This window comes from Saccostrea echinata, unplaced genomic scaffold (genome assembly GCF_033153115.1).
Source record: "Saccostrea echinata isolate AGI-Se365-2 ecotype Australia unplaced genomic scaffold, CSIRO_AGI_Sech_v1 ptg000038l, whole genome shotgun sequence".
Taxonomy (NCBI): Eukaryota; Metazoa; Mollusca; class Bivalvia; order Ostreida; family Ostreidae; genus Saccostrea; species Saccostrea echinata.
The window spans coordinates 825610-897698 of record NW_026889787.1 but is presented as its reverse complement, the minus strand read 5'-3'; the positions used below and the strand labels follow the sequence as shown (position 1 = coordinate 897698).

The window sequence follows — 72089 nt, the reverse complement described above, 5'->3', positions numbered from 1 at the left end:
CTGAAATCATCCCTGTGCATTTCTTGTAAGAGTATTTTTCTACTTACTGATTGTCAAAGAATGGATATCCTCAATCAGCAACACATTTGGATTACCTACTATGTAGTTATGCTGTGTAAATGTTTTGTCAAGCAATTATTATGACAGTGACGTAGCAAAACACTGATGATTCTGTAGTATGACACGTGTTACTAACATGATTGCATCAAAGATGTTAGATGAATAGAAAAGTCTAGAAATTAAAAATCAAAAGTCAAAGTTCAAGAAATGAGGGTCTGGGAGTATTAGTGTTTTGGATACAATTTCAGGAGTACTGTTGGAGAGAGTACAGTTGAATTATATATCCTCATGCTCACTCCAGATTCAGAGTTCAGGAGATGAGGTCTCTTGATATATGGGTCGAAGAAGAAAGAGAATGTTAGCAAAGTTGACATTCTAAACAGAAACATGTAACCTTTAGGTGGAAATTAAATGTTTATCCTTTTATTACGACGTCAACTTACAAGCTAAGAAGGAAGACCCACTCGTTGCTTTGCAACGAGCTTTGCTCTAGTTTGTTATTATTATTATTGTTTTTTTCTTACCGATTTTGTGCACGCGAGTTCTCGGAAACGGCTCGCTCGATTTTCATGAAACTTACAGGTCTGATAGAAAATTAAAAAATCTAGATGTATATTTTTTTGTTTTGATGACGTCACTTCCGGTTCCGAGCTTTCCGCGATTTAGTGATTTTCGGAGGGTCACTTTGTCCGGCAGTTTCCCCAAAAGGGCTTCCTGGTAGAAGCATGAAATTTTTCAGCGATGATAGAGCATTATGTGTAGATGTGACATACGCATTTCTTTTTCCCCGGAAGTGCCGTACTTCGTCGTTCGCTATGGCCCGAAAAAAGTCCTATCGGGATTTTTAAAATTTCTAACACTTTTTCTACAATATCTTTTTACCTGTAACTATTTTGTTAAAACATATAGAGCAAAAGTTGTGTAGAATGATACGATCTTTCAAAAGATACCAACAATAAGGGGCTGGCCCCTAAAATCAGGGAGCTAGAGGGGCCAAAAGTGTTTTCCTGATAACTCAAAAAGTATTGAGAATTTGTATAGCATCATAGAAGCAAAGTTGTTCAAAACGACAAGTAGCAGCTAAGGAGATCATCAAAAGTCGTCAAAATGACATCACTTCCGGTCACACCGGAAGTAATGGTAAATGGCTCATCCTTACTCATATGACCGTAGATGTCTCCCGAACTCGATCTCATCTCCTTAAAATTTAGACGGAAGACTTATTTGTTGCTTTGCAACAAGCTCGTCTAGTTTATCTATTTATTTTTTCATTCATTTATTAATTTTATCTATCAAATTTATTTTTTACGTATTTGTTTTATTTACATGTAATTTTTAATAAATTAATATATTTATTTAATTTTTTTATTTATTTTATTTTATATTATTTATTTCTTTTATTTTAATTTATTGATTAATTTTATCTAATTCAATTTGTGTAGTTATTCATTAACAGTCTCCGGTAAAACAAATTTGCTTCAAACTATTTCTTAAGCATATTCAAATTACTTTTAATTCTTATAATTTCATGATGGGTATCAAAATCATTGTCTCATTACGCACAATCTGAATCTGAAATTTGTTTTATTGTTCCCTTTTACTTTGGTAAAATAAAAATTTCCTCAAAAACTTGTCACGGATGTGAAAGAAATAACACCTGCAGAGTGGATACGGTCGTGCTGCCACAGAATAAACAGTGTATAGTGGTCAGTCAAAAGAACAATAGGTGTCTGATCTGTGTACCCAGTCACTGGTCAACTATCAACAGCTCGGAACTACTCTCACAGCCATGACAGTCTTTGAGGAACATTTTTAATTTTTTTTACCAAAGTAAAAGAAGCAATAAAACAAATTCCGAATTCAGATTGTGTGTAATAAGACAATTATTTTGATATCCATCATGAAATTAAAAGAATTAAAAGAAATGTAAATATGCTTAAAAGATACTTTGAAGCATATTTTGTTTTACCTTACGACTGTTTATGCAAAACTCACAAATAAATTGAATAAAATAGTATTAATTAATTAAAATAAAATGAATTAAAAACTAAATAAATATATAATATTTATCAATTAATTAATAATTCAATAAGGAAAATATATCTAAAAAGGAATATATGAACAGATTTAATTAATAAATTAGTCAATAAATAAATAAAACAAATAAATAAATACATGTGGATATATAGATAAACATATAAATAAATATAAATATATTTACTTGCCATTCATAACAAGACACAATAAATTTGTAATTCATTCTTTTCAAAGTAACTGGCATTTATTCTCCTTAAAATTTATCTAAAAGCTACATGTAGTAAACTAAAACAATCAAATACAATCATATTAAGAAATAAATTACTCAAAATATTCAAACAAATAACAATTGACTAAATATATATTTTCACAAAACTTAAGAATTGCCAAGAGTAACGTATTTCTCACAAGTAAATAGCAACAAAACATATTTTAACCCTTTTTCCTGGTCAAAATGAATGTCAGGGGACGACAGGGGGTTGGCAGGGTGGTCAGGGACTTAGTCAGGGGACATCAGGGAATTGACAGGGACGTCAGGGAATGTCAGGGGACATCAGGGGTTAGACAGTAGTAACAGGGACAAAGTCAGGGGACGTCAAGGAGTAGACAGGGTAGTCAGGGACAACGACAGGGGATCATAGGAGAAAGTCAGGGGGAGACAGGAAAATGTCAGGGACAGACAGGGGAACGTCAGGGGATTTTTTTGGAATCTAAGGGGAAAATCATTACAGTAGTGATAAGCATGCGCCACTTTTTAATGGCATCGAGCTCTTGAGCTTGAATGCCATGTAGCAGGCGACCAAACTTTACGCGACCGAATGTGCCAGTCAATGCATCCGCAAAAGAAAATAGCAATAACAATGCATCGATTTCTTTGAAAATGTTCACAGTGAATAATAGCTTGACAATAAAATTGCATCAATTATATCTACAAATAATTCTGTCGCATAACAAAGATACCCTGTTTTATTTTCACACAAGAAAAACATAATAGTTTCTTGCGGATGAATTTCTAAAGAAAGGCTGTGTTGAATGACATGAATTACCTTTACGAAGGAGAACCATGTAAACACAAACAACTTAATAGGCGGTAAAATAACCACAATATTAAACTAGTGCTAATTGTAACGGGAACCGTTACAGATGTTCCCCAAACGGCTCCCCAATCCCTTATGATGCCCCATTCCCTACAAGCTTCAATAAATTAGACAATACTTTTGTAATATAGATGGACACTTTATTTTTAGGGGTGTTTCATTGGAAAACAACTCCGATATAGCCATATGGGTATTAGCCAATCAAATTTCAGCACATGTGTTTGCACATGTTTTCTAAATATATATTTGTGTTAAATATTAAAGAATCTCATTGAAAAATAAGAGAGATGTAACCCTTTAAGTATTAGCCAGTCAGAATTCCGCATACGCGCATGCATGGCCTTGCATTCAATTTTGATTGTATCATAATGTAGGAGCTCTATGTGCCTATCCAGGTCGTAAATTTTATCCTGTTTTGTTGAAAACCAAGGGAGTTATAGACATTTAAAGTTTCAACCAAACAGATTGCAGCACACATGCATGCGCGTGTTTTCAAGAAATTTCCTATATAACATGTTGTAGCACCTTATTATGTATACTTATATTCTAAATTTCAAAGTATTTTGTCAAAAAACAAGGAAATTATTGAGATTTTTGTATCAGCCAATCAGGGAAGAGCGCACGTGCATGCGCGTGAGTTCACGCTAATTTGACCATGTTATCTTGTCTAGACTACTAATATATCTTTATATTTTGAGTTTCAAAGCAATTCATCAAGAAATATAAAAGTTACGGCTTCATCAAGTATATCAGTCATTTCACTCATTGCACGCGCGCGCACGTGCATGCATGTGCGCGCAAAATGACCTTCGTTCCGAACACCTACACAACATGCCTATTAACCCTAAAAAGGTTTCATGTCAATCGGATGAGTGGTTGTATGAGAACACTCCCGGACAAAAAAGTACCGGAGAAGAAAGTAGAAAAAAAGAATAATAATAATAATAATAATAATAAGAAACAGAGTAAAAACATTATGTTCCCAAACTTTGTTTGGGGAACATAATTAACACGAATGCTAGAAGACTGAAAAGATTGAATTTCCAAATCTAACCTTACTTTTACAATCTTATAACCAATTTCATCATAAAAACTGAAGTTATTACTGTATTTCATTTCTTCCATATCGCATTTTACCGTATATGCCTACCACGCCCGCTCATATCTCGATCGTAGTCGTAACAGAGCGAGTTACGGTTGTTGTTTAGATGCACTAAAACAATGCTTGGACATTGACAATTAGAATGATATTCATATAAATTCATTAAATCCTTGATAGTTCTTTAATTAACTGAAAAAAGATGAGTTTGATATCCAGCATAACATGTTCGACGGTGTCTAGTCAATTCGAACCCTGCTCTAATCGGACCATGGCATAATGCCCCTGACTGTAATTTTGACATTTTGTTTAAAACTTAACATTTTTATTAGTCACTTATTTGACCTAATGCTATCTTCAAATTAAAAAAAAATGTTTTGAAATTGATTTTCATTTTCGATGCCATTGAAGCCTTTCAGGCTTTTGATTCTTTATTTTGCCTGATACATTCAGTCGGCGACCTCTTAAATTAAATTATATTCATTGTTTATATACATGCTATTATTTTTTTTTTTTTGATTGAGGAATAAATATAAAGGAAAAAAGAATTGAATAAGCGTGTATGATTAGTTTGTTATATTTGGCTTTCATATGTGTGTGATGGATAAAAAAATTCAATCCTCGATGAACAAAAGAATTTAAATAGTCAATCCTAATGAAAAAAGTCCTTACCAGAAATACCTGATTTCCGCACTTTATATTGAACATCAATATCGCCTAAAACACAAACAGAAATAAAATCAGTTATAAAAAAGCATACTTTGTACATTACTCTGTTTAAATTAATTTCCTTTCTTATCTATTTATTGTTTCAAATAAGAGCTATGCGCCGATATTTGCAAAAGCTTTCATCTCTTCTCCACGACATTTCTTTCTCTGTGGATGACACAGAAAAAAAATTAAGAAATCAGATATTTCAAATGGGGGGGGGGGGGGGGGGGCATGATTTGAACAAACTGGAATCTACACCACATGAGGATGCTTCCGTATAAATATGACCAATCATGGCTTTGCTGTTCTTGAGACGCAGATTTTTAAAGATTCCCTAACAAAACAAGAGGTCCAAGGGCCTTAACGGTCACCTGAGTATAATACAACAAATTTAGAGGATCCATATTGCATAGAGTATAAAATAAACTGAAAGGTGAAGCTTTGTTGCCCAAAAGGAAGAAAAATAGGATGATCAGGATCAACGAAATAATTATAGTCTAGTATTAATAAACAGCTCATAAATTAGAGTTCATAAATTAGGTTCTAATCTGTTCCCCATTTTTCAGTACCATGATACAGTCTATTAACAAACTAATCAGTGCTTCTGTACTATTTTTAATCCCTTATTGAAACCTCTTCTTCTTATAATGGCCTCTCTTGGACTTTGAGGAACATTTAATAAGATAAGTTATTTTTGTCTCATTTTGATTTATCTTTTACTTACAAGTCTACCTGATCATTAAAGCTTGAAAGTACTTTTTGTATTCAACAATAAGAATTCTTGCATAATTCTCTTATTCTATAATAGTATTAACATTTCAATTACATATTTACAGTGATTAATTATCAAAAGTATATGACAAAGGGGAATAACTTCTCTCAGTAGAATACAAATTAAAAGAGCCCTGGCCAGGCCAAGAACACTTGACCAAATGGTCCAGATGTTCATAAATCTGGTAAAAATTGCCTTCCTTGTTAAAACTTTTACTCTGTTTGCCCCCGATATGCCCAGGTGCAAAGAAGAGTTTGAAAGAAATAATGCATTTTTATTCTAGATTTAACACAGTCCTACCCTAACATCAGAACCCATGACCCAGAGTCATGAAACTTACAGATTTGGAAGAGGTACTGTACCCTCTTCATCATAACTATGCACTTAGTTGAAGATTTTCAAAGAATAAAGACATTTTCACTATTTTATCAATAGAGCCCCCCCCCCCCCCCCCACGAAAAACACCAGATCCTCTGACCCTGGAATCAGAAGTTTGCACATCATAACTATAATCACTTTGTTTATCTGCTCAACACTAAGGAGCAGACAGGATCATCTAATAGAATTAATGCATTTTCACTATATTATCAATAGCCCCACCCTGACACCAGCACATCTGACCCAGAGGTCATGAAATTCACTACTCTTGAATGCTCATCACAACTATACACTTAATAGTTTTTTTTTTTTTTTTTTGCTTTCCAACCAGAAGCAGAAAAGAATATTTTCAAAGAAATTATTTTTTTTTTTACTAAATAAACAATAGATCCCCCCTTCCCCCTTTGACCCTGGGGCCATGAATTTTACTTTGAAAGAGGCATCCTTGCGTATCATAATAATGAATTTAGTTTTTTTAAGTAATACCCAGGGGCAGAAAAAAGATTTTCAAAGAAATAATTCAACTTCACTATATGATTTATATAGCCCAACCCTAGCACCAGAATCCCTGTCCCTGGGCCCATGATTTTCACAATTTTGGAAGAGACATCCTTGCATATCATAACAATGTACTTAGTTTGTTTAAATAATACCAAGGAGCAGAAAAGAAGATTTTTAAAAAAATTAATGCATTTTCACGATATAATCGATAAAGCCCTTCCCTTACGCTAGAATCTCTGACCCAGTGGCCATGAAATTCAAAATTTTGGAAGAGGCACTCTTGCTTATCATAACTATGTGCTTAGTTTGTTTAAATAATACCCAGGAGCAGAGAAGAAAATTTTTAAAGAATTAATGCATTTACCCTATGCAATCAAAAGAGCCCCACCCGAACACCAGAACCCCTGATCCAGTGGCCACGAAATTCACAATTTTGGAAGAGGCATCCTCGCTCCTCATAACTATGTATTTTGTTTGTTTAAATAATATCCAGGAGCAGAGAAGAAGATTTTCAAAGAAATAACTCACTTTCACTTTATGATCTTTATAGCCCCACCTTAGCACCAGAATCCCTGACCTTGGGGCCATGAAATTCACAAATTTGGTAGAGGCACCCTTGTGTATCATAACTATGTATCTCGTTTCTTTAAATAATGCCCAGGAGTAGAAAAGATTTCAAAGAAATAACGGACTTTCACTTTATGATCTATATAGCCCCGCCCTAGCAACAGAAACCCTGACCCTGGGGTCAGGAATTTCACAATTTTGGTAGAGGGCTCAATGCTTATTACAATCATGCCAACAGTTTGACTGCTTGATGTCTAGGAGTAAAGATGAAGATTTTTAAAGATAGCAAAGATTTTTATGCTTTTAGCCCCACCCCTCGGGCCCCGGGGGGGGGGGGGCAGGGACTATGAAATTCACAATTTTCGTATACCTTCACCTATTGATGCCATTTGCCAAAATTGGTTGAAATTGGTTCATTGGTTCAGGAAAAGAAGCTGAAAATGTTCGAAAGTTTACGACCAACTGACGACGACGGAGGAAAACAGATAGCAATAGGTCACTTGAGTGACTCAGGTGACCTACAAATACTACAGTTAACTATAGTAATAACTTTGACACCACGAAAACTATAGTTAACTATAGTGATGACTTTGACACATTGACTTACTATAGTGATAACTTTGAAAACTTTGATTTACTACAGTGATCACTATAACACTATAGTGATAACAATGAAAACTTTGATTAACTATAGTGTTCACTATGACACTATAGTGATCACTTTGAAAACTTTGATTTACTATAGTGATAACTTTGACACTTTGATTTAGTATAGTAAAGCACAGTAAACTATAGTTAACTATAGAATTTTTTTGTTAGGGTATATTCCTATCGCAGCTATGATAAGGCTGTACGAAGGCTTTATATACATTAGATATATACTATTTTATTTTGAGCTATGTTTTGATTTCAGTTTGTAATCTATGTATACATACATAGTTAAGTTGTAAAGAGAGTTGAATAAGGTATTTAAAAAAAAAAAAAAAAAATTGGGAGGTCACGTGACTGTGTTGATCACGTGAGGGACACTTATAAATTTTCTTAAATGTTGCACAAAAATCGCATCGGTACAAGTGAAAAAACAAAATTATTGTGAACGGCTTGTTACATAAATCAATTAAACGTATTCTTGGGTATATATAAAGTGCTAGGGGCAAGTCTGAATTTAATTTCTTAAGAAAATGTTTCACGAGAAATTCAACTTACCCACATACAAATAATAATAATAATAATAATAATAATAATAATAATACTTTATTTAAAGAGGGTAACTCAATTAGTGCGAGCACTATTCTTCCTTGAGGCCCTCTATAAAATTACAATAATACACAATGATAAATAATACATTTGACAGTAATATAACACAATATACTTTAACAATACATGCAATATTAAATTAATGATACATTCCGCAGATATACAATTTTTTAAATTTAAGATGATCGTTGGTCTATTATAAATTTTCTTGTCTTGATTCTAAAATTTTGAAGTGTTGGGCACATTTTTACATTTAAAGGTAAATTGTTCCACAATACTGCACCCGAATATTGAAAAGAATTTTGAAATATTTTAGTTTTGTGTTTTGGAACACACAAGTCAAAATTAGATTCAGATCTTAGATGGTAGGAATTGGATGATTGGTAATTGAACATTTCAGACAGGTAGTTCGGACTTGCACCGTAAAGCGTTTCATACAACAACACTAACTTATTTACAGCCAATTGTTCATGCACTGACAGCCAATCAAGTTTTTCAAATAAAGGTTTTGATGGCGTGTCATAGGCAGCATCTAGAATACAGCGAGCTGCCCGTTTCTGTAACTTATGAATCCTCTCAAGGCTAGAGGTTGATGCATTACCCCAAATTGTTAAACAGTATTCAATTGATGACATTATATAAGCATTATAGAATAACTTTCTTGTATTGATTGGAAGATATTTCTTAATCCTGCGTAATACAGATATCTTTCTAGATACTAATTTACAAACAGCATCAATATGTGTATTAAAATTGAGTGAATTATCAATATGAATTCCAAGTAGTTTTTCATGTGTGACACTCTCAAGAAAGTGGTCTGAAATTTGTAAATTTAGATTTTGGCTCGTCAGATTTGACCGTCTTTGATGTGTCCCTAACAACATGCATTTTGTTTTACCAGTGTTCAAAATCATCTGATTCTGAGAGCACCATGTTTCTATATTGTTTAAGTCAGAGGATAACATATTTTGAATGGAAGAAACATCACTGTCAGAAACGTGTAGAGTAGCATCATCAGCAAATAAGTCAATGCTTGAATTTTCAATGAACAATGGGAGATCATTTATGTAAAATAAGAAGAGAAGTGGACCTAAAATTGATCCCTGTGGCACTCCTGCTGTGACTAACTGTTTTTCAGATCTTATATTTCCAATTTGGACACTCTGAAATCTACAGTCTAAATATGAGTCAAACCATTGTACTGTTTTGGGGTCAAAATTGTAGCAACGAAGTTTTTTAATCAGAATATCATGATTCACTAGATCAAAAGCCTTGCTGAAATCAAGAAAGGTTATGCCGACAAGTTTACCATTATCCATTGCTTGTAACCATTCATCAATTAGTTTAGTAAGAGCAGTTTGGCATGAGTGTGATTCTCTGAAACCTGATTGTGATTTGCATAGTAAATCAAAATCTGATAAGTATTTGCGTATATGATTAGCGACATGTTTTTCAATTATTTTTGACAATGTGGGGAGGATAGATATTGGCCTATAATTACCTGGATCAAGTCTATCTCCTTTCTTGTATATGGGCGTTACCTTTGCAAATTTTAATTCATTTGGAAATATTCCTGTAGAGATACTGACATTGATTAAATGAGTGACAGATTTGTATATGACTGGTGCAGCATGTTTTAGTAGACGTGGACCTATTGTATCGATACCAGCCGATTTATTTACATCAAGTTTGTTCAATAATGCTAACACGTCATTTTCACGTATAAGTGGAATACTAAATTTATCACCATGTTCAAGCTTGGTTTGTGTAAATTGCAATAATTTCTCATAATCAAAATTTTTCTCAGCGATATTCCAGATAAGTTTGTTCGATATACCTGTAAAATGATTGTTAAAAATCTCAACAATTTCTTGCGTGTCCTCAGTGGTACTATCATTGTCAGATATAGACATTGGTACAAAATTATGTGATTTTGATGCTAGTATGTTCAATGTGTTCCACATTTGTTGTGGATGTTTGCTTTGCTCTATGGTTGACCTATAATAGTTGACTTTTGCACTGTCTATAAGTGCCGTGACCTTGTTTCTCCAGATTCTGAAATTTTCAAAATCACCACTTTGATGGAAACTGTCACGCATATGTTGTGCCTTAGTGATTTCTGGTGTTAACCATTTAGGTCGATTATTATTTTTTACTCGCTTAGTTTTAATTTTTGCATGTTTGTCTAATACTTTGTTAAATAGGGTATAAAAGTTTTTCAAAATTTCATTTGGGTCACATATGCTTTCCAGTGATGTAAAATTAGCACTATGTAAATCATTCAGGAAATCGATCTCATTGAAGTTTTTAAAGCATCTATATGATATCTCAGTGTGCTTTCCTTTTATGTAAAAAGAATTTATTTGTTTTTCTTGTGAAACACACAGGGTAGTGGTCTGAAAAAGCAATGGGGGGGGGGGGGGCACTTGAATTTCACTCATGTTTTCGGGTAAATTAGTGTAAACATGGTCAATAAGTGTACTTGATGTGTTTGTAATTCTAGTAGGTAATTGAACTACTTGTGTAAAATCAAACTCCTCTAGAGCAGAGGTCCAGTACCGTGGGGGATCTTTGAGCAGGTCAATATTAAAATCACCGGTTAATATAATTTCACTTTCATCACAGAGGGAGGCACAATTTATCTCCCTAGCCAATTCATCAACCCAGCTGGAAGTAGCAGATGGGGGCCGATATGCAGAACAATAGAAAATTGGTTTAGAATTGGGAATTATAATTTCAAGCCATATTGTTTCTATTTTATTTTGTTCAAAGTCATTTCGACGCTTATAATTTAGACCTTTAGACACATAGACCAAAAGCCCCCCGCCTGCTCTACATGATCTATCCTTTCTCTCAAAAACATATCCATTTATACTTAATTCATTATCAGCTGTTTTTTCATTTAAAAAAGTTTCACAAACCCCAAACACATTCAATGGTTGTTCACTATTTAAAAGTAATTGGATTTGATCAAATTTCGGCAAAATGTGACAAACATTTAAATTCCCAAATTTTAGTCCCTTATTATTTAGGCCAAATGGTGATTGTGAATTTCTAGATTTTTCGGGGGGATGATTTGTATACTTTTTATGAGGAGCTTTGAATTTTTTGAATGCATCATTGTTTGTATGAATTTCTGAAGTTTCGTTTTTTGATAATGAATTTACAGAAATTTTAGGGATATGTGGCTTGTTTGAATTAAGGCCTATGGCAGTATATAAACATTTACATTTTACGTTATTGCATTCTGGACATAAGTTTTTAAGTACTTCATAATGGTTTTTACAACTAGGATAACTGTTATTTGTGATGACGGCTGTACATTCATCGCCGATTCCCTAATATGCACAAAATTTAAGTTTGTGACCAACTTTGCCACATTCCCAGCAAGTAACTTTTCTCCCATGCCTGCAGTTTCGTGCGGAATGGCCCTGTTCACCACAGAATGGACAGGTGTATTTACGGGATGTATTAAGGCGGTCTTGTACTCTGTCGCATTTCAAAATATTCACATGTCCTTGCATGATCCTGAGTAACGAAGATGTTCCTTTGTCAGAGAGATGGATTCCGTCCTTCCAGTACAATTCCGGGTGAGGTTTCTCTTGCTTAAACACCTGTGTTGTGGATATCACTGTAGCTCCGTATTCCTCACAAACATATCGAATCATATTATTGATTTCGCACAGATTGATATCTTTCCTTGCCAACACTTCACAAATAAACACTTGTAGACTAGAATTTCAGGACTTGAGATCGGTGATAATTTCCACAAGATCATTTTCAATGGCCTCCATGTCACGGTTGTTCCCGACATCATTTCCCCCAGCAAGAATAACCACATTACTGTAGGAAGAGACATTCATCTTAGCTAATTTTGCCCGAATATGAGAGACTTGGGCTCCTCTGTTTGTGCTAACTTGGACACAGGGCAGTAATCCACGGGTTTTGATTCTCTGCAGTATTGAACTCCCAATCAAGAGCACAGATTTCCCATCTTCTGGCTGTCTCCGTACTTTCTTCGTCTTTTGGCTCTTTGGTAAATATGGACTGGATTCTGCATCCGTGGATGTGCTTGAATCTGTCCTGTTGGCAGTTAAGGTGCACTGTGTGTGTCTGGAGACTCCGTTTAAGACAGGAAGACCGTCAGTAGTTGTTCCTTTCTGTTTCAGATATTTATTTGATGTTTGAGTTGAAGTACTTTTACATGTCTCTCTTTTAGGAAGCAACTGCTTTTTTAGATTTTCAACTTCCTGTGTTAAAGTTTCAACCATTTCAGAGAGTTGTTTGATGATCTCTCCACTGCTGCATTGGTCACAATTAAGATCCACAGCTAGTTTGTTATTTTCTCCAGATTTGCAGGTAGATTTTGGAGTGGATGCAAGGGGTCATTTTCCACTAATCATCGCAATTTATACAAAATGGGATAAATTACATACAATCCCCAAGCACAATTCATTTAGGAGACATATTTCTCTAGTAGATACACACCGAGTATCTTCAATTAATCCTTATTATTTACTTGTGCCAGTCTATTATATGCAGGTTTTATAAGTTCTAACCCTGTCTACGGACGTGTAAGGGGGATAATTTCACATTATTTTTTGTAATCTTTTGAATACGTACTTGTCAGACAAATAGGAATAACGATATTACACTGCAAATATTCACCATCATAATAGCAAATTGAAGCTTAAAACAACAATCCAGACACATGAATTAAACATCGATGTAAAAAAAAATTCTACATGTGATGTGAAAGGAATGCAAAAGTTATGACACTTTCCCCATCATGTCTGCTCAAATTTGCAGTGACTTGACGTCATATGCCATTATGACGTCATACATGTATCAAGGTAGTTCAGAGAAGTAACTACGGCAGGTACACTGTGACATTCTTCGGACAGCCTTATCCTATCTGCGATGTAAAACTTTGATCGTTTATTGTGGCCTCATCCTACCCCCGGGGGCATGATTTGAACAAACTTGAATTTACACCACCTGAGGATGTTTTCATATAAATATGACCAATTATAGCTTTGCTGTTCTTGAGAAGAAGATTGTTAAAATCGTTTTCTATATACTCCTAAGTATAACTTTGGTCGTCCGTTGTGGCCCCACTCTACCCCAAAGGGTCATGATTTGAACAAACTTGAATCTACACCACCTGAGTATGCTTCCACATGAATATGATTAATCATGGCTTTGCTGTTCTTGAGAAAAAAAAAAATTTAAAAAATCCCTATAAATTCCTTTGTAAAACTTTGATCGTCCATTGTGGCCCACCCAACTCACGGGGGTCATGATTTGTACAAACTTGAATCTACACTACCTGAGGATGATTCCACATGAGTTTCATCTTTCCAGGCCTAGTGTTTCTTGAGAAGAAGATTTTTTAAAATGCTATTAATTTTTCATTTATTTGTAATTATCTCCCCTTTGAAGAGGGTCTGACCCTTCCTTTGAACAAACTTGAATCCCCTTTACCCAAGTTTACTTTGTGCTTGGTTGAAATTGGTCAAAAAGTCTGGGAAGAATATGAATTTATGAAAAATTTACGACCACGACAGCGACGACAGACAACGGTTCAGGAAAGCTAAAAATAAAAAAAAATCACTGCAAACGATAACGCAGCTATGTTAAGGCTGTCCGAAGGCTTCGTATACATTAAATATATATATTTTATTTTGAGCTAGATTTTATTTTCAATATTTTATCTATGTATGAATTTGTAGTCAACTTGTGATGAGAGTCAAATCAGGTATTATAATAAAGCATTTTTGTGATGTCACATGACTTTGTTGATCACGTGACGGCCACATGAATTCCTAAATTGCTTGCACACAAATCGCATCGGCACAAGTGCAAAACAAAATTCTTGTGAAAAGTTTGTTACATAAGTCAATTCATCGTGATCTTTGGTACATATAAAGTGCTAGGGGCAAGTCTAAATTTTACTTCGTAAGAAAATGTTTTACGAGAAATTCAACTTACCATCATACAAGGGGGCATTTTCCACTAATCATCGCAATTTATACAAAATAAGATAAATTACATACAATTCCCCAGCAAAATTCAGATAGAGGACATACTTCTCTAGTAGATTCACACAGAATATCTTCAAGTTATCCTTATTAATCACTTGTGCCAGTCAAATATATAGACGATTCATAAATTCCAACTCCGTCTACGGACGTGTAAGGGGGAGCGTTTCACATGCATTTTTATGTTATTGTGTGAATATGTTGATATCGGACAAGCGAAAGGAATAAAAATATTAATTGCAAATATTAATTGCAAATGTTCAACATCATAACAGCACATTAGAGCTTAAGAAACAATCCAAATACTTGAATTAAAAAACAAGGCAAGAATTCTACATGTCATTTGAAAGGAATGTAAAAGTTGTGACACTTTCCCCGTCATCTCAGCTCAAGTATGCAGTGACTTGACGTCATATGCTATTATGACGACATATCTAGGTAGTTCAGAGACGTTACTACAGTTGGAACAGTTTGATATTTTACGGACAGTCTTATCCTAGCCGCGAACCCTAAATTTAAAAGAGATACTTGGGATATTGACAACCTACTTGTTTTCAAAAGAACCTTTTGGTATCTTCTTGACTTTCTTCTTTTCCAGAATTTAAAGGCAAAAACCAGGGACAGCAGAAGTAATAGACAGAGTATACTTCCTATTATCATGCCTACAGTGCTTGATTCTTGATTTGTAGCACTGGTTTCTGTGCTCAACATGTTGGTTGTTGTATTCAGTACCTCAACCATTGTACTTTGATGAAAAGAACTGGAAATCGTTCTACAATTAATGCAATTAAGTTTTAAGGTGTATTTGACAGGTCCCAACAAGTATGTTTCATACTTGGGGAAAAGTAATATATCCGTTCAGGTTTTTCTTGTTTAAAGACAATTGAACAATTTTTTGACCATCACTGGTTTGCCACCGGCAAAAGTCCCATGATGATCATAAAAGCCAAAAGGTTTTGGTTTGCGATGATATGATGATAGAAGTGGGGGTATTTTACAAGTCAATAGCATTAAAAAGAATACACAGATAATTGCTGTTTTTTTTTCTCATTGTTAGATTCATGATACATTAAGCGATCGGTTTATGTCATAATGACCAGGAGAAAACTGGGATCTGCGACAAATATACTCTGCTAGTAGAAAAGGACTTAAATCTTTAATAAATCAATATTTTCAATATCTAGAGAAACATAAAAGAACTAATTAAATATTTTGGTTATATAAATGCACACAGTCACAAGAATGTTGGGAACAATTATGACCATGGAATTAAAAAAATTCAAATCAAAGTTTACGTGTTCGGACAAGAGAGTTCTGCATAAAAACATTGCTTTTCTGTGTTGATTAAACTGCAAGCTGAAACTAAAAAAAAAAAAAATTTACAAACCTGGATACAACAAGATTTACATTTACAAATTTGCTCAAAGAATTATAAAATACAAACATTTGTACAAGTCATTTCCTCGGAAATTTGCCTCCGGACAACCAGCTTGAAATTGATCACAACTGATTTGATCCAAATATCCATCCCCGAATGTCACAAGGCAATGTCCTAATTTAAAAAAAATACAGATGAATCAATATAAATGATTAGAGAATTTCTATGATAACAACGAATTGGGTCAGTGAGAGATTCATTCAATTTTCATCTACTTTTCTATCAATATGCAATTTTATCAAAGTATTTCTTTTTGAATTAGCGTTAGGATTTAACTGTAACTCATTTGTCTGGTATACATGTAATGCTTTGAAGTTAACGAATCTTATCACATGAAATTATAGATGTATTTTTCACAACTTTTAGAAAAAAAAATATATAAGTAAAGAAAGGACCTTAAGGACAGATGATACAAACATTTTTTTTCTTTGGAGAAGACTTAATATCATGTCACAGTTTAAGAAAAGTGGATAATTCGTTGATTTTTCCTCCTTAGACTCGGAGAATAAAATACCTTCCAAATTTTTCCCAAAAAGTACACAACTAGAGTAATCATGATAAAATTGTTTAATCTTCATTCATTTACCCTCTTTTTGTCTTCAGAAATGTTTCTAAAGGAGCACAGAGTGAACTGATATTACATTTACTCAATAACCTGTTGTATTTTCTTGCATAAAAGAAATGACACTTGGAAAATATTAGTTGATACTTCAATAAAATTACAAATGTGGACAAATCACACTCGGTAAAGGTTTACAGATGAAAATAAATTTCAGAATATGTTAGCATGGTGCAAAAAGTGTAATATAAACTTTTAAAAAAATATACCAAGCCAAGGGAATTTTATGAGGAAAGGCAAAATGGTAAAAATCAGCCTATGTGGTTTAGGCTGACTTTTTACCATTTTGCTTTATCTCATGAAATTCACCTGGCTTTGTATATTTTATCGGTACCAAAAATCAGTTTGTTTAAAACTTGTTTTAAAATTCTTTTCATCCATAATTACACAATAAATATTAATTTTTAAAAAATCACACTGTATTTTTCTTTCGTGTCTGGAGAGCCACTATCCGCTGCCGAATTCATAGAAAATATGGTAATATAGAGTCATTTTATCTGGAAAAAAGGTATATTATCTCTAAGTCTCCTAATCTTTCTTTATGTAGAGAAATATTTAAGATATTTTATACATACATATATATATATATATATATATATATATATATATATATATATATATATATATATATATATATATATATATATATATATATAGGCATAGTTTACCTTGCCTATCATTGAATTCTATGATGAACAATTTGAATTAATCCGTGGTTAAATGCCATTATTTTTTTCCCCTTTTAAAATAATGCAGAAAGTAAGAATTTATCAAAATATAGTCAATCTTCAATGATTGTTATTCAAAATGGATTTTCAGAAGAACAGTCGATCAGAATAAACATGACATCCGACCAGATTTATACACATTGGGAAGCGGGATAAAATAAACAGTGTACAATGTATCTACTGGTTAGACAATAGACCTTAATTAGATGTCCCCATCAGTCCCTGGTCAGCTAACAGGGAACTATACACAACGTACAGTGATAGATTTTGATGATCAATTATTTACAAAAAGCTTAATATTAACGGCAAGCATATAACAAATTAAACTTTATGATTCTAGGCAAAAAGACAATTATTTTGATACCCATTGTAAGATAAAAAGAATTAAAACTGAAGTTGATGTGTTAAAAAAATATTTTATAAGCGTTAAAGATTGTCAAATATTTAGATACAAAAAACCGTAATTATCCACAGCATACATGTATTTAAAAGAACTATAATCTGTTTTTCCTTCATTTTTGGGGGGATATTCTCTTTTTTAATAACAAAAATGTGTTAAATCTGTTGAATTTCAATCTATTCATGCTAATAAAACTATGCTAATAAAATAACAGAGCAAAGAAATCATAACATAAATCAAAAAGTTGTTTTACACCGAACTCCACGGTAGGACATATGAACATAAGATAAAAGTTTTTTTTTTTAAACATATATAAACATAATTATATTATTGATTTTAAAGATATAAGAAAAAAAATGTTAAAATATACACGTTCCAGTCCATACAAATTTCGTTAAAAATAAAGGTGTTACATTTCCCTTAAATTTCAACAGCCCCGATAGCGGTTAACGCGTTCGCCCCATAAACCAAAGTTCTCGGGATCGAATCCTGATTGGACGGGGTTTTTTTTCATTTTAATTTTAATCTTTTTTTTAAACTTTTCTTTCTTTTACATTATTTTTACCAAATTAATAAATTCGTAAGCTCGACATTTATATTTTGTGAGATTAAATCATTATAAACATAATATTTTGCCTATAAAAGTAGTTTTATCGACTGCGTAATGGTGACTTAATGGTGGCTTAAAGGTGGTTTAATGGTAGCTTTATTTAGTTTGGACATTAGGCATTTATAAGTTTGGCTTAATGGTGGCTTAATGGTGAATTAAAGATTGTCTAGAAGCTACCATTAAGCACCTATAAGCCACCATTAAGCTTCCTTGCACCCATTAAGGACTTTGAAATGGCTTAATGGTAACTTAATGGTGGTGTATTTATTACTTAAAGATAGCTTGTTGGTGCTTAATGGTGACAACCATTAAGCCATCATTAAGAACCTATAAGCCACCATTAAGCCAAGTTTAAAGGAAGTGTTTCGTCTTGTGTGGGCGCTTGGCAAAAGAACAGTCACTACCTATGTTTTCGTCTTAGATTTTAGGTGGCGCGGCGAACGAGAATCGAACCCGGGTCTCCGATCACGAAGCGAGCGAACTACCACTAGGCTACCGTGACTGGTTTTACTTCAGTAGAGAAAATACATGCAAATAAAGCTTATTTAACTTGACCTTTTAAAATTTTTAAGATGCTTGCATTGATTACAAATTGAGTAATACAATGTAGATTTTATTTTTTTTTTTTTAATTTAGATCTAAAGGCAGATTACTTCAACTGCAGAACAATATCACAGAATCAGAATTAACAAAGTAGGAGTTTCAAAAGTAGGTTCAAATGATCGATTAATTTATTGGGTAATTGCTTAGTTTAATTAGATGAACTTCATTATAATCATATCCACAATTTTATTCAAAGGTTTAAATCAGATTGTGCATACATTTAAAAAAAACATTTGCATATATCTAATTTTCAAAGAGATACAGAATTTGAAAAAAAGGACAAATTATTTTTACTGAACATACTTGGACAATAGAAAAATCACATATTGATTCTGCTATACCATAGCAACTATTACATATCTTCTGTTTACCCTTTTGATAATAGCTGACAATTTTGCCGTAGCAGAATTCTACAAGAGCTGATCTGTCTTCGTTAGGGACACAGGTATACTGATTACGTCCATACTTGTCCACTCCACAATTCAGTCTGGTAGCAGCTGTGATAAACTCTGTCTCACTGGTAGGACATGAATCCACTACGTAACCAAACCCTCGGTATGTCATATCTGGAAATACATCTGTTGGTTTGTTATATTTGTTATTTTTCTTAGATATTTACTTTTTAATAGATGTTTATGAATAAGTAAACTGTATCTCAAGTCCATCTAAATAAATAGTTTAATTCTAAATTCATGAAGGAATTTCAAAACGCAAACAAATGCTGAATTTTTTTATTTTAACCAATTTAACCGCTTAGTAACAATTGAAACCATAGTATTTCCTTAAATAAAGACAATCAAATATTCATTTTTGAACTCGAAATAAAAGATACCATAGAGGCTGACATATCATTTTCGTGTTTTGGGTATTTAACTAGAAAAAGACATTAATGATAACCTAAGAAAACTTTTTTGATAAACTTGATGACTTTAAGTTTTCTATCGTCATCTTCCTTTATTTATGTAGCAATCTGCCATTATTATGTTTTAAAATGAAAGTTGATTATAAATAAGTTTACTAACTCCTTCAAGTCACTCCTTATTGTTCGCATTTCTTTTTATAAATTATCACAGGGGTTTTACCTCGTCAATATTAAGCGTATTTTTTTTTTTCAATTACAGTTAATAGAGGAAATTTCCAAACAAAATTCACTAACCGGATATTGATCCAGGGATTCGTTTATTGGCCTTCACATTTACAGGTATGTTTATAAAAATAGATAATACTAAAAACTGTTTTGATGCATTGATCTATTTACAACTTATTGAACTCCTATGCTTTCCTAATATATAAATAAAACTTGCAACTCAGCTTCAAACAGTAAATAAAAATATTGTTATAGAAAAATAGATGTACATATAAATAATCATGAAGGTCAATATTTTAGAATTTATTTTCAGGTGATAATACTACACTTCCGTTTTCAAGACAGAAGTTTAATTTCGCCGTGTTTAAATGCACCTAATGCAGTCCAGCGATAAAGGGGAATATCACGGGATCTCAAAATCGATTTTTTAAAAAGTAGTAGCAAAATATAAACAACACAAGTATTTTGTCATAATTATATGTGAAAAAATACAATGCTGATATAAGTCATATAATACATAATATGTAGGCGATGATCGGGAATGGTGTAAAATGAATATATCTTTTCAGTATCGAGGCCACCATGCCTCTATGCCAACGCATAAACATTATTTTTAGATCACCTGAGTCACTCTGGTGACATAGTAGCCATACAGTTTTATATATAGTATTCCCTTTAACTGAAATAGTACAATATTATTGTTGAAATGAGCAATGTCATTTACAAATTGTTATACTATCCATTGGCATATCTTTTCTTGATTATTGTAATAATTTCATACTTGTCTGTTATGGGCTCTGAATTAGAAAATAAATGTTCTGTTGTGTTCTGTTCTGTTCTATAGCTACCTGATTTGTCCGTCGTTGTGCGTCGTCTGTCTGTTCTAAATTTTTACGACTGTGTCAAGGTCTCTGGTGTTGGGCAGGGCTCTACTGACTTGTTCTCAATTTTGAAAAAAAAAATATTGCCTTATGTTATAAACATATGATAATTTGTTAAGTGTAATATTCATCAATTTAAATAATGTAGTTGATTGGTCAGTGGAATAAAGAAATATACTTTAATTTTAATGTATATTGGATGTAGTTCAATAAATTTGTTTCATAATTCAAAAATTGTTTGTCATGCACACCACACTTGTCTTCACACTACATTCTTGAAACTGGAATACAGGCGTTAAGGTGCCAATCGTATGAAAAACTTTGAGTTTGAATTTGGCACAGTCTTCACTTTTCCATCTTTCCGCAGATTTGGGTCGCTTTTCTGCCAAACAAAATTGCTTTTTTTTTTTTTTGATAGATTTTTTTTATTTGTTTTTCCACAATTGTTTGAAATTTAGAATTATTAATTTCTGACCAAGAAAGCGTTTACTAAATACAAAAAAGTCTAAAACATAGTTTTAAAATGCGCATGTCAAAATTGATCAGAAAAATTGTTTAATCCTAGAATCATGCACATGCTTTACAAGTCAGTTAATAAAGGATAATTATAACTCATGTAATTCCAACAGACTGTTTAAAGACCATATACAGTCTAAGACTGCATGTACATAGATACGTTCATTGGGTAAATATGTAAAGGAGAGAGGCTTTAACTGTCCATTCTGTGAGAGAAAGAACTAATCGAGGGCCGTAGACCCGAGATTAGTTCTTTCTCTCACAGAATGGTCATTTTGAGGCCTTTCTCCTACTTAAAACATGATTTCCTTTGTTCTGAGAAATTAAATTTTAAAAAAAAATGTACAAAACTGGTATCAGATATTACAGGTAGCACATATATACAACGACAAGTTCATTGTTTACAGAATGGACAGTCACAGATAAGCTAGGGGTGGGCAGCAATTTGTTGAATAGCCATTGTGTTTCCAGATGCAAATAACAATAGGTCTTTGTCTGAAGAATGGACAGTTACAGGTGAATATTAGAATTGGGTTTACTACTAATGGTACCACGTGCGTGACAGTTCAGTAATTTATTTTCTACAAAGACGCACGTGGGCTAGAATCGTATTTGTATTTATGTTTTGTGTGTTTTGTTTCTTTCTGTATATTTGTTTAATGTCTTTTTCGAGAATTTTTACTCATATTGAGACGCCACCAATTGCCGGTAATAAAAGGCAGCAAATTTAGACCATTACTCGATATTCAGGGCCATTGAGCAGTGAAGGATCTTTTTCGAGTCAACACTTATAATAACTTAAACAACAAGATATGTTGGTGAAACACTGATATCCCGTATGACAGCTTTTGGCGAAGGTTGAAGTTTCTAAAATGCAGGTAAAACTCCAATGTCAAGGGATGAAAAATGTTGTTTCTCAAAGAAAATACTTGTCTCAATGAATAAACCTGTGAAATTTGAAATCCCAAGCACCAACCAATAAACCGTTACGGCCAAGGTTAAGGTTTTTTTTTAAATGTGGGTCAAACTCCAATGTCACAGATTTAAACTAAAGGTACCAAGGGGAAGGCCTTGTCATAAGAAATACACATGTAAAATATAAAAGCCTTGGCATCAACTGTTCCAAAGTTCAGGCCAAGGTTAAAGTTTTTCAAAAGTAGGCCAAACTCCAAGGTCAGGGTCAAAAGGTCAAAAATGTTCGTATCCAAAGGAAGGCCTTGACAAATGGAATACACCTGTGAATATGAAGGCTCTAGTTCTAACCTTTCAAAAGTTACACTGTAGGTCCAAGGTTAAAGGGGCCTGGACATAGATTTTAAAGTTAATATTTTCTGTATAATATCATGACTTAAATGTTGCTATAGCATTTCACACGGAAATATAATAAAAGCGTGTTCAGAAACTTATTACATCTGGGAATTATTGAAACTTAGAATTTCGGGACGCGTCTGCATGATTGACACATCCTTGCACTTTCACAAAGTAAACTTTATTCTTAAGTACTTATCAATAAGAAAAGTAGAAATTTGGTTGTGTATGAATGAAAAATATTAAAAGTATAATCCAGAAAATTCAAGTAAAAATAAGAGAAAGCAAAACAAACTCACCAGTATTGTCAGTCCGTGCTCATTGATGAGTGCAGAGTTAAACAAATTAGACACTACAGGTGAAACGTAAACTGTTTTTGTAAACAAGACACGAGCGCTGTTATTGTCAATGGTTACGTTTCATCGGGTGTGTTCGCAATAAACGAATATTAGTATTCCATAAACAAAGTACATTGCACATGTAACAAACAGTATTACTTTAACTTTCTAAAGGCTTGATATGATATTTCATATTGATGGTAATGAAATAATAGGTCAACTGTACTCCTCTGACGACTTCCGAGTAGTTAAACACCTTAACAGTCAGTTAACAATAATACATGCCATGTAAAAAATTAGACACTAATTCTTTACAAGCGTTACAAGTAAATAATTATACAGATACATGTATACATGTATAAGTAAAATATCTATAGGAAAGTATTGCTCTAAATACGAATAAGTTTCGATTTTTCTAATATATTGAAGTGAAAATCAATCATTATTTTTTTCTCCGTTTCCTGTATTAACCCACTATATGAAATACTAAGCATACACAATTCAGAAACTTAAACAGAGGATACAAATTATAAAAATGGAAAATACTTATATGTACGTTCCAATTGTCCAAATAATTAAGTTCCTTTCTAATTTTCCAAATATTTAAGTTCCTGATGCATGTACATGTATAACTTCAATTATGTCAGATAGTTATACCCCCCGCTTGAAAAGCTTGGGGGTATTTAGTGATGGGGGTGTACGTCCGTCCGTCTGGCTGCAAAATTTTAGACCTGTACAAGGCACTTACGGCAACAGACCAGTAGGGGATCTTTTTCCGGTATTTGATGAAAAGCGGGACCTCGATTCTTACAGTCTCATCTTAAAGACAGGCTTCAAATTAAATTTTTTGTCAAGTGTTGGCGTTATATTCATGCAGTATTATTATAATATTTTGTTTTTTTAAATTCTTAATAAAGGTATTTATTAAAGCTACATATGTAATTTCAACAGGTATTTCAAAGCATCTTTCTGGGAAAAAAATATACTTTTTAAAATAAACGTCAAATTTATAAGTCTTCTATTTTTTCTAAGCTGTAGATTTTTTAACAAGATTTCTAAAGTAAGGTAGGGTAAAGGATGAAATGGCTGCAAAACGTTTTTATTCTTATATGTTCTAATATGTTCCAAGTTGCTGAATTTCAACTCGTAAAATTCTAAAAACAGATTATTTTTACGCTTGTTAACCTTTTTTTTAAATAAATACCAAAACTATAACATGGATAAAACTTCTATGACGCATCAGTAGGTTTAACATAACGAATAGTAAAGAAAAATAATCTCACACTGAAGAACGAAATTAGAAAGAGATTACTCAAAATATAAGGTAACTTTCTTTTATTTTCATCATATGGTGTTTAGGTCTCCCGGCTGATTCGCTAAACAAAGACATCCTCAGAGTACAAATCAATTCCTATTAATCAATGAACACTACTGACAATTAAGTTGATGATACAAAACTTCAAACAATCTTGTTTACAATCAACATTTTGTTAATTCTAAGACCGTTATGATGACGTCATTTGCAAAATCTTGGTTATGGGTCGTATTTGGAGTAACATGTGTCATACCAATTGTTAGATTCCATTAACCTGATAAATATAGAGGGCTCATAGTGGCGTGATCGGTCGAAAGGGGATGCTTACTCCCTCTAAGCAACTGATTCCATCTTTAGTTACCATGGGTCCATATTTTTGGCTTTTTTCAGTTTCATGTTTATGAGATGGATCCCTGTTCGTTATCTTCACTTTTCATTTGGTCAATTCATAGTTTATATAGAGGTTCAATAATCCTGCTCCTGACCAATAAACTACACAGTGATGCAAAAACAATCCTAATTTCAACATAGGACAGAACACAATGAAGAAGATTCTAACAGGGTTTCTTGGAAACTCGGTGCATTTCTTTTACCTCTTGGTCATGAAGCGCAAAAAAGACTGTTATTATTCTAAAAACAATGTCAAATACATATTTCTGCTTTTAATCTTGTATTATTCTATCATGAACTTCTACAAGCAAGATATGACATAAATAATGTTGATTGTAAAGAATTACCAAAAGTACACAAATGGTACAGGTTAAAGGATAGGTAATGTACCACATATTAAACAATAATGAATTACACCAATATAAAAATGCTGTTCATTACAAAAGTTACAAATACAAGTACATAATATAATTCTGGTAAGTGAAAAATACCTACAAAGAAATATTGCACTAAATATGAATCAGTTTGGATTTTTTTTTACTTTATTGACGAAAGTAATCATGTTATATAAAGTATTGTAACATTTAACATTCTTGCATTAAGGCACTACATGTAACACAAAGTAAATGCAAAATATTCATCTTGTATTTATATCCTGGATGAAACTATTTATATATGAATATATATGCAAAAATATTATAACACTTATACACCTACATGTATAAAAGGGAATAAATGAAAGGTTTTGATAATGAAAAAAAAATTGTTGATTTAAGTATTTTTAAATTATGGTTCATAAAAACTTACTGAAATATCAGCATATTTTATCTTCTAAAATAAAGAGGAGAGGCCTGTGTGTCACAACATTCACCCGTATCATCTTTTTTTGCCAACAATGAATATGTATACAAATGATACCCCTGTTCTGAAAATCATAGCCTTGTTGTGGATATCAATTTATTTCTTTTGTGCAAGACTGATTTGGGCCTTACCTTCCTTAAGAATGGGACGAAAAACAACATACAATCAATCAATCCTAAGAATGTACAATTTATCTTTATACAGAAAACCCTACTGTATCCATCATTTATATTATCAAATATATGACTTTTTTCCAGTGAATTCTCATGGAAAACATGGATCCCCTATTGTAGACCGATCCTTCCTCCATTGGAAGCTTGAACAACGACTTTTTTATTTTTTCTGGCCTACTATTTCTTGAGAAGGATCTTTCAATGACCTTAGCATATTTTCCATATTCCATAATTATCTCTCCATAAAAAGGGCATAACTTTTATTTGAGAAACTTTGAAATGGACAAATTAAGTTAGCTCTTAAATGATTATACATGTAACATGCCTTTTTCTCTGATTAAATAACGAACATATACAATGAAATTATCATGCATGAAATGTACAATATTTAAATACAGTCAAATAAAAAACATCAAATAGAAACTGTATTTCCTGATATGGAAATTTACTATGTTGAAATAAACAACATAATAATAATTCAAATAATATGTTGACAACATAAACTGACAGATATTGCGTATTTAATTACCATGGTATTCTAAAAAGTGGAATTTTGCATCAAAATTTGATGTATCATTTTAAATACCGCTTTTTTTAAAAAAAAAAAAAATGTATATGAAGGACAGGCTATCAAACCATCATTTACATGTAATTCATGAATATTATGTTAATTTAAAAAAAAATGTTCAATGCACAACATGAAAACGCTTTATGCATTTGTAAATTTTCAGGAATAAATGCACAAATATTACATCAAATACTTGCATTCATTCATCGAAAAAAATCAATCGAAGAAGCTTTAACCATAACCAACAAATTCATCTTGAATAAAAGTGAGAGAGTCTCTAATATTTTGTTATCTGCTTTTAACCAGTCTAAATGAAACAGTATATTGCATACTTAAAATCATATTTTATTTACAAAAACTTTATTTTTGTATAATTACTCAAGAATGTCTGCAAACGAAAATTTTGTCCTTGCATATATTTCTTGTTTCATAGATTAAATACAAGAATAACAAAAATTCATGAAAATTTTTATCTGGTTCAAAAATACCAAATGTCTCTCTCATGAAAACAAGGTCTTGCAAAAAATTGTGAAATACAGTAAATTAAGTTCCCCATAGAAATATTATGAAAATATGAAACTTTGACAATAGATTTATCTCACTTTTCAAAGCTAAGTTTGTCTATCAACCTAAATTCCCTTACATTACTAATCAAATAGTTGAGTCAGCATTTGCTCAGTACCTCAAAATTCTTATTTACCAGCAGTAAAGCAAAAGATTCTGTCAGTTATATTTGATCAATAAAGGCAAACAGTGGGGGAAAATGAAACAAACTAAGAGAAAAAAAATTAAAAAAAAAAAAAAAACAAATTTCAAAAAGAATGCTACATTTAATAACATTTCGAAATGCCTACTCTGAGAACACAATTTTCTCTACTAATTTGGTCATGGTTACATATTGTTATATACAAACTATGTATACAGATTAAGTAGAACATAAATATAAATATTCAATATCTAATTGCACCACTTCACCGCTCCTCCTTTGTCCGCTGTTCTCGCTGTTTCTGGATTGTGTCTGCATTGAACAAGGCCTCCTTGGCCAGAAAGTTTTCTCTAAGCATCTGTAACTTAACTTTAAAAGGCATGTCTGGAATTAAGTACATCACTAGCCATGTGCAAAACACCACTAAATTCTGAAACAAAAATAACAAAGCTATCATCACTGATTGTATATAATTATATATTTCAACCTGAATTCAAAGACAAGTAGAGGAAAAAACAACTTTGTCAACATTCTAAAAAATAAAATATTGTAATATTTTTTTACTGTCACAAATATAAAGCAACCAAGATTTGAATAAATCATGAGACACATATTACTAGAATTTTTTATGGGCTGCATGCTAGAGAACTTTCAACCCCTTCCAATGTATGTTCTATTTGCATCAATTATCACCATGACCAGCATATATTAAATAAATGTACATGTTAGGAAATGTTTTTAGGAAAGAACAAGGGCTAACCTCAAAGACAACAACAAAAGCAAGTTTAGCTGCAACAATGTGCCAATACGCCATTGTGTAGTTATACTCCCCAGGCATATTGGGGTCTTCTGCGAAGAATCCTCGGTACCTGGAATGTATAACATAAATCTATGAGAAACTTGTGGTTCTGAATCTAGCAGGCTGAACATATTCCTTATAATTACTCTTTTAAAGCAACAAACTTATTACAAAAAGCAATAAAATAGTTAATTTATGATGTTTATTAGTTGCAAAATAAAATATAGCCAATAGCATTTATTTAATTTAAATACATCTGCTGGCAAATGCTGCCTTCACTTATACAATATAAAGATCACATCGAGTGAAAAGTTGGAATCAAACCTGGAGGGAAAGACAAATTCTTCATTATACATACATTTAATATACATGTATTTACTCTATGGCCAAAGAAGACAGTGCCTTTTGGAGATCTTAAAACAAACCATATTTAAATTTATTATACCTCTGTGAATTTTTTTCTACATAAAAATATGACGAATAAATGTGCTATTTTTTTAAACCGTGGAATAGTTTTTGTGCTATAAGCCCATGGTGAAATAGTCATCAAACTATTCACCGGCAGCATTCCGTTTCCCTCGCTTTTCATTTCGGAGCTCTTCTGGTTTTATCCAGATTGTGACGTAACACAAGTAAAGTTGGCTTCGGTATAATAAAACACCTATTTACTGACTATTCGGACAATAGCAAGTTTATCGTCCCCCTCGACACCAACTATTTCCCTCGGCTGCGCCTCAGGAAATAGTTGCTGTCTTGGGGGACGATAAACTTGCTATTGTCCTCATAGCCAGTAAATAGGTGTATATTAATCCATATATCAATTCTACAATAGCTAGTAATAATCCTCGATTACTTCATCATACTGGATGTCAATAAGAATGTCTAACCTCTTCTTTACAAACACCAATTTTAATCCTTTTTCAAAACTTTGTCAGTTTTTGGGATAAAGAAGTAGACTCTGCTTTCACCTCAGTCTACAGATTATAGACACATGTATTACACATGACACATTCATACACATACCAAAATACATTGTACAATGGAAAACAAAGCTTACTAATGGCTTCATGAACAAAAATGCCTGATGAATTGTATTACTTTTATTTATTTATTTTTTGCATGTCAAAGAATTTTAATTGTTGTTTGGTTGTGACCCTTCCCCTCCCCCCCCCCCCCCAAAATGTTTCCTACAGCCCTATATTTCATGTACAGCCAAACCTCGTTATCTCCAACATCACAGGACCAAGAAAATACTTTGAGATATCTGTGGATTCGAGATATCCTGGGTAAAATACTAAAGAAATAAATGCTTGGGACTTCAAAATCACTTCGACATATTCATGGCATTTGAGATATCCGTGTTTGAGATAGCGAAGTTCAACTGTATTTACTGTACCTATATGTGCTAAATCAATTACACTCTATTTTACTGTAGTCTTTTACTGACCTGCATTCTGTAACATTGCCAAACAGACTGATTTTCTTGTCATCAGGGACACTCTGAGGCTGGAAGTACTGCACCTTAAACACGGACAGACTGAAGTTGGTGTACCCCGCCAGAGTATGATTTTGACTGTAGCCATAATAGTAGACCAGCTTAGGGATAAACTCCGAAGTAAATGCAATGATTGCAGCCTTGAAATAAAGAACAGTACCCATTAATAATAAATTAAACATACTCACACAAAATTTTGAATCTAGGAAATATATTCTTTATTCATTTGTTAAAATACATGTGTCTACAAAATGCATGCATTTTCTAAACTTTTTAATGGTATATGTAGCCTTCAAACTAGATTTGTGTTATTACATGATTGTGTGCAAGAAAAAATAATTGAATGACTGACATCTTTTATTAGCAACAGTGCTAAGATTGGAGGTAATAGTTCTCTTTCTTCACAAAACAAAAGTCTAGAGCTAAAATTACCTCTCACTTCATATATATAATAGTTTTAAAGGACAAATTGCCATATTTGTGTCTTGCTAAAATTTTAAACACTTTTAAACACTTATACTGTAAGTATTAATATACAAGTCATTGTTCAGTGAGTGATAGAGAATATATACATACAGATTGTAACTTACATTTGAAACTACTGCTATTGCCGAGATTCCTCGTAAGATTCCAAACCAAATACCTACATCACATAATCAAATAAATTATCACAGGATTTTGTAATTTAAAAAGACAATTTGATAAGAATTATGATGAAAGAAATTTTTCTTTATCATTATTATTCTAATTGCATTATAGTGACAAGTATTTTGCAAATATTATTAAATCAAAGTAAAATTCATTATATTAACAACTGATTTTTAAATGTGCTTTTTTATGCTCTATATCAATACCATTATTGCAAATCTCGTTTGAAAGTATACACTTCGATCGAAATAGCGTTGCGTTGAGTGATGACACAATTGGATTTGACAATTGAACAATTTGAATCACGGGTTACATTTTATAAAACATGCGTTTTAATTGGTTGATTAGGACCCGCCCACTCTCGTGTGGTATATACTTAGAAAGCATCCAATGGCCTCGCCAATAGCCATGTTTGAAGGTCGAAAATTGATGTTGACTTTTTGAACTTAAAAAAAGAAACAAAGCACAAAATCATATTTCAGCATGTGATATTCCTTCCAAATACAGTACATGTAAATTGTTCAATGACAAAAACTGTGTTATCCTACATGTATCTGCCGATTTCCTCTGCAATAAATTGACGGCATTCTCCATTTTCGGTGTTCGTTAAATTGAATAGTCTGTGCGACTTTTCGGTGCTCTAAAAATCTTTTTCTCTATGTTTTAGTCCCTAGTGATTGTAAACAAGTGAACTATTACACTGGGTAGGCCAACCCTAGTTAGAATAATCTAACTGTCTCGGGACAAGCCCTCACCACAAACCGGGTCCGTAGGACAACATCATTTTAACCATGGAACATTCTATCTAGGGCTCTAGGCAAACCCCATCTTTGCCAGCCAAGGATTTCCGATCAATAATCTACTCGGATCGGAAACCCTTGGCTAGCGAAGATGGGCAAACCCAAGTAAATTGAAAACTCGGGTATTATTGTAAAGCATTCCCAGCTGATACCGGAGCTCTTATTATTGAAAAAAAATATTAAGGGCTAGTCTATATTCATAGCTGGTAAAACACATGTGAAACATCGGAATTATTCAAAAGTTTACTGTTTAATTGCCACAACTGTCAAGAAATACCATGTTTCAAATGTGTGTGTGCTACTGCATTCCCATTTTAACGGCTGTCATTGCAATAAACAAGAAAATTCTAAATACTTGTGTTTTTTTTTTTTTCAGTGCAAGTTTTACTAATGGCAAATATTTATATATTCATTATAAAATAATAAATATCATATAAACTTCCATGTTAAAAAATAAATAATTAAACAATATATTCACTGAATCTAATTACGTTGTTTACGTATTAATGCACTGAAGAAGAAAACGGGGGAAAAAGGCCATGTTTTTCTATCGCAGAATTAGGCCCCGGGGTAAATGTACAGATGTATGAAGTCAACTCCTGCCAGTCCTGGCACAGATTTTATTTGAAAGACCATTTTACAGTTTACCAACACTCACAATCATTTAAGGTATTGCATCGTCCCACTTATTCACCAAAAGAAAATACTGAAGCTCTTTTGCCCGTTTTCTATCTTGGAAACATTCCACGTTTTTGGCAATACATTTGAGAATGTGGGCGGAGTATTAAAAATGCACCAATCAGATTCTTTGTTGGATTTCGCAATGGTATGTCAGTCAGATTCAACAGTGTCGTCACTCAACGCATCACTATTTCGGTCATAGTGTATACTTTCAAGCAAGATTTGCGATAATGAGAGAACATTATATTCATTTAATTTGAAAGATAGGTCTAACATTTGATTTATGTGTTTTTTCCCTTTCTTTTATTTTTGACTTCTGCGAAGTAACATTGAATCTAAAATTATATATCATTATCTATATCTTGAGTTCACTCAGCCAATCTTACTTTACCTATACCTTGAGCTATACCTTGAGCTTACTCTGCCAATCTAACTTTACCTATATATTGAGCTCACTCAGCCAATCTAGCTTTACCTATACCTTGAGCTTACTCTGCCAATCTTATTTACCTATACCTTGAGCTCACTCAGCCAATCTAACTTTACCTATACCTTGAGCTCACTCAGCCAATCTAACTTTACCTATATCTTGAGCTCGTTCAGCTAATGGTCTCTTCCACTGTGTTGTGAACTTGTAAGCATCAACACGGATCTCTATGATGTTGTTAATGAGCGCAAATAGTGGAGCTAGAGGGAAAGCTGCCACAAAAATTGTCACAAATCCATACTGAATCACTGAAAAATACATCTATTCAATAAAGGCCTAATGAATCACTGAAGAATTGAAAAAGATACTTCAACATGAAAGATTACAATTTGAGTTTATAAAACAACAGATATACAGTCAAACGTCATTATCTGAGACCATGAAAAAATTTTGAGATAATTCCGAGGATTTGAGATATCAAGGGTTAAATATTTAAAGAATATGTGAATGGGACTTCCAAATCACTGCGACATATCCTTGGTATTTCAGATATTTTTGTTCAAAAAATACTGAAGTTTAGATGTATATTATATTGGTCTAAATATGGAAACAACGGGTAGGATGAGGCCAAGATAATTACCCATTTCTAAGTATTCATCAAACAATCCAAGAGCTGGCATATTGGCGAGATTATAATCCTGCTCCCAGCGTGAGTATACTTTTTCTTCTGACTTTTCCTTCAAGGACTGCCGTGAACGGAACCACACCATTACCTTGCTGCATCAAACATAGATTAAGCCTTAATTTGCTGTTCTATGTTAAAGAGAAATCTTAAATATTCTTCTTGTTCAGAAATTTTACTTCTATGTTGGGAGAAAAAATCAAAAGCATTTAAAAGGTTTATTTGCTATGATTTAGACACATGTATGAGGGTTGTTAGAAAAGTTCACATACACATTAATTTACGGAAAATGTAATGTGTATTTTGAAAAATGAGGTATGTCTGCTTAAATTCTTAACTTTCGTTTATTAATCAGGTCCATTTATTGAAAGTTTGAAAATATACGATGATTTTTACTATGCGGTCATAGGATTCACGTAGCAATCGCTTAACGTTAGGTTCGTGATGTGACATGTTTCCAAACTTATTAAGCCTTTTCAAAGTTCTAAATATCTTTCATTTCTGTAGACTTTTCATGTTTTTTTCCTATTAAAAAATCAAATAACTATATAAAGACATGTTACTTTTTTCTGAAATGTCTTATTGTGGCGTATCGTATATTAGTGAGATCTTAAAATGAATGTCTACATAGTATATGGAAACAATGCAAAATCCATAGGTGCAACGTCCATGCGATAAGCGGGGTACTGGGGTATCACAAGAGTTGATCATCAAAAATGTCAATCCTTCCATTCTTAATAAGCTGTAAATTTTTTAAGGATCATCAGAAAACACCAAATATTTGAATATTTATTGGAAAATGTGTATAGTTTTTGTCTGCAGAGTTTTACTGGTTTCATGCAAATTGCACGCTTACAATAGAACTTGTCCGTGAACTTTTCTAACAACCCTCGTATATAGAAACATAAAACATTTAAGGATTAAATATGACAAATTCAGTATGAAAACCATAAATTTGTACAAAACACAAATGCCAGAATTTTTATTACCCAATAGAAAGTAAGCAAAACATTTTGTTTTTGAGTGGGAATAAGTTTTGATTTATTAGCTTATTGATTGCTTTATGGTATGACAATCTCCTTAATGTTTCTAACTGATGATTTACAGACTACCTACTGTATGACAATCTGGATGTTGTCTATTAACTGTTCACAGATTTCATACTGTATGACACCCTACTTAACATTGTTAATTAACTGTTGACAGATTACTTACGGTATGACAATCTCCTTAAGGTTGTTAATAATTTGTTTTCCCACCATGACAATGCCCAGCTGTATACAGAGCTCAATAAGGCAACCTGAAGGGTCACACTGAAAACAAAAGAAAAATGGAGAATTAAGATCTTTACCATAAAAAAAATGCAGTTCATCATAAACAAGCTAGGAACATGATTAAAGACTCTCAGGAAAAAGTTAGATTAAACTTAAGTTTTAAAAATAATGGAAAGAGCAAGTAGAAATTTCCACTTCACTGTATTTCAAATTATCTGAATGGGACAGTTTACTTTCTTTTATCAAATGTGTAATTTCTTTAATACATGCTCTATTTACAAACGAAACATATTTCAGAGAATCATACAAGTGTACATGTATATTAATTATTAATTATTAAATGAAAAATTACTTGAACATTAAGTAAAAATGACACAAGTTCTGAAACTTAGATAGTCTTCTCCTTATACAAAACTTTGTAAAAATACATGTATATAAATTACTTTTCATTACAATGTAGTCTTAAATATATAAGAGTTACCTCCTCTTGTCTCTTGTCCAGGAGACTACGATTGTAATCCCCAGGCCTTCCTACAAATCTGTCAATCAGAAAAATAACATATAAATAAAGCTAATCAATGCTTCGCATCAAGTTGCTAATCTTTTATTCCAGTACTGATAAGAATCATACAGTTGATATTCTGCGACAGACTTACTTCCCCTTGAAGAAGGCAATGTAAAAAATGGAAGAGTAGAAGTTGACAAACTGGAACAGGAACATTTTGAAGGTGAAGGCATCCTCCCACTCTGTGAGGGTACGGTGTTGTTCTGAAAGTGTGGGGTGTTTAAATACAAAAATCTATATTGTTTTTCATAATTAAGATAAACTAGGTGAGCTGAATCTCACTAGGCCCTATTCTATAAAACAGCCAACAATCCAAAGGGTAAATATTTTAAATAATTTCATTGTGAAATGATGAATTGTTTTAAAGAAAAAATGTAATTTTTCATTAATTAAAAAAAATTCACAGATTTGATATAATAAGCTACATCAAAGAGCAAACTTGAATTATAGTACAATTTAAAAAACATCAAATCAAGCAATTCAATGAAATTGAGATTTTGCTCTTTTTGAAAATCTTAGAAAAATGAAGTTAAAATTATAAAACTGTAAAGCATGCTTTAACTAAACAACAGTTCAAATTTGTACCCAGCTCAATCAAAGAATATTTTACAATAAAATAAATATCCACAATGAATATTGTGCATCATGCTTGCTGCAACATAAAAGTGTGAAATGTACACAATTAAAAAAATAACTTGAATTCACTTATTTCAAATTCAATATCATAAAAGTGAAGTGAACAAAATTATAGATCTGATAACTTCAAATTTAATTAAATAAATTCCTAAACCAATTAAGAAAAATGTGACACCATTTCATTTTGTTTGGGGTAGACTCCTTGTGATGAGTTATATATTCACCTTCTAATCTTCATCAGCACTACAGCATGCAAACTATACAAATTACATAGTACATTAATCAAGATGACTCATGAATTAACAAAAAGGACATTGTATTTTGAAGAAATTTTTTAGTGCATCTAGATTAGGTAATATGTTGCCAGTAGTAAGGAGGGTAGGGCCTGAAAAGAAAAAAACTGTCAAGAAATACAAGAATACTCACCTAGTTCTGTCAGGAAATATGCCACTTTTTGATAGAACTACAAAATATTGTACAAGAAAATAAGTTCTTGCTCACAATTTCACTTTGCATTATGCTATATCCAATATCTATGAGGGTTATCTACAAAGAGCTAGGTTCACTTTATGCATAAAATGGCCCTGTAGAAATACCAATTTATTGACTAAAACCCTATGTCCAATTTTCAACATCAATATAAAGTAGAGACTTAGTGCTTTCAGTTTGTATAACAAAGTTTCCTGTAAAAAGCTCAGGTATTGACAAACCAGTTGTGCAAAATTGCAATGTTCTTGAATTTTGCAGAAAACAGGTGTATTTTAGAACCTTCAGCAAAGAATTAAGATATGAGCACACCCTCGATCCAAAAATTAAAATATGTTTTATTATCTTCATAAGCAGTTTTTCATTATATATTTGCACTTCAGATAGCATCATATTTTGTCAATTTTAGAAGAAATATTCAGGATATGTGAATAATGACGCAATTAATTCCTGACGTCATAATGCATAGATATTCAGTCACCAAGGGTTTAAGTGATATTTTATTGCCTTGTCGACTACAACAATGCAGTTTTAATTTTTCTGAAATTTACAGGGCCAAAGAAGGCCCAAAATGGCCTTTGCTCTTTCATAGACAAATGCTATAATTTTCTTAATAATAACCAAACTGCCAAACATGTTCTATATATATTTTAATATAGACCATGATTTACTAAATGCATAAAAAATAAAACAATACACACTTAAGTGTAAATACTTTGTATATACATGCTGCATGATCTAGTGAGAGTTTAAGCTAGCTTACTGATGTAAATGTCAAAACTAGGGATTTTGAATTTTTAACATGTCTGTGGACAAACACTATACTTCTCTTTATTATGCCAAATATTTAGAAATAGACCATAACAGAGTTACTTTTTAAAATTTAAAATTAATACACAATAATCTTAAACATAATTTTATAATTGGGTGCTTTTTCCATTCAGATGGCCAACATCGCTTTTTTCTATCAATTTCTGAAATGTTTCTTGCTGTTTTTTTTTTTCATTTACTGTCCAATAAACAATACTTAAGATACCAGAAAATGATACCATTCCTTGTGACATATCTAATTTATTATGCTAGGACTTGTTTTATGAAGAAAATAATCATTTTAATCCAACAACTTTATTTAAGCAATATTTTTAAAGTTTTACTGGGATAGGACATGCAGTCGGTCACCTGATCAAATCCTATAACACCCAAAGGGGTATTCTTAATACTTAGCTCCTACATAGTAGTGATACTTAGATCTTATAAAGTTGTGACATAACATATACTTAGATCTAACAATGTTGTGACATATTGTATACTTAGCTCTTACAATGCTGTGATATATGTATACTAAGATCTTACAAAGCTGTGATACATTATCTATTTAAGTCTTTCAAAGTTGCTATACATGCATATGTCAACTTAGATCTTACAAAGTTGTGACATATTGTATACTTAGCTTTTACAAAGTTGAGTATGATGATGATGACCAATTTGATACAGGCCGTGATATATTGTATACAGTTATAACTTACAAAAGTATGACGATGATGACCAATTTGATACAGGCTGTGATATACTGTATATAGTTATAACTTACAAAGTTAAGTATGATGATGATGACCAAGTTGATACAGGCTGTGATATATTGTATATAGATATAACTTACAAAGTTAAGTATGATGATGATGACTAAGTTGATACAGGCTGTGATATATTGTATATAGATATAACTTACAAAGTTAAGTATGATGATGATGACCAAGTTGATACAGGCTGTGATATATTGTATATAGATATAACTTACAAAGTTAAGTATGATGATGATGACCAAGTTGATACAGGCTGTGGTATATTGTATATAGATATAACTTACAAAGTTAAGTATGATGATGATGACCAAGTTGATACAGGATGTGATATATTGTACATAGATATAACTTACAAAGTTAAGTATGATGATGATGACTAAGTTGATACAGGCTGTGATATATTGTATATAGATATAACTTACAAAGTTAAGTATGATGATGATGACCAATTTGATACAGGCCGTGATATATTGTACATAGTTATAACTTACAAAGTTAAGTATGATGATGATGACCAAGTTGATACAGGCCGTGATATATTGTACATAGTTATAACTTACAAAGTTAAGTATGATGATGATGACCAAGTTGATACAGGCTGTGATATACTGTATATAGTTATAACTTACAAAGTTAAGTATGATGATGATGACCAGGTTGATACAGGATGTGGTATACTGTATATAGTTATAACTTACAAAGTTAAGTATGATGATGACCAGGTTGATACAGGCTGTGATATATTGTATATAGTTATAACTTACAAAGTTAAGTATGATGATGATGACCAAGTTGATACAGGCTGCTGTGATGGAGGAGATAAAGCTGGCACGAGTTTTAATGATGTTCTCCTCATTACCATATAGAATGGCCGACATCACAATACGGTAGAGAATGACCGAAAACACTGCGGCCAAGACTAACGCCAGCTGTTCAATAACAAAGCAAACAAATATAGAATGAAATAATAGTCAAAATATTAACACAAAAATCTGGAACATTTTAGCAAACACTTCTTTAATACTGCACATGGCCATTATTTTTTTCTAACTGCATTTCTCCATGTGAAATTTCATGTCTGATATCTGATATCATTTTTTAAATTTAAAAACTGGGTTTGCAGAATCTCATTCCCACTAAAAATCATTCTTGATAACATTATAAATTATTAAGCATATGATTTCATTACTTACAAAGAACAACAGGACACTGAAACTGGTGAAATATCTAAAACACTTGCTCCAGGACGGAACAAAAGGCTCTTCTCTCTACAAATAAAAACAAACAAAACCTGAACAAAAAAGTATACTTTCAGTTTCATTTGTAAACTGTCCTTTCATTTTAATTTTTACGTACATTTGTGACAGGGTTTGTTCTTCTACGAGTCACACTAGCCTCATATTCTGGTCGAACCGTCTCCTACAGCAAAGAAATGAAAATCATAAGTACTATATACATGTAGCTCATTTAATCACTGATATTTTTTTTTTTTTTTTACTAAATGCACATCTCATTCCATCAACATCTAGGTTCATCACAGACAAAATTATTTTTTTTTTGTTTTTTCAAAAGCCTAGAATAATTTTGTTTAAGCCAGTTATGTTTATTTTTATTGGCCATACTACAGCTGCAACAAATGGATAAAAAAGCAGCTGTGGGCATGCTTTTTCTCCTAGTGAATAAAAACATTATTTAAAGTAAAACACATTTATAACAAAGTGCCAGGGACAGACGATTTTGCTTTGTTATAAGCTTAATTCATTATATCCATTAAGTTAACAAAATATTTTAAAGTCTTGGGGAATGAAAATCACTTCACTGTAAGCGTCAATTCATTTAAAGTGTGTTCGCTATAAGTGTGTTTTATTGTACATGGGCACTTGTTTGCTATAAGCATGTTTTACTGTACATAGGCAAGCACAAATTGTTTATTGTGACTACACATCAAAGCCACTTGTAATCTCTCTGAATCAAAACTATCTTCTCTCTTTTTATATGTACATACAGTAACACTTTATAAGCAAATTGGATATAAGGAATTCATTGTTCTACTGAACTAGTATCTTTCTCCAAATGTCAAAATACTTTCTTATATGGATATAAAGAAATTTGGTTCGAAAGAGCTAAAAATTCATGTCCCAGGTACTTCCTTCAAAAATATACCTGTACATACATGTACTGCAAAATTAAGAGTTACCTCCCCCTCTTCAAAGTCTGCCACATCCCACTCGTACTCGATCTCAGCTTGTTTCCTCTTCCAGAATTCATGGAAAAAAGAGGCTGTATGGAGAAGAATAACACAGCAGATAAATAATACTTATCAGGGATTTCATAAATTCTTAAAGTAATTGGATGTTAAAAACTCGAGTTACTGTTTATAAACATGGTACTTTTACATTCACTATAAAGATTACAGTCAAGGCTTAGTAATCCAGACACAAACAAACTGGACACTTTACATTGTGGATGAATTTTGTGGGAAAGAGAATTCATATTTATATCTATCAGTTAAAAAAGATGCGTGTAATTAATCCAGACACTTCCTTAATCCATAAAACTTGCTGAGGAACACAAGTGTCCAGATTAACAAGGTTCAACTGTATATAATGCCTTACCCCAGAGAGCCATAAAGATAGCAAATGCCACAGTAGCAGAGTTGTCAAACAAGTAGGTGGCCTTGGAGTAATTACAGCTGTCAGAGAGATGCCAGTATGTACAGCGCTTGTCACACATGGGACACATCGTGTAGTTCCCAATGGTTGGGTCATCACAAATCTCAGAACTGTAATGGAGGAAATCACCTCTCATGCAGATAAATTGTTTTAGAATATCATGCCAATGAAAATAAAGCAAGAACATAATAACTGACACTGTGTGTATAGAATTTAAAATACACAAAAAAAAAATATATAAATGGTAAAGTAAATACAGTAAAACTTGTCTAATCCGAACACCAGTGGTTGCAAAGAAATTGGCCAGATTAGGCCACATTCAGGAATAGACAACATTTAAAACTATTGAAGTTACTGCAAGGGACTTAAAGTTTACAAAGTAGACAAGATTTTGGATTACACAACATCTGGATTAGACAAGTTTCACTGTAATTCTTTCACACAATGGAAAGTTCTCTCACAAAATACAGTCAAACCTTTTTATCTCTAACTTGAGATATCCAAGAATCTGAGATAACTAGGGTAAATAACACAGAGAAAAAGTGGTTCTAAGTCTGCCAACTCTCTTTGACACATCCCTCAGATATATTGGAGATAATGAAATTGAACTTCATTGGTTTTGATAACCCAAACATGGAGACAATAGAGGTAAATAACAAAGGTATATTTTACTGGAAATCCTCAATAGCATTTGTGATGCAATCTTTAATATAGGGCTTACTTTTTTAAAAAAAAAAAAATGACTAACTACACATGGCTCAGTAGACAAACCAACCTTGGAATATCCCTCATTAATGTAGCCAGTCCATAGATGAAGACTATGAATCCAACAAAGGCAGCAGGTATTAACATGGTGGTATAAAAACCCAGCCAAGTAAAGTAAATTCCTATTTTCTCTCCAAAGTAGTTCCTGCATGAAAAAGAGAAGCTTTAATTTCCTTTCAAAAACAGGAGGTAGGTTTTGGTTAACTAGTGCTTAACTGATCTGTACATTGACTGTATAGTGTAACTGAATTTCCAACTTCTTAACCACACTACAAAAACTAGTGCTTTAAATATCCATTTATGAAATGTTATATGACTGAAACAGGAGTGGAGAAAATGTATGTGCATGAATGATTCTGTAGATGTCCATTGCAATCATTGGCATTACCAGACATTTAGGGCATTTTCATTAGCAGTTTGGACTCTCAGGTGTTCCTAACAAAGAGGTGACATAAGCCTAACCTAATTATCACAGATGTAAAATTTACGCATTATATTAAACTTTTGGACATTTACCTAATGTTTTCATTGCTAATGCTTGCTCTGGTTCACTGGATGAAGGAACATCTTAAGCTTAAGTTAAAATCACTCATTGTGTTGAAATGATATATGTAGAAGTCAAAGATTAAACAATAATAAACATTGTATTCAACATTGTATCACCAAGCTTCTTTTACCTGCAACTCACTATTATCTGACAGACGATTGAAATCCTCAGGTGTGTTTCATGATACCAAGGATAGGTTGAATTTAATTAACTGTGTGACATTTGGATTTAATAGAAGAGAATATATGCATGTTACATGTATCATCTACCAATAGTCCAAATTATCATATTCTACTACCTTTTGAATCAATGGAAAGTATGGTAACCCTTTGTGAATTTTCAAAGAATGTTGTAGCTAAGTAGTTTCACTTGATTTAGATAAGTCCTAAATACTTTGAATTTCATTTCCCAGGTGGCATCAGAATAGCAAAATATTTGTAAGTTTACCTGACTTGGTCTAGTGGCTGATATTTGTACCAACGGCCTGGTCTAGCCCATAGCTCATACAGCAGCTGTGAACAAAAATTACCAGTAAATAGTTACATTGTTTTTTCAACAATCAAAGTCTTACAGATGTACATATGTGTATCAGACAACAAAATGAAATTTCACAAATAAAAAGATAGAATTTCTTTTCAGACTATGTAAATGAAACCCTTATTGGAGTAAACATCGTGTTTTTACTAAAACAATTTTTTTTGCTCTGAACTTCAAAATAAAAAAGAGATACAGTTAATGGCAATGCTGTCAAACTCTACCACACTACAGATGAGCCTTACAGCCACACAACATTATCTTACATGTCTATCATTGTCTTTGCCAACAGTTAGCAGTGAGTGTTCACTGTGGTACCGTCCCTGTCAAATTTAACAAAAAAAGATGTCAATTCAAAACACTGATAAACTAATACACATTTTCAAAGCTGTCATATGTTTGAATGAATGAAGTCCTTTTATAAAAGCATATTTTTGAAAATAATGTATACAGGGTTATATTCACCCAGTGTTATTTTCATCCCTTTTACAAACAATTTCGCTGTTTTAAATTTGCCCAGAGTTTTGTTAAAGAGTTCATCCTATCTTTCTCAAATAGCCCCCAATTCTAAATTCACCCACTTGCGACAAGGACAAAAGGGATGAAAATTGGGGGTGGGGGGGGGGGGGCAAATATTTCCAAGCATTTAAACAGTACATTTTTCCATGAATTATTGCAGAATCTTTTTTTTAATACTAATAATTTTTTTCCCACAAAAGTCCCTAATAGTTGAAACTCTTAATAAGATTTTTTCAGATTTTACAACAGAGCTAAGAACTTACATCATGTAGTGGGTAGGCAGCAGTGTATGTCTGATTGTCTGTAAGCTTCCTGATTCCTGTTTAAGACAACATACTAATAATCACTGTATCTATTTTAAAAAAAAAAAACTCTGTTTCAACTCATTTTTCTACCATGCAAATCTTTCATCAGGACAAACATTCAATACATGTATTTCCAAATTTATTTTAGGTAGTAAATAATTAGAATGCAAAACTCAATAAAGTACATGTATTACACATATTACACAAAATAAAACTCCTTGTGATGTTATTTTTAACTTGATTCCTACATTTATGAAATATAATGCTATATAGAGGTCTTAAGTGAGTACTTACCAAATTTCTTCTTTATCTTGTCTTCTTCATCATCATCACTATCTGTAAAGTGTGTTCGGGAAAGAATCTCATAACAGATCTTGCTCCTCTGAGCGTTTGTGAAGAAGGTGTCTTTGTCTTTTATGACAAACCTGCAGTACAATTTTCAAGAAAATCAATGACAAAAATCAATTATTAACTCTTTAAAAGATTACAACAAACAAATACCAGTACTCATCTGTCATTTACTTCTTTATTAATCTCTTGTTTTAATAATGATAAACATTCATTTGCAGGAATAAACTTGTGAACAACATGTGTAAATATACCAATGTTCACTTCTCACCAAATTTCCCATAAGACAAGACTGTGAAACCTCACTCAATTAACATTATATCAATACTAAAAAAATATACTTTGTATATGGGATAACATACAATCATGTATTATGCAAATTAAAGGACATACTAAATGAAAGATTTCAACAATACATGGATGTAGTGATTTTCGTGATCATAATGTTAAAGTAGTTTGACCTGTAATTGTACTTGCAGGGTGAATCCTTGAATCATGCACAATAATCAGTTTCCTGTACAACAAAATCTACTGGATTAAATGTTACAAACTTTTTGGGTTATCCTTCTACAAATAAAGTATTTCAGATATATTGCTATATTCACTCTCAAAGGTCAATGCAAGGCAAACTAAACCATTCTAAATTTAGTATCACCAGTGCACAATTTCTTTCTCTGTCTCTGGAAAACTTAGGAGACCAAATTATATGCTATTGAATTTTACACTATAATATAACGGTACAATAGAACTTTAAATCAAAGACCTATTCCATATGAGAGACTTTACAATGAACTTCAGACAGAGTATTCATACATGCTGTAAAGTTATAATACATGTAGTAAAAGTTCTCACTTTTAGTACTTTCATCTAAATAAATATGCAAACTTATAAACAATTATATCATCATCAACTACCGGTATTAACCATGCATGTTTCAGAGGTATGATACAATATCAAGGTAAAATGTGAAAGAAATATTACACTTTCACTTTTCATACTTATATCTCCAATATATTTTAATTAAACTAATTTTCATTAATAAAAGTAATTCCACTGCATAAAGTTTGCTAAATTCTGTCACTTTAAATAAGTTGATATTGTATAAAGGGAAAATTCCGATAATCCTTTTGTGATTTCAAATTCAAAACTAATACAACAATATATTTATTTAAGGGAGGGGGTAATATTAGTACGGAGAGAGAATTTATCCTCTCTGGTGTTTAGAAATGCAAACCCTTAGCTATAGGAGTGGAAAGAAAACACCTTCATTTAGATCAGAGTTGAGATACATGTATAACATTCAAGTGCTATATGGATACTTTTCCAGGGCAACCAACTGCAGTTGGACAGAGTTTCTTAAAAGTGCATTTACAAGATTTGATAGAAAATTCTACATATTAGAAATACAGTATTTATATATGTATTGAATATCATTAAAACCATGTCAAATTCCAGATAATATAATGGTAAAGAATTTACTTCAACTTAGTACCATTATAGATATATTAAACAAGTTACAATAGATTCATACATAATTATCATTAACTTGGGACATAATGAAGGGTATCATGCACCATATGCATACAGAGTGTTCTAACATTCATCGTCTTGTTATCATTGATTATCAAGGGGATATACATACTGTCCTCTGGAATTAGAGAGAAATAAAAAAAAATTTATTAATAGCAATAACAATTGATATCAAATATGTTATCAACAGCCTTCATCAGAAAATGAATACAGTCATGTAAATATCCAACAATTGAAAGTGAAAAAGAAAGAGTTGATCGATGGAAAATATATCTTTATCCCCAATGACAAAGATCACAGGCACAATTACTGCAGGCATTTGCTACAATCCTTATGAGTAAGTTTATGAAAACCATATCAATATACCTCAACTGTTTAATCTGCAGGTTAATAAACATATAAATAACTAAGATACAATAACGTCTCCTTTACACTCATACAATACTAAATAAATGTAAGGTTTAATGTGGAAAAAGAAAACAGTTTATTACACATTTGGTCAGTTTACTCAAAAAAAATTCTGACTACGAAAACTTTTTTTCTTGAACTAGGTATTTGTATATACATATGAGATAACTCTCATCAAGATTTATGACTCTCATTTTCTTAATGATTTGTCAAGTTAAAATGTCAAGTTTCAAACTTTTCAAATTTTGCACTGCAAAGTAAACTGAAATAATTTTATCTATTTTTTTTTTTTTTTCATACACATCTAAGTAAGTATACATTATAATTCAGATTTATTTTTTTTATTTTTTATTTATTTATTTATTTATTTATTTTTGGAGAATCATTATGATCATTAATAAAGCAATAATGTTATATGAATGAACAGAAGGCAGCTGAACATTTTACAATAAAAAATGAATGAAGAAATATTAGAAAGAGTTACAGCCCTTGGCACATTTTCTTAGTTCATTAACCTAACCATATTTCTTATTACAGTACTGTATATCTGCTGGGAAGCATTTTTTCCAAAAATATATTTTTACTTAGCATGGTGTTAAATTATTAAAAGATTTTGCAAAACCTATTTAATCACAAAAGGATGGATTTACATATACCTTAATCCCAAAGTCATCATTTTATTTATTCATTGTGAATAATTATGATGAGTGTACATGGAAAATTTTATCATTTGAAGAAATATGATACCTATACAGTATATAATATTTAAATTTAAATTCATCATATATGTATTGACAGAAAAAATAAAAGTTCAAAACTTATGGTAGACTGAAAAGCATATCCAAGATGATATTGCAGAAAATGATGCATTACAGATCATATGAATATTTTTTTCATGATAACAATGTAAATACTCCAATACTCACTCATTACCATCCCACTCCACACCAATATATCTAATCACATACAGTTTATATAAAATTGTGAAATAATGGGAAAAACAAGAGGCCCATGGGCCACATCGCTCACCTGAGCACATTGGCTTGAATTTTAAACTACCTGATGATGGTTCCATGTCAATATAACAAATGGCTTTGTCGTACTTGAGAAGATTTTTAAAAAATTTTCCCATATACTCCTTTGTAAAAATTTGATCCCCCATTGTGGCTCCTCCCTATCCCAGGGGTCATCATTTGAACAAACTTGAATCTACACTACCTGAAGATGCTTCCATATCAATATGACTAAACATAACTTTTCTGTTCTTGAGAAGAAATATTTTTTCTATATGTTCTTATGTAAACTTTCCATCCCCGATTGGGCCCCATCCTACCCCTGGGGGTCACCATTTGAACAAAATTGAATCTACACTACCTGAGGATGCTTCCATATCAAAATGACTAATCATGGTTTGCAGTTCTTCAGAAGAAGATATTTTCCTTTATATTTTAATGTAAAACTTTGATCCTCCATTGTGGCCCCGCCCTACCCCCGGAGATCATGGTTTGAACAAACTTGAATCTACACTACTTGAGGATGCTTCCATATAAATATGACTCATCATGGCTTTGCTGCTCTTGAGAAGAAGATTTTTAAAGATTTTTCCTATATATTTCTATGTAAAACTTTGATCCTCACTTGTGGCCCCGCCCTACCCCCGGGGATCATGGTTTGAACAAACTTGAATCTACACTACCTGAGGATGCTTCCATATAAATATGATTCATCATGGCTTTGCTGTTCTTGAGAAGAAGATTTTTTAAGATTTTTCCTATATATTTCTATGTAAAACTTTGATCCTCCATTGTGGCCCCGCCCTACCCCCGGGGGTCATGGTTTGAACAAACTTGAATCTGCACTACCTGAGGATGCTTCCATATAAATATGACTCATCATGGCTTTGCTGTTCTTGAGAAGAAGATTTTTAAAGATTTTTCCTATATATTTCTATGTAAAACTTTGATCCTCCATTGTGGCCCCGCCCTACCCCCGGGGGTCATGGTTTGAATAAACTTGAATCTGCACTACTTGAGGATGCTTCCATATAAATATGACTCATCATGGCTTTGCTGTTCTTGAGAAGAAGATTTTTAAAGATTTTTCCTATATATTTCTATGTAAAACTTTGATCCTCCATTGTAGCCCCGCCCTACCCCCGGGGGTCATGGTTTGAACAAACTTGAATCTACACTACTTGAGGATGCTTCCATATAAATATGACTCATCATGGCTTTGCTGTTCTTGAGAAGAAGATTTTTAAAGATTTTTCCTATATATTTCTATGTAAAACTTTGATCCTCCATTGTGGCCCCGCCCTACCCCTGGGGATCATGGTTTGAACAAACTTGAATCTACACTACCTAAGGATGCTTCCACATGAGTTTCATCTTTCTTGGCCCTATGGTTCTTGAGAAGAAGATTTTTAAATGATGCCATTATTTTTTCACTAATTCCTAATTATCTCCCCTTGGAAGAGGGCATGGCCCTTCATTTGAACAAACTTGAATCCCCTTTACCCAAGGATACTTTGTGGCAAGTTTGGTTGAAATTGGCCCAGTGGTTCTTGAGAAGAAGTCGAAAATGTGAAAAGTTTACAGACAGACGGACAGACAGACGGACAGCTAGACGGACGCCGGACAAAATGTGATCAGAAAAGCTCACTTGAGCTTTCAGCTCAGGTGAGCTAAAAAGAGCCCCCCTTTCCTCCAGATACATTTTACATGTTTTACTCTGAAAAGTTGTTATCCTTTTTACTTAAAACATAGCATTTCTTTTCAAATAAATTAAAATACAAGTATATTCAAATTTTTGTTTGCTTTCTTGTGTATTGGGAAATCTAATGTTTTTTGGCAGCATAATGCCATTATAATTAAGACTGGAAGATTGAAAAAAAAATAGATTACTTATCTCTTCCACTAAGGCATTTCTTTTTGCTAAGATTTCCATCCCATTTTAAATACAAACAGTTGAAAAAAGGTTATAAACTTTTTCTTACGTATCCATGCGGGCTCTGTTGAAAGGTGCCGTGAAGTAGTTGGGCTCTTCTGGTAGCAGGTCAGGATCTAGGTCAAAAGGTGACGGAAACTTACTCCAGCAAACTTCAAAGCAGCTCTCTAGCTGAGTCTCCATGTCATTCTCCTGTCAAAAGAGGTAAAAAAAAGTATGAAAATGCAATACATACCTTTAATACACATTTTTAAAACTTTTCTTAGTTTTTTAGCTTAGAGTTGAATCCATATTCCATCTTTCCTGACATCATATTATACTATATATAATACTTTAAACAGTTACTCCACATTTAATTAATGGAGAGTATATTTTTCAAAAATCATTAAATGCAACATCTAGATTTTTTTCACACCTGTAGTACATGCATCATGTTTATTAAACATCAAGTTTATTAAATCATAACTTTTTTTTATTATAATTTTGATACATACCGCCAGAGGCATTTTGATGTTTAGGAGTTCAGCATATCTGGCCAGCGTCTCCCAGGGCGTGTGGACTTTAACAAAGCAGGTTTTACCATTCTTTGAGGACTGAAATATTGATTTAAAGATTGATTTTCAATATAAAATAAAATGATATGAGAGAAACTATTTTTTTTTTTTCAAAAATTTGCTATAAAACATAGGAAACTTTGTAATCAGGGGAAAGAAAATATTCATCAACATGGATCTTTGGGAGAATGTTCAAGACAAATTAATATGCATACAACAGAAATCATTAATTAACTAGCTGCAATAATGTAGCCCTCTCCGGTTTTTTTTCTCTCCCAAAAACATCAGCTAAAAAAAAATTGGAGAGGGCTACATTATTGCAGCTACAAGCATATCTAAACATTTGAAAGGTTCTTTCCTCCCTTCCTAGATTCACCCCCCTGAAAACAATGAATTAGCTTAGATCCACACCTCTTTTCCCTCATACTCGAGTTCTAAGCCCTCCTCTATCAGATTCTTTTCAAACGTCTCCCGCCTCTGTTTCTTCTTTGGGTCCTCGGTATCCCCAGGCTCATAGGCTAGAACGAAATCAATCTTCCTTTTCCCGTCTTTGAAAAACAAGGTGGCTTTCTCGTTTATTATCTGCCAAAAAAAAAAATATTTACTCGTTGATTGGCAGTTAAAAATTTCTTTTTCAAATAGATCAAATGATTTCATTTTTCTTCTTTTAATGAAAGAAGATGCACTAGCTATCAAAAATGTTGTTTTTAAAATCATAGACTATAAGCCATATCACTTGATTTATAATCACAGAATCATGTTATAGTTTATCAAATGAGTAGGAGTTAAACAAACGAGTAATTTATCTCTTGACATATCAAAAGTGCTAGAAGAATTTAAACCTTTCCAATGATAGCATGCTTAGAACTCTCTATATTTTCATTATTTTTCTCTAAACACCAAACATACATGTACTACATGTACAGCCTTATAGAGTACATGTAAATTATTTGATTGTTATGGTTAACCATTTATGATATAGATGCACCAAAAAAAGTACAATATTGATTTATATGAACTTTATGAAAATAATATTGTTATATATATTGATCATATTACATGTACATAATATACAGTGATTTTAACAAGAAATCTACATATAGCTTACATACTTTTTATATTAATTAAACAAATAATTATATCATCACCTCACGGTTTTATTAGCATGCACATATCTAATTTTCATGCACCTTTTTTAACATACACAGGGTTGTCCCTAGGAATTGAAATAGGAGGGGACATTAAAAATGTAGAAGGCATCTGGGGTTTCCACCTTAACAGGGGGGTTAAAGGGGAATACCAGAATACCGTTGGATAACGTCATTATAGGCAGGGAAATTCCCCGGCCCCTGAGTCTTAGGGACAACCCTACATATAGATAGTTAAATGATATTATGAAACCTAATGTTATGATAAACATGACAAATTTAAAAGACATTGTCTCACTGACGAACTTTAAGCGGAAATAAAAAAAATTCTATGGTTTTCTATACATGATAAAAAAGAATGCATTATTTTTTCCTTCATAGCAAAGAGCATCAAAAATCACAAGAGATGTTCATACAAATTTTCATAACAATATGCCTACCTAGAATTTATCTAGACAGTTTGCATGTATTCCCCATGTGATATTTGACCCAGCTCAATATAGCAAAATATGACAATTCAAAACTTAATTGAACAAAGAATTCATTTAAAACTTTCAACAAAAATATCAAAAGCGATTAAAGCGCAAATTCTTAATAAAATTATACCAAACAAAATGCAAAGAAGCTCTTGAAAAAAATGTACTCATAAAACATCTCCCTGACAATGAATGCAGAAAAAACTTTATCTGTATAGTGGAAAAGAAATTATTGATAGAGGCAGAAAAATACTGTGCACATTGTTCTCCAATAAAAATAACTGCAAAAATGCCTGCATGAATATATTTGAAATCTGAAAATGCATGAGTATAGAAATTTAACCAAAAATCAATATGTTTAATTTTAAATCTTTGTATACAATCAATGGATGAAGTTTTGAAAAGAACATCATTATTCATAAATTGTTATGGTTTTGTTTTGGGTTTTGTTTGTTTTTAGTAATCACTGTGACAGTCATATAATACATTACATCATCTCACACTTCAGTGTTACATTTTACACTTAAGAGATTCAATAGGGTTTGAAAGAAACAAATCAACATGGTCAAGAAAAAAAAAAAAAAATTTTTGCTTGCAAAATGGGCCAACCAAACAGAGTGCACTCCCCTTATTTTACACCAGATCCACCTAATTAACTTAATTTTTAAACAAACCACCATGTTGATCAAAAAATTTTGAAATGTACAGAAGAAATTTGAAGTCATTCTTTTATTTGTAGCACATTTTTTTTGGGGGGGGGGGGGGGGGGATTTAGACAGAGAAGAGAAAAATTAAAATAGGAAGTATCAAAATAAACAAGACTTTTGCCTACTCTCTGGCGCTCCTTTTTGATTTCATACTGATCCGTCGAGTGATATCCGTCCACCAAACGAATCTCATCCGAAATATTCACAGTAGTTCCACTCATTGTTCTGATTGTCAAATTTCAAGCAATATTTAATATTCCATCAATAACATTAACCAATCAAAGTTTCCCACATTAATTCTAAAATGTACATTTGTGTAATGAATGTAATGTTTCATAATAGTTTCTGGTATGCAACTGTTACAGTAGATGGTAATAAGCCAGGGAATATTTTAATGTGCATCCCAATATGTAACAGTGTAATTCCACAATTAAACAAATATCACACTGCAAGTATCCTTAACAGTAGTATCCAGGGTCACAAATACATATTACTGAACTTTTTAAGGCAAGTCAAAATTTCTTTAATATTTTTTCCCTGTACAGTTAGTTTTGAAGGAAGTGTATCATTCTTAAAGTAAACATTCCAGATTCACTCAAGCTGAAAATGAACCTATAGCTTGCCTCAGCAGACACAACTAGAAAAGTTGACATATCCTTCGTTTACTCAGTATTTTGCTCAAGACTGCCTCTGGTGTAATAATATGATCGGATATACATAAACACCCACAGCTGACTAATAAACTGTTTGATCTACATGTACAGTCAGTTTATAAATACATGTAAAGCCACTGGACCTTCAATGTACAGACTTTGGGAAACAGATGCAATAAGCGATCAGAATTGGGTATTCATGCAAGAAACAGACAATTTGTAAATTCATATGCACCTGTACAATGTTTTTACCTAATCTTCTAAAAATGATTCAATTACTTCTGAGTAGAGCTCCCTAAAAAATGCAAGAAATGGTACTATAATTCTAGCACTCATTTCAATTTTAAAAGCATAACAATACATATTAAAAGATTTACTCTTAAATAATAATACAGTGAATGTTAAGTGAGGAAATTAACTTTCTTAGTAAGAGGAAGTAATAAAAATCTCCACTCAAAGGCTCTTCCCTAAGGAGTCACTATTGACCTTTCAACTCTCACAATCCACTGATTTTCAAACTGCAACCAGAAAATCTTCAAGGTTCAACCCCCCACTCCCATCCTCTATTGATTTTATTCCTTTAATGCTAATGGTTTTCCAAAGAAAAAGTTTACAATTTATGATAAATTTTCAAGCTATTTTGGCATACCTTCCTGGACAGAATTTGACAGAAATGACCTTTTTACTTGACAATTTTATATAGAAATGAGGGTCATTTATCCATGAGAGAGTTATCTCCCTTATCAGAGTGTACCAGGTAAATGAACCTTAAAATAGCTGAATGCTTTACAGAAATCATGTCAATCTGACCCCATATTAACAGCCATGTTAAAAGTGAAAAAGGTCAAGATAACGAACAGTGACCTGATTTTAATTAAGGGATTAGTGTCTATATATAAGAGCAGGTGTACTTGGAGAATAACTCAAACAAATGCCACATTTGCCACGATGAAATAAAATGTTGCCATAAAAATAGAGAACACAATTCTCTATAAAAAGCCCCTCTTTCAGGGAGAGACAGAGAGAAAAGGAAATCTTAAAAAATTTAATGAGAAACTGCAAGATACCAAATCTGAACCAAAAAAAATGGATTATTGCTATGTTCCAGATGAGATGAATTAATGATTTGTATATTATGTGTGCTGATTAAAATTTAAATACAAATTTTTTACTTTATCTGATATGCACAATGTAGTCAACAACTAATTTAGCTTTACTCTAATCTAAGCATTCATCTGTCATAATAATCATAAAATGTATCAAATGAGCATTATATCACAATTCACTAAATGCATATGCCATTATCCATTTTTAAATTACCTAAAATAATTATCAGAGGCGACATCCATATTGTTGACGTCATATACTTCATTCATACTACAATTCTCTTAAGCAATTAAAAAAATACTAGAGACATTGACAACAGACAAGCAAACATACAAACAGCACTGCCTAACACTGAGAGACTCTAAAAATACATATGCTGACAACACCAGTTTGAAGATGAAATGGACCAATCACCTGCTGAGCATATCTGTCAATCAAATTAGTCTCCTCCTCCTTCTCCACCTTAGCCCCGCCCTCCTAAATTCAATATTCAGATACAAAGGCAATGTGAGATGCTAAGCTTTAAGTACATTGAATGACGCCAGCATTTGTCCCTTTCGCCAAGATTAAATAAACAGACATTTAGTTAATTTTGATTTGTATGAATTGGTTGAAAAATATAAGACATCATGCACTGGATTCTATACACCGCACTTGATCCTGTTAGTAAAATAAAATGATCATTATCATATATATGGGTAGAGACATTGATATCTCAAATTTAATATCAATAAAATTAATCATTCCAAACCAATCAGAAGCTGTTAGGTTCTTCAGACATTTTCTAATCTTGAGATATCAATGTCAGTCCACATGATATATAAAACAATGAAAATTGTTTGACTTTGTGTTTTATTTTCTTCTTATAATTATATCTTTGTCATTATAATTTCACATAACAGAAGAGAAAAGGTTCTACTTCTAGTAATGTAAAAGTTGTGGATAAAAAAACAAAAGACAGAGAAACAGACAGATACCTCCCCCAGCTCCCCCTTTCCCCAAAAATAAATTTTGAGACACAAAAGATGCTAGACAAAAACTGAATTCTAATTCTGAGTCCAGACCTAAATATTAAAACATAGATACAAGAGTAAAGAGATTCTTATTCCCTGTACATTTTAAAAATATACTATAAAGTTATCAGATAGTACCTGTATAACTATAATTTAATACATTGTTTATTCAGAAGGGCAGTTTCTTTATGAATACTTATGCTTACTAGCAATGATGTAATTTCAAAGACGTTTCACAAATACCCTTGCCTGAATCAGTGTAATCATGACATTATCAACTTTTATTCATAAGAACCTCCATTTCCTTTTACTGCACAAGACTGTATGCTTGCAAAAATTTCATTCTTGCATATATAATTATTTTGTTATACAGTCAAACCTCAATATCTGGAACTCAATGGGACCTAGAAAAATCTTCAAGAAATCCAAGGAATCAAGATATCCAGTGTAAAACACTTAAGAATATGAGATTGGGACTTCCAAATCACTTCAACATTTCCATGGTATTTGAAGTATCTATGTTCGAGATACTAAAGTTCAACTGTATAACAATATCCAGAAATCATGAAAATGTTGTCTAGCTTATAAATAGCAAATAACTTTCTAGTGAAAATAAGGTATCGTGAAAATTTGATGATCTACAGTAATGTAATTGTTCACATCTAAACCAATAGTCTAAGATACACCTCTAAATAATTTCACTTTCAAGATGATATTGATACTTTATGATGAAACTTACAACGTAATTAGTGCGTGTTAGTCTAAAGCATTGGGAATTTTAACAGCAGCAGGATGCCAAATATGGAGAGAAAGATGTGGGCGTAATTTTACAATATGCATAAGCAGCAACTGATCATCTGATAGAAATGAAACACAAAGTACAAGCAACTTTCATTTGTGTAAAAGATATGCGATATTGGCTAAAGATATCTAAATCTTAACTCAAAGAATGTACAGTCAAATCTGTAGAAATTGCAAGTCATGAGAAAACTCAATTCAATTTCAATTTATTTTCAATTATAAAGTGAAAAAGTGTCAAAATGACATTGCCCCCCCCCCCACCTGTTTCCTTTCAAGGACTTTGAGAATAATTATTCTCTGATTCCTCATAAATATCATGTGTGTTTTCCTCCTCAACTTGTTAATACTGGGTAGCTTTTCCTATCCTTAAAACTGTAAATCTACAAGACCCTTTACTTTAAGAGGAAACTCCTGGATCCACCCCTGTAATTGCTTCAACTGAAAAGTTGCCGATTTCTAATTTGACTGTACATTACAGGACTGGATAGAATGGTAGGTATGCTCTTTACCATTTCTTCTTCTGCCAATAAACTGGCAGTGTCGTTTGTATTAACCTGTAGATAAAAATCAGCTTTATTAGTCATTTCTTCCTTATTTTTTGTACAGACCTGTATCTGGCCAATAAAATCAGATACAGTTTTTAGTAAAGGCAATAAAACATGGCTCTACAAATTTTAATTAATACAGTACAACCTTTTTATCTTGAACTTTGATATGTTGAATAGCAGGGACATATTAGAGTCCGTGGTCCCATGCAACCAAACTATGAGATCAAAGTTGAAATTCACTTGAAATTTTTAATCCCCTAAAGTTACTCATTTTTTAAGTGAACGATTGCAACATTTATATGATATCATATGCCCTAATTACACTGAATTAATTTCCACAAAATGCTCTTTTACACCTCACATTTTCTTTAAGGTGCACATTATGTTAAATTTGATGGCATTTCTTGATCAAACCCAATATTCACAAACAAAACTCATTCTAGTAGTCAATATGCATAAAACTGCTACATAATAATCTTATAACTCCCAATTATACTTGTTCAACAAATCATATGCAACATACCACAAAACTCTGGACAAGACTGTACATTGTGTTTAGTTGTATCTCAGTGACTAGGTTTTTTGTATCTCACTTTTCATGAGTAGTGAGTGAATTGCATGTAATGAGACAACTTTCCATAATTTGTCCCGACAGTAAATTCTTTTATGGCTTCATATACTGTGGAATCATTAAACTTTTGGAGGATTCAATTTTCAGGATTTCATGTTTAACCTTCACCAAAATTTAACAAACAAATATAAAAACAAAAGACAAAATTACATCCCAAGTCAACTGATAAATTTTAATCAATCCATGAAAATTGGTCCCAACAGTAGATATGACTCTACGGCAGCATACATCAGACAGTCACACTGACAAAAGCCAGGAATATAGTCTATCTGTGTCATATACATGGTGTGTTATAGATGAATGGTGTCGCCATATACATTACACAAGCGGCAGGTTACATATAACAAAATCAAATTCATTGTAATTTACTGAATACTGAAGTATACACATCAGGTGTAAAATAACTAACATCCTGAATTGCAATGAAAGCCACACTGTTATATAACTGAGTTATTCAACAGGAAACTATGTGTGTAAAATTATGTTTGAATTATGAAAATGTTCAACAAGCATTTAACTTATCTTAAGGTTTACGAAATAGAGCTGTATACATTCGCATTAAAGCTGATTGAATTAAATGACATGCAGAATGGTGAAAAAATACAAAATACATTGGCGTGACCTTATTGTACCGAAAACGTACCTCCTCCTGGGGCTCAATCTGAATTGCATGTAAATTCAAATTAGGAGAGCTTATTTGGAAATTGTTAATTAGCTTTATATAGATGTTGAAATGAATTCAGATCTGCAAATGCTACACAAATATCACACAGATTAATTCACTCACAATATATGATTTTTATCATATTAACTGTTAAATATTTGTTAATTATTAATTTCTAGGGAAAATTTTGATTTATGGTACTTATTTGGATAGAAAACTGTATTAACAAGAGGTGATTTTCATCCAAAACAACTAAAATTACTTGTTAATTAATTAACAAGTGAGTAAAAGTTACTGAACACAATTAGAAATACACGTAAATAAGTAAAAGTGTATTCAGGAATTGTACACACTGTACATGTAAAAGAGAGAGAACTCCTGAGTGTTACTTACCTGAGGGGAGTCCATGTTAACTTCCACAGAGTTATCTTCCCTGTCCTTTTCTTTCATCTCATCTTGAACTGTAAAACATGGTCAAATCCTTTTATATATATTTTTTGTGCAACTTTTTCTCTAATATGCAAGAATCTATAGACTGAGCCTAACTGACATTGTTTTCTTGCTTATATGAGCATTTTTCTCAAGGAGATCAGCTAGCTGTCACGAGAGCAATTATTGGAAGCTTTGTTCTAAAATCACATTGATGAAAATTTCTTTAACCCTTTTCTTTCTAGTCCGTACTTGCTACAGTATGCCCTTTGGTTATTTTTCATTGAACATCACAACACAACTTGATAATCTTCAAACAAAAGTAGTTTGAACAATGTACACTCCAGACTTGGAAAGCTGTGTACATGGAAACAATTATTAATAAATTGAAAACTTAAAACTTTCCATCTATAAATTTCAATTTTTTTCCAAAGTTCTTTGACCTTACCATGACCTTCGAACCCTATGGGAGCAGAATTTGATCCTGGCACTGAGGGGTACATGTGTGGCTCAGGACCACCTGGAGCAACCTCTACAAAACACAAAACATATATATTCTGTATTTTAATTACATTTAGAGTACAATCAATTACAGTAAAACTTGTTTAGTACAAACACAAATATAGCGAACTTACGGACAAAGCGAAGTTTTCTGCAATCCCCAGTGAAATTCTGATCAATTCCTTGTAAAATTTTACAGATAAATTGAACTCAGATATAGCAAATTTACAGTTATAGGGAACTGATTCTGTATCCTAGAAGTTAAAAATAACGAAATTTACATCTTTTATAGGAAATTTCAAAGAGCTTAATTTTTAAACTATTGAACTGACCTTGATTTTGTAAGACAGTAACTATTTATATTTAGAATTCTATTAATCCAAAATCTTTTGAACTCCAAGGTAAATTTTATATTTTATACTTCCCTAAATACATATGAGGTCATACTTGAAGGAAAAAAATCTATATAATAATGCAAATTCCCTTTGTAAACTTTAACGAATTTGTTATACGGATATTATAACAAATTACGGATATAGCACAGTAAATTTGCAGGTCCCCAGAATTTCGCTATAACCAAGTTTTACTGCAATAGGATTTTTTCTACTTCTGGCTCCAAATGGCCATGCAAGGCCATATATTAAACCATGAACAGACTTAAGTCAAAATTTAGTTTTGGAATATCTTGATTTTATGTAACAAACATGTTTAAAAAGTTGCAAGTTTCTATAAATATAATATTCAGATACATGCAAACACTGTGAATAAAATTTTGTATTATTTTCAAAATTATTTCAAAAGTAATACTACATGTAGTAAAAATATGACTCCAGTCTCTTCTCAGATTATGGTCTTGAGGTCTGATGAGTTAACTAAATTTATCATCACGTCAATATAATAATATATACAATGTACCTCAAATATCTGTCCCATAGTATTACTGGGATATGCTCAGATGATTCACTTATTTAACAAGCATTCTGAGAGTATTGCATTAGCAATACTAGTCCCCTACCGGCAAGTGTAATCTGGTTCCCGTTAAGAATTGAAAATGCCATAATTCCGTCAAAAATTAATGAAGCCGGACAAAATTCAAACTTGATGTACAACTAATCAAGGTAAAACCACGTACCAAAAATCAGCTCAATATCTACAAGCGTTTAGAAGAAAATTGCGGAAAACCCGTAAAAATTGAAAAGGCCGTAATTCCGTCAAAAATCAATGAAATGGAACGAAATGCAAACTTAATCTGTAACTCATCAAGATACACTCACATACCAAAATTCAGCTCAATATCTGCAAGCATTTAGGAAAAAAGTGCGGAAAACCAAGTGGGACAGACTGACAGACAGACAGAGGGACAGACAGACAGACGGACAGACTCAGAGGAAACCTATAGTCTCCTCCGGTTTCACCAGTAGGGGACTTAAAATTCTCTCATTCATGAATTCAGAGTTATCCCCCTTTTCACAGAGCATTTGTTGTTACATGTATGTGGATTAAAAACATAAACATCTTTTTGCATTTTACAGGAAATGTAGAAAATAACTGCCATAGTTCCCTACAGCAGGCAAACAGGAATATATCTTATACAGCTGTGTAAATATTAGGAACTTCCTGATGTACAAGCAAAGCAAGGGAAACATTACCAACTGCCCTAAAAATAACTAGTTCATATAAACAAATATTTATGTTAGAGAGATGTCAAATCTTAACAATCATAATCTATTTATTATGTGAAATGATTTTTTCACAATAAGATACATATTATATGAACATATAAGCCTGGTGAGTAATGAAATATATAAAGATCTGGGATATCATTTATATGTGTTTTGTTGCTGGTCATAGAATACTACTAGTTCTTATTACTGAGAGTCCTAAATTTACACAAGGAATTATTTGTTGTGTACATGTAATTTCGCAAGAAGCAATACTCAGTATTGAAAATTATATTGCTTTTTTTATATTGTGAAAATAAAGTAATTTTTAGTCAACTATTGATCCTCTTGGAAATTCATCTTCTTGCCATTTGATGTCTTAACAGGTCTTTGTAATGTTAAATTCTCGAGCAAAATATTTATAAGGAATCTATAATACATACAGTACAGTACATATAGTTTGAAAATTTGACCTAAATTACCTTAGGTTGCAGACATACTAATGGGTAATTTAAGGTCAGATGACACGTTCCTAAAAAATATATAATATTTCCCGAGTATTTGTCATTGATGTATACGTACTTAAACAATTTTCCTCACAAAAAATTGAGGTACTTTACCAGGCATTTGGATAAGATACCAAAGGGTTATATTTCTTATATAATCCTTATGGGTAATCCTCTGAATGGCCTATGTCACGATTTTTGGTGTACTTATATTTAAAAGCATATTGTAAACAATGTAGAAATCACAAGAGAATGACAATTATGAATATGTTTTGATTTAATACCAAGAGATACAAAACATAATTTGAGGAACATGTCGTGTGACCTTAATATGCTATCTTGTGCCAAATATCCCTTCTAATGATTCTCCATGACAGAATTCTAGACATGACTGGAATTCTACAATTTCACTCATTGCATGTTTCCTTGACCTTTTAAAAAGTGGATATCGGCCTGGATAGCTCAGTCAGTAGAGCACATGACTAGTGATACAGGGGTCCCAGGTTCGATTCCCAGTCCAGCCATACATTTTCTCCTTTCCTGTAACACTAAATATCCTTGCATTTAAACCTTAAAATATGTGTCATTCAATTCTGTCTGCCAAACAGCAAGCCTTCATACTACTTACATATGTACATGTTACGGTCTTATGGACAGGATTCTAGTTGTGGACAGAAAAAAAGACAAAACAACAGCGGAGCCAAAAAACAATAACCCCTCCCCAATCATTCATCTCAATCTCAGGGCATGAATATACCCTGCATCATCATGCTAAACACCCACCCCACCCCAAAATCTTCTACTTCAGGGGCATATTAGACAGAATCTTTCTCTTCATGCTGAAAGCATTCACATATTGTCTTTGATAGCAACAAATATCTTCTGGAGGAAAATTGTGATAAAATTAAAGCAAAATTTTAAAAAATACAATTTTTGCTATTGAATGGCACTGTACAAGTAAAAGAAAATGTAATACTTACTTGCATGGTGAATCCCATGACTCATTTTTAAAATTATTAGAAATCTGACAAATGTCTTATAAGAAAAAAAATTCTTATATTCTTCAGCTCTGTCAAACAATCATGTACTACATAATGAAAATTCCATCCCAATCAAAGAATCAGATGTCAAGATTTTTCCTTTCAATCACCATGGAAAAAGCAACACTTTGGATTATATTTCACCGATAATAATTCGTCACATAATTATAGACCTGGATTCCCTACATTATATGTTTGTGTATAAATCCTTGCCTAACTACCTGACTATTCCACTTTTAACTTTTAGATAAGCAACGACTTTATCTGACATAAAAAAAATATTCAGGTTCGGAAAACTGCCTAATGTAGCATATTGGTGTTTTTCAATATATCACTGTCATGCTGTTTCTGTAATGAAATTGCCTTAATCCATAGAATGTGATGCTGAATTAATAAGCTTAAATGTCAAATAATCATGTATGACCATAAAATATATCACAAAAAATGTAATAATGGGGATGCTGGGCCTAATTTCTCCCACCCTTCAAAAGCCTATGGGCATGCAACATCTCTCTTTTTCTACTTAGATTGCACTTTTATTGAAAATTATTTACACATAAAATGCATCATCATCATGTTGACTTTTAGATAATTATACATTAATCTTTCCTGAGTAAGCAGTTTTTTTTTCAAACAATTGTTGGAAAAAATAAATAATTATAATTTGAGCATGCAGGTTCAAGAAATAAAATTCATTTTAGAAAATAAAACAATGCAGGATTCTTAATCAATTTATTTTTCTTTTTTTCTAATAACAGGAACCACACCCAATTAAAGTTCCTCTATAATTCTGAGGCCTGTCCAACAGAGCAAACGTTCGCAAGTGGTCGCATAAATTCCTTATCTTTCCAACAGAATTGTTTGTGAGCGCTCGTGAGCGTTCGCTCTGTTGAACAGGCCTCTGGTACAATACACATGCATATTGAAATATGTAATTGTGCCATTATGATACTTCAATCATATATCAAACCAACATTTGCAGCAACAAGAAAGGAAGGTCAGTTTTCCATTAAAAAAAATGCAGTCTTTAAAATCAGCCAGATTATTATCAATACATAATAAAATACATCACTCATGTAGCTTACTTATTTAAAAGATTACCGGTATATACATCTAAATACATGTACGTACCTAGAATAGATAAGCTCACAGAGTAAAAAATAATACAAAATCGGAAGAAACTTTAAGCTAGCTCAGCTGACCTTGGATCATTTGATCTGCAGAATACATTTATAAGATCTAAACTATAATAAACCTTGACCTTGATCAAAGCTCACCTGTTAATTCCACATAGCCATCCATCCCTAACCACCCTTCAAATTATCTACACAAATTTATAAATTTCTCTCTTAAATCTCTCTAGTTAAACTGAATGTAACCTGAATTCCTGGAGAGTTTACATGTTAATAGGGAAGGGAGGCTAATTTAATGTGTAGATGTGTATACATGTAGACATATCCTTCAGATGAACAAGGATGGACTCTGATAAACTTGGACTTGATTACTCAAACACAACAAATCAACGCCCAGTGATTTATTACAAATAACCACAGAAGTGTAACAAGTGAATTGTGTGTATATTATTTATATCTACATGAAGGTGAAGTTTATTCAAGTAAATCCAAGCATGAAATATTTCTCTGACCCCTCCCAAGCAAGACCAAACTTTAGAGAAGAAAAACACTTAAAAAATGTGCTTTACTAATTTCTGAATACATGACTATATTCAATTCAATCCTAAAGTTATATATTTATTAATACATATACCGTATGTAGCGTGAATACATGGAGTTCAGAGTTCCTTTTATAGAAATATAATATCTATATGTAAATTATTCGTTAACAAAAATTTTGATTCTCTACAAATTCATGGCTATAAATTGTGATCATATTATAAGCTTCCATAGTATAAAGACACTTGACTGTGTAATTATCCAAACCTCACAAGATGCAGAGCTGGAAATCTTAGAGGTAAAAATACCTATTAATGCATACATGTACTTTACAAAGAAGCACAATTGATGCCAGCTGACATATTAATTTCTTTTACAACTAACATATTTCAAAATCTAATTTCAATGGTTTAACACTATTTAGTCTGATAACCCTTGCATAAAAAGGATGCATAAAAAAATTGCCACTCTAAGATCTGTCTTATCAGATAAACTATATAGCTCTGATTTCGTCTGAAACTGGGGGCAAGTATGAATCAGGTGCCTCGTCACTCAAAAGGCTTAAAAAAACATGAATGATAAAATTGTGTAGGTGGAATAACAAAATCTGTACACTTCAGATGTACATTTCATGACTGTACATTACAACTGGGTTTGTGAGATTATATACAGCAGTAACTATATGGGCAGTATCCATACTCTTAGAACTTATGTCATTCTATATACTAAGGTCAGAGATATGTTCATCATTGTTAAATGAATACTTATTATAAAATGTTATTAATTTACTTGATTTCTCTCATTTAGAATAAGAAGAAATATCATGTATCTTGTCAGTTAATAAAAGTTCCTATCTATACCAATTAATGCACATGAAAAATCAATGCACCACTTTCAATAATGTATAGATATCAGGCTATGCTGAATAAATCACACTCTTAATATTTGCATTCAACAGTTTATCCAGTGAATAGCCAAACAAATTAACTGTAGATGTATAAATATAATACATGTAAAGTTAGTGAAAACTTTCAATACTTAAGCTGTGTTACTAGCATGTACCTCAACTGACACATAAATTTATGGTGTTTTACTAGAATCGCAGCTGTTTATAAATTATAGTGACACAATTGTGTCATACCAGTGACCAGGTCATTACATATATAAACAGTCCACAATACCATACCTGGCTGCATGTTACAGGTATACAGGGAGGTACAATTTTCTAAATCTATTAACTGCCTTTGGACAAGAAAATAAACTGCTAAGTTCAGTTTTACAAAAGAACTTACCTGGTAATATGACAAAGACCCAAAATTTTAGTTGATCATAAAATCTTGCAAAGTTAAAATTACTATGTTAAAATTGCTTGCATAAATATGTCTTATTCTAAATTCTTTTGAAAGATTAAAACCATTTTCAAATAATGTAAATTAAAAAGTAATTTGCAAAATTTCATTTTTGTCTTAGTCAATAGTTTTTTGCATGTTTGTTTTGTTTTGTTGTTTTTTTTTTTTTTTTTTTTGGGGGGGGGGGGGGGGGGTTTTGTTTGTTTGTTTTTTTTTTGTATAAAGGTGCCTGGGTCTAATACTGTGATTCACCTGGTTGACCCAGGTCTAAAATTTGACCCTACCTGGTTGACCCAGGTCTAAATTTGTGACCCTACCTGGTTGACCTAGGTCTAAAATTATGACCCTACCTGGTTGAGCTCCGGATGGGGGGTACCCTGGGTAGCTGACATCTATCTGGGTCACATTGATCAGAGCAGGGTCCCCTACAAGTGAGTCAATAACACATGTATATGTTCTTGAAATTAGTCATAAATAGTTACATATCTTACTTCTATAATGCCATTAAAGTATAATAGTTACATGTACCATAAATATATAGTATTACAATCAATCCTCATTATCTAGAACTCGATGGGACCTAGAAAAAAAATGGAGCTATACCTGAGGTTTAGAAATACTGAGTTTAAGGAGTACAAAATAGATAAGCCAATTTTTTCCTGAAATTCAAATTGTTTGAAACTTTGAAGAACCAGTAGATGATGCCAAAGTATTTCCCTTGACCTCTAAATATGACCTTGACCTTTACTGTACATAAAGCATGGAGACTCCTCATACATATGTCCAAATATTTAAAATTTTACAAATGGTTAAATCACATGTAGATGATAACATTCTAGTAAATGTAGGCTCCAGAATGTCCAATATATATGATGTCTCAATTTGTTTTGTTTTGTTTTTTGTTTTTTTTAACAGAGTAGGGTACATTCATGTCACATTTTATATTTTTCCTTCCAAAAATAATTGATTATTGACATTAGAGTGATTTTATTTTTTTTTCCTGGCATGTTTTAGAAGAAATGAGTTAAAAACTGATTTCTCAGGTGTTATCTTTTGTACTACCTTTAAATACAACAATAAGAAGTGGTTGGGACTTTCACCTCACTTCCACATATTCATGGTATCCGAGACATCAAAGTTCAACCATATATATATATATATATAATATATGTATGTATGTATGTATGTACATGTATGTATGTATTTTTTATTTTAATTATCAAATGCACTGAAATTCACAAAAACATGAAAAAGATCAAATTCTAAAGTCCAATATGATAAAATGCAATGCTGTTATTACATAATTTTTATGTCACATTAATTCAGTTATTATCGAATGCCTCATTCAACTGATATGTACTATGAGGGCTTTATCAGTGCATCAGAAATTCATTATCTAGATTCCATTACATATAACAAGGAAATGGGAGTCTCATTGATAACTGTGACTAACAAGAGCAAAAAGCTATCAGTGTCCTTGTATGGATTTTAATCTTTTAATGATTTCCTGGATCTCTACAAATAATTGTTTATTAGCCCGCAATGTAGGGCCCTCCGAGAGATTGATCTTCACTCCAGAGATTCCAGGGGAAAAAACATGAGCAGTCTGTTAGGGGAATGTTGATCAATTATCACATTTGTCTTCAAAAAATCTAATAAATGATTTATCATGATGATCAGATGACATTTTTTTTTGTTTTTTATGCTCGGCTGTAATACTAGCATGACAATTTAGTATTACAATTTTATGAGATAAAGAAGATTTAGAAAGAATTATATTAACGAGATAGAGAGAGAGAGAGAGAGAGAGAGAAAGAGACAAACATGGAACAAGATGTGTGAGAGAGAGAGGGGAATAGTCAAGAATGAAAGAAAGAAAAAGGAGAGATACAGACAAGAGAGTAATGAATATCCTTAGTATCCATAGTTACTGTATCTGAATGTGAATAACATTTAGAAAACATTCTTATCAATAGCTTGCTTTTTCAGGTGTTGCTGACAAATGAGATGACATAAGCTTAACATTTTGATCATAAGAAACATTGTTTGCACCAACTAAACTTGGTGAAATATATGCGATTTTCCTCTGTTAAGCTTGTTCTGGTGTGAAATATACAGTCTATGTCACTTTTTTACCGCTCCGTGTGACGAAAATGTAAGACGTCACCAGCTATTGAAATAAAGTCCAAGGTATTGAAAGATTTGTAATATGTACCACCAGCACATTCCTTTGGAGTACCTAACATATCACATAGCTATACCGTTTACAGTATGTAACAAGTGAATAAGTACACTTTGTATCTACAATTTCCTGTATGCATGCTTCAGACAAATAAATGAAGTGCCGGGATAGATCTACAAAGCATAACAAAACGTATATATATAGTTTATACATACAAGCGTAGTCTCTGACATGTAGGCATTAGTTAATATGAATGAAAAAACACAGAGGAAGAAATAAACATACTGTATAGATATATTAAACATATACATGTACTTACTGCTACTTACATGTACTTGTGAACACAGTAATTCAATTTGTTTTATAGCAATTTACTGTACGAGGAAATTGAAACAAAATTAGTACAAAATGTGCATTATCTAGGAACGGAAGAATGTATCTAGTTTACATTTGTCAAGACAAGAATTTATAACTTTTAATTAATACGTCAAAAAAGTTATTTAAAAAAACTGTCAGTGCACATTTGTATATTATAAAACTATTCTCACAGGAAAGTTACTTGTACTTTTATGTAGAATATTGTGTCAAAGGTTCAAGATAATTCAGAGTTTAGAGCAATAAACGGACCTCAGAAACAAGAACGATAACATATATAAGCAAAAAACAAAACAAAAAAAAACGAAATTTGTATTCTGTTGATTTAATTCACCTGCGAATAGAGCTTTCAATAACCTCAACACCTGGATTGTCACCTAACCATGTATGTACAGTAGCGATTCATACAGCTTCGTTCTGTTTTTTATCGCACAATACAGTACAGTACATAATACACTGTCCAGCCTGTTGACACTAAACTGACCCCCAGGGCAAAGATGTCTCCATACAATACGATGGAACATACAGACTGGACAGTCGAGCAGCTGTATTGATTTCTGAAGGGTTTTATGTTATCTTATGGAAATAGCCTGCCATTGCAGAATTATTACTTCCATGAATAAATTTTTACACAAAATTCACTTAAAATAATAAACTAAATTCATCACTACCCAGTCTCTATAAATACATGTATGCATGTGTGCATGTTTACCACATGTTTAACCACTCAAAGTAAAAAAGAAAGAAAAAGAAAAAAAGAAATATATTCTAAACATGGATTTTAAAAAGAATGTCATAAACTAGACGGACATACCATTTGTAAGGAATTATTTGTTCTGAATTTAGAACCTGCAAACAGAACCTAAACAAGGGTGTGAACATTTCGCAATCTCTGCAGACCGTACAACTCATACAAACAAAACTAGTGACAAGTCCGATAATAAACGTGTATCTAACTTTATATCTTTATAAAATCTTACTACGTCGATCTATATCTTGTACTTTTTGTTTACCTTTATTCTCTTCTTGTAATTCAAAACCAAGAGGTACTCTTTCCATGTCGAAACTCTCACGGACTGGATTGACAGTTCAGCCAGATTTATTAGTACCCCTTTTCTTCGCCCAAATGAATGCAAATCCCTCACTCTGTTACTGATATGTAAATCAATTCTCCCTCTTTAGCATTTGTAATATTCCCCGGCGCACTGAATTGCAGCGGTCCTTTTGTCAATATCTCTGGAGTTCCAAAACCTGTTTATATTTTGGCGAAAAAAAATATTGATTTTTGTTGGGAATTTGTTAACTCGTACAATTTTTATTCGAGTTACAACACTTAAAATTTGGTGAATAATGTAATTTGGTGAATAACTTTCTATTATTAATTATACATTAGGCCCCTTTTTGAAATTGATGTCTATCGTTTAGAAAAGAATTTTTAATATGAAGCAGAATTTATTATTAAATATACAATATCATATAGAATATTACAAATGCTAAAGAGGGATAATTGATTTACATATCAGTAACACATTGAGGGATTTACATGTACATTCATTTGGGCGAAGGAAAGGGGTACTAATAATTAAAAATCTTATACATGAGAAAAAGAAATTAAATCTCTTGCTGTGGCCTTCAACTCGATATTTAGATATATCGACGATGTATTATCAATTAAAAAAATATTTCCAGCAATGGTCAACACCAATTATACCGGCACATCTATAAGATTAACGCAAAAATCATTTCCAGATAATCATCACTACTGAATAAAAAAAATTACATTCTATTTCCAAGTATATACATGTATAACGAGAAAACAGAATAGGTTGATGTATCAGATATATCGAATAACTTCATTTTGGCATATAGTGGTGTACACTAATCCTAGACACAAATTTCTGACCAAATCTTTTTTCCTACAATTTTGCGAGTACATGTAATGCTAAGTAAATACAACTTTACAGGTATATGTGTCCAGATTAGTGTGACGGTACATGTACATACTGTCGTCGTCGACAATATGTAGCCAGCTTCACTGCACATATATTGTCATACATATTGTCGCCGGCGACAATATGTACCCACCTTCACTGCACATATTGTCATCCATCGATACATATTGTCGCCGGCGACAATATGTACCTAGACGAGCCCTTTTTTCCGCCTGCATAATGGACGACAAAATGTACAGTAACGCAACGGCACATATTGTCGTCGGCGACAATATGTACAGTGAACATTTGCACATATTGTCGCCGATATATTGTGTTGAAGAATATTTACTAAGGTCGTGAAGAGAGAGAGAGATCGACAAAGTGTATGAAAGAAAAATAAGTAAAGAAGATGTATTTATTTAGCATTACTCGCAAAATTGTAGGGAAAAAAAGTTTTGGTCAGAAATTGTGTCCGGGATTGGTGTACACACCACTATGATATGCCAAAATGGCGTTAAATTCGTGACATATCTGATACATCAGCCAGTTCTATTTTCTCGTTATACATGTATATACTTGGAAATAGAATGTTTTTTTTTTTATTCAGTAGTAATGATTACCTGGAAATGAGTTTTGCGTTATTCTTATGCATGTACGGTGTGACGACGAAAAGTGCCCCCCGTAGAATATTGACCGGGGAGGGGGGTCAAATTTCTACGTAGAAAAATGACCCCCCCCCCCGTCAATATTCTACGGCAAGTAGGGTCATTTTTCGACCGTAGAAAACCTTTCCAAGTCAGTAATTCTACGATTCCCTAGGGCTGAAAAAATAGCCCCATAGAAATCTGCCCCCTACCTTTTAACTACATTATACATAAAATGTATGGAGATAACGAACAGTATTCAAGCTCAAAAGTTCCATTAAACAATACAAATTTTGGAGCAGAGCAATCACGGACCTCTAAAACATCAGAAGTGGGATCAGGTGCCATGGAGGAGTGAGCATCCCCTGCTGACCGGTCACACCCGCCGTGTGCTCCTTGTCATGATCAGGAAATAACGGAAAAATCCGTCGACAATTCAGTGTGTAAATAATGGCCTAACAATTAGTATGAAAAACGTCAGTCAGCATTTGACTCAATGATAAATTGTATTTGCTGACGAAGGTCATTTGTATCGACCATAGAACTTACGAAATGACGACTTTAAACGAAACTGCTGATATTCTTGTTTCATCAACTTGTTTGTCAATAATTTACCTCGTTTTAGAAATTGAAGATACGTAGAGCATGCTCTTGCGTAACGAATCAACTGAGAGATATAAACCCCGTATGCAGGTGATAAGGGTATATTGCTGCATAAGTAAGGGAAGTTGACGATTAAACAGTTATAGTCATCACATTTATCATGAAGGTTTTTTTTGTTAGGTAACCATTAACGTCTTTTTCTATAGTAAAATATCCAAGTATGAAACAGATGTGTCAGACTGTGGTATCTTTAATTTCAAACTCACTGGGATATATCTTGTCGACATATGAATTGAAAAAAAATACTATTGTTAATTGATAATATGTTTTCGATATATCTAAATGTCGAGTTGAAGGCCACAACAAGTGTTTTCTTCTTCTCATGTATAAGATTTTGAATAAATTCTGCTTCATTTGAATACAAAAATAAGTCTGCTAATAATATAACGGGGCGCAATTGGTTCGCATGGGAATTCCAACAGATTGTTGGAAGACCTGATCTCCAAAAACCACAGAGATATAGTCAATCAGAAACTCAAGCATCTTTTTAATATCAACTTCATAGTACTTGTGTTTACAATCAGAATGTTTTTTAACAAAATAATTTTGTAAATGACCAATGTCAAGGTAAATAAATTTACAAGTTCCATTTTTATTGAAAAAGCAGTTGTCAATAATGTCAAAAAGCCTGGACTTAAAATTATCGTGTGGAATGGTTGTATACAGAGTTAAAAAGTCGTACATTTATATGCGCATTTTTGGGGGGGGGGGGATGTAAAATTTTGTGAATTTAATTTTTCCAAAAGTTTCTGGAATTTTTAAGTATCCACATATGATTTACACCATTCCTCGAATATATTGTTGCACAATACTCCTGAAGTTTCTCCTTCACTGATGTTAATTTTTTAGGAGGAGTAAGGAAAAAGGCTTAGAAAGGCTTTTACTGGAACCCGCTAATCGTTAAATATCTTTAAATAAAATGACATTAAGAAAATGGTATAAAACTGGAAATTTTAAACTTAAAGTTAAATCGAATTAAAATAAGGAATTTAAAAAAAATTGAAAAAAAATTGGGAAAACAAAAAATTAGAAAAAAAAAAATTGTTTTAAAAATTGTAGCACTATTATCAAAATTCGACAAACTTGTAGACTTTACTTTTAAGGGTTTCAAATTTTGACCATTACTCGGCACTTAGGGCCATTGAGCAGTGAGGGTTCTTTATCGTGCCAACGCTTGCCGTGACACGGGGCCTCGGTTTTTAAGGTCTCATCCAAGGACCCGCAACTTTAACTTCAAAGTGCCGAGTGCATAGCGAAGAAACAGTTGCTACCCATTTTTTATCGACTTAGGTCTGTCGCGGCCGAGATTCGAACTCCCGACCTCCCGATCAAGGAGCGAGCGCTCTACCAACTGAGCTACCGTGAACGGTTTAAACAGAAATGAAACAAAAATCAAGATCTTTCTTTCTCCCTTCTCTCTCCATGTCAGTTTCCACTCTCTCCCCAACTGCCACCCCATTCACACTCTCTCCAACTCATTCACTCTCTCCCCACACTATCTCTGTCTCCCCACTCACTCACTGTCTCCCCACTCACTCACTCTCTGTCTCCTCACTGACTTTCTGTCTCCCCATTCACTCTCCCACTCACTCTCTCTCTCTGTCTTCCCAATTGCTCTCTCTCTCCCGACTCACTATCTCTCTCTCCCCACTTACTCTCCCTCACTCTCTCTCCCCTCACTCTCTTTCCACTCAATCTCTCTGTCTCCACACTAACTCTCTCTCTCTCTCTCTCTCTCTCTCTCTCTCTCTCTCTCTCTCTCTCTCTCTCTCTCTCTCTCTCTCTCTCTCTCTCTCTCTGTCTCCTATGGTGCGTGTTAGCGCAACAGCGTGTTGTGTATAAGAAAGCGCTATGACGTGTTTTGTATAATTGTGTTAGCGTGATGGCGTGCTGTGTGCAATGGCGCGTTTTTCTGAACACACTATTGAGCTTTTGCAAATGACCCTATCCAGACACAATAATCTCCCCACTTACTCACTCTCTCTCTCTCTCTCCTCATTTACTCACTCTGTCTCCTAACTATCTCTCTCTCTTTCCTCTCTCTCCAAATCTCTCTCCCAGTCACTCTCTCACCCACTCATGCCCTCTCTCCCACTCACTCTCTCTCACACCCACTCTCCCTAACACTCACTAACTCACCACCCCACCCACTCTCTCACTCTCCCTCCCAGTCTCTCTCACCCACACTCTTTCACCCATCAACTCTCTCCCACCCACCCACTCTCTAAGTCACTCTCTCTCCCATTCACTCACCTCTCTCTCTCTCTCCCAACACCTCTCTCCCACCCATTCACCCCACTCCCTCTCTCTCCCCTCTCTCTCCCACTCACTCTCCCACCCATTCTCTCTCCCTCTCACCCATTTTCTCTCTCTCTCTCTCACCCACCCACTCTCTCTCCTACTAACTCACTCTCTCTCCCACTCACCCTCTCTCCCACTCACTCACTCCCATTCTCTCCCTCACTCCCCACTTTCTCACTCTCTCTTTATTTATTTCTTGTCTGTCTTACTCCTTGTGAAATAAATTCTATATAAGCATAATACATAGATGTTTTATAGTTTATTTACAATAAAATATAATGGGAAAAATACTTATTCTACGACAAATAGAAAATTAACATCGTTATTTTAAAAGAAATTATAAAATGTTTATTCTGGGTCTTTTTACTTTAAAATGGATTTAGCAGAATTGTTTATTTATGCAAAAAACGAAAGTAATTTAAAATTATAAGGGCGATAACTTCACATAACAGAAAATACTGTTTCCGAGTTCACAATTAGATCATTGCGTGGTTTGTTTGAGTATTTAATGAAGAAGAATTTTATATGCTTGAAGAACAATACTTAATATATGTTTACTAACATGCAAGGAAAATGATATGTCAGCTTGAAATCCCAGTTGGATATTATTTGTTGTACCGTTACGAAAAGTATCTAATTTATCTACATGCTGAGAGGAGGTCTATAAAATATTCTTTATTTGACCAAGTATGTAATAAGGGTTTGACATTCATTATCCCTTTCCCTTGTGTGCATTTAGTTTTAATTTCATATTGTTATAATGTTTGTTTTTGTCCTGTTTAGATATCGTGACGTTCCGTTGAATGTTAGCCAAAATG

At 32.6% G+C, this 72089-nt stretch overlaps 2 protein-coding genes across 6 annotated transcripts; both read right to left on the bottom strand.

Annotated features, from left to right (window-relative positions):
- Positions 1–15657: 15657 nt before the first annotated feature.
- Positions 15658–20100, bottom strand: LOC133200344 (uncharacterized). The gene is made up of 4 exons (XM_061336158.1): positions 20075–20100; positions 19290–19484; positions 15965–16072; positions 15658–15882 (listed from the first exon to the last, which is right to left on the bottom strand). The coding sequence occupies exons 2-4, from the start codon at positions 19480–19482 to the stop codon at positions 15812–15814; spliced, it is 372 nt and encodes a 123-aa protein (XP_061192142.1). The 5' UTR covers positions 19483–19484; positions 20075–20100; the 3' UTR covers positions 15658–15811.
- A 6649-nt stretch (positions 20101–26749) lies between these two features.
- On the bottom strand, positions 26750–67001 carry LOC133200278 (anoctamin-4-like). 5 transcript variants are annotated; one of them, XM_061336093.1, is made up of 30 exons: positions 66743–67001; positions 63523–63597; positions 56891–56974; positions 56407–56474; positions 55993–56010; positions 52771–52833; positions 48677–48847; positions 48206–48304; positions 47761–47903; positions 45692–45721; positions 42774–42904; positions 42438–42493; positions 41922–41978; positions 41569–41633; positions 40585–40719; positions 39753–39919; positions 39335–39417; positions 38494–38556; positions 38331–38405; positions 37902–38066; positions 35495–35531; positions 34524–34635; positions 34349–34406; positions 33809–33906; positions 32552–32688; positions 32067–32219; positions 29946–29998; positions 29308–29495; positions 27822–27930; positions 26750–27491 (listed from the first exon to the last, which is right to left on the bottom strand). In XM_061336093.1, exons 1-30 carry the CDS (start codon positions 66786–66788, stop codon positions 27327–27329), a joined length of 2904 nt encoding a protein of 967 aa, XP_061192077.1. In that variant the 5' UTR covers positions 66789–67001; the 3' UTR covers positions 26750–27326. The 5 variants fall into 5 exon arrangements, with proteins under 5 accessions (XP_061192077.1, XP_061192079.1, XP_061192080.1 ...); XM_061336095.1 differs by lacking the exon at positions 45692–45721; XM_061336096.1 differs by lacking the exon at positions 52771–52833.
- Positions 67002–72089: the final 5088 nt, after the last annotated feature.

What these genes read in the sequence shown, in the direction of transcription:
- LOC133200344 (XM_061336158.1), bottom strand. Translation starts at nt 19,482, where the DNA reads ATGACATACCGAGGGTTTGGTTACGTAGTGGATTCATGTCCTACCAGT. An exon ending in TGTCAGCTATTATCAAAAGG is followed by an intron (nt 16,073 to 19,289) that starts GTAAACAGAAGA and finishes TTTTTAAATTAG; the next exon opens with GACATTGCCTTGTGACATTC. An exon ending in AGGAAATGACTTGTACAAAT is followed by an intron (nt 15,883 to 15,964) that starts GTTTGTATTTTA and finishes TTTTTTTTTTAG; the next exon opens with TTTCAGCTTGCAGTTTAATC.
- LOC133200278 (XM_061336093.1), bottom strand. Translation starts at nt 66,788, where the DNA reads ATGGAAAGAGTACCTCTTGGTTTTGAATTACAAGAAGAGAATAAAG. An exon ending in CCCATCCGGAGCTCAACCAG is followed by an intron (nt 56,975 to 63,522) that starts GTAGGGTCATAA and finishes TGTGTTTTGTAG; the next exon opens with AGGTTGCTCCAGGTGGTCCT. An exon ending in CATAGGGTTCGAAGGTCATG is followed by an intron (nt 56,475 to 56,890) that starts GTAAGGTCAAAG and finishes CATGTTTTACAG; the next exon opens with TTCAAGATGAGATGAAAGAA.